This window comes from Pseudochaenichthys georgianus, unplaced genomic scaffold (assembly GCF_902827115.2).
Source record: "Pseudochaenichthys georgianus unplaced genomic scaffold, fPseGeo1.2 scaffold_522_arrow_ctg1, whole genome shotgun sequence".
NCBI classification, from domain to species: Eukaryota; Metazoa; Chordata; class Actinopteri; order Perciformes; family Channichthyidae; genus Pseudochaenichthys; species Pseudochaenichthys georgianus.
The window spans coordinates 81,284-153,372 of record NW_027263083.1 but is presented as its reverse complement, the minus strand read 5'-3'; the positions used below and the strand labels follow the sequence as shown (position 1 = coordinate 153,372).

Sequence of the window (72,089 nt, the reverse complement as noted above, 5' to 3'; positions counted from 1 at the left end):
AGTCTGTTCCATTTTTCTTCATTTTCCGAATCCGTGGCTTGGAAGTATACTTGCTTCGTTTCTGAAGGAAGTGACTTGGAAGTATGCGACTACCAAGCCAGCATCCTCACGATTGAGAAACGGCCAGGAAGTAAACATTATAGGGAACAGCAAAAGAAGACAGACAGGAAGTAAACACTGAAGGGGACAGAAGAAGAAGAAGAAGAAGAAGAAGAAGAAGAAGAAGAAGAAGAAGAAGAAGAAGAAGAAGAAGAAGAAGAAGAAGAAGAAGACAGACAGACGACAGACAGGAGGACATCAAGAAAAATGTGTTCCTGTTGCAACAGCTGTTGTTTTCGACCGGGTTAAAAACGTTGATCCAATCCAAACCAACTCCAGCTCCTGATCTGTATTTAGTGTTTACTGTATTTTGGGGGAAGCTACGAATAATCGAAGTGAACCAAACATCACAAAATCAATGCACGTACAACAAAAAGAGACAGACTGAGTTTCACTGCGAGGGCTCCGTACGTCTGAAGACATCTTTAATCCTGCAGGGACTAAAGTGAAATGTCATCTTCGGATAACAACACGCGCACGCACGCACGCACGCACGCACGCACGCACGCACGCACGCACGCACGCACGCACGCACGCACGCACGCACGCACGCACACACACACACACACACACACACACACACACACACACACACACACACACACACACAGGGCTGTACATATTAATGCATCTCTAGCAGCAGGGGATCGGTCCACAGATCCTTTGGCAGTGCTGAGGCAAAACATCAACACACTGTGAGCAGAATCCAGTGTGTTGATAATGTCAGTCTGAGGGAACAATCCCAACAAGTGGGTCAGGCGCTTTATACACAGTCTACGGTGCAATGCACCCAGGGAGGAAGCTGTGAGAGACTCTGAGATGATGTGCTGGGTAGAACGGGAGAAGTACTCAGATCTTGTACTTGAGTTAAAGTAGAAGTACTCAGGTCTTGTACTTGAGTTAAAGTAGAAGTACTCAGATCTTGTTCTTGAGTTAAAGTAGAAGTACTCAAATCTTGTTCTTGAGTTAAAGTAGAAGTACTCAGATCTTGTAGTTGAGTAAAAGAAGAAGTACTCAGATATTGTACTTGAGTAAAAGTAGAAGTACTCAGATCTTGTACTTGAGTAAAAGTAGAAGTACTCAGATCTTGTTCTTGAGTAAAAGTAGAAGTACTCAGATCTTGTACTTGAGTTAAAGTAGAAGTACTCAGATCTTGTACTTGAGTTAAAGTAGAAGTACTCAGATCTTGTTCTTGAGTTAAAGTAGAAGTACTCAAATCTTGTTCTTGAGTTAAAGTAGAAGTACTCAGATCTTGTAGTTGAGTAAAAGAAGAAGTACTCAGATATTGTACTTGAGTAAAAGTAGAAGTACTCAGATCTTGTACTTGAGTAAAAGTAGAAGTACTCAGGTCTTGTACTTGAGTTAAAGTAGAAGTACTCAGATCTTGTAGTTGAGTAAAAGAAGAAGTACTCAGATATTGTACTTGAGTTAAAGTAGAAGTACTCAGATCTTGTACTTGAGTAAAAGTAGAAGTACTCAGATCTTGTGCTTGAGTTAAAGTAGAAGTACTCAGATCTTGTGCTTGAGTTAAAGTAGAAGTACTCAGATCTTGTGCTTGAGTTAAAGTAGAAGTACTCAGATCTTGTACTTGAGTTAAAGTAGAAGTACTCAGATCTTGTACTTGAGTAAAAGTAGAAGTACTCAGATATTGTACTTGAGTAAAAGTAGATACTGTCCCTGTATGTGAGCTGGTTCAGCTGGTAAGGCTGCAACAAAGAGGAGGAGCTGCAGACAGGAAGGGGCTAAAGTCCAATTAAGAAGTCAGACTGCAAGATGCCAGTTTACAGCTGGACGGAGCCGGAGGAGAACAGGGTGAGTGCTAACACCAGGATCTGCTTCAAACTAGTGTTAATTTCGTCACCTATTTTTTAATTTAGTTTTAGTCTTAGTCCTGTGTGAAATGTTATTTTTAGTTTTAGTCATATTTCATCCTGTTTTTATTTAGTCAAGTTTTAGTCGACTAAAAGTCTGAGCATTTTAGTCTTATTTTAGTCAAAGAAAACTAATTATTTTAGTCTACTTTTTGTCAATGAAAACTGTTGAGTCTTTTTAGTCATCAGATTATATAGAACATTCCAGTCAAACTGGTCAAAACCAATAATTTGTCATTTTAGTCAAACGTATTTCACAATAAGTTTATATCTTGTCCTTATTTGATGAAAAACAGGTTGATTAGAAAGCAGCTTTGCAGAGAGTATCAGGTTTGTGGTGTTTTTACCTGTGTTATGGCCACATTGCTTCATCCATCCATCCATCTTCTCCCGCTTATCCGTGGTCGGGTCGCGGGGTAGCAGTTCCAGCAGAGAGCCCCAAACTTTCTTTCCCCTGGCCACATCAACCAGCTCTGATTGGGGGGTCCCAAGGCGCTCCCAGGCCAGCGAAGAGATATAGTCCCTCCACCTGGTCCTAGGTCTACCCCTTGGTCTCTTCCCAGCTGGACGTGCCTGGAACACCTCCCTAGGGAGGCGCCCAGGTGGCATCCTAACTAGGTGCCCGAACCACCTCAACTGGCTCCTTTCGACGCGAAGGAGGAGCGGCTCAACTCCGAGTCCCTCCCTGATGACCGAACTTCTCCCCTTATCCCTAAGGGAGACACCAGCCACCCGGCGGAGGAAACCCATCTCGGCCGCTTGTATCCGCGATCTCGTTCTTTCGGTCGTGACCCATCCTTCATGACCGTAGGTGAGGGTAGGAACGAAAATGGCCCGGTAGACAGAGAGCTTTGCCTTCTGGCTCAGCTCCCTTTTCGTCACAACGGTGCGGTAAAGCGACATTGCTTCCCTTCTGATAAAACAATGCATTCGCTTTTTTTCTCCGCCTCATTGTAGCGAAAAAGGGCCCAAATACCACGTCGTTTCTTTCTCCCAAGCAGTGGTGGCTTTAGACTTTTTCGTTGTCAGTCATTTTGACGGACAGGATCGTAACATTTCCGTCATAATCCATTATTATCCGTCGAGTGCACAATTTATCACTCACTCGCGCTGACGGGGGGTATTCGGTTAACGCGAGTGCGACCACTGCTCCCAAGCCCTGTTGTTGCCATTTTATTTTCTGTTGAATAAGGTGAGTTAGACCATGAGCTATGAACTGTCTTCCTGACAGTTCATATTTTGCCGCTGCCCGGTGTAATTCAAATCTACCGCCGCGCGCCCCGCAGACACACAGCTGCTGCCCTGCCGCAGCACCGGAAATGGAACTGCTGGGAGAAAAACTGACTATCAGAGATGTAACGTTATCTTTGATAATATTTCGTCTCCTCATTTTTCGTCAACGAAAGTAAAGAGAGATTTTGTCATAGTTTTTATTTAGTAAACTACATTTTCGTCTCGTCACTTTTCGTCAACGATATTGCATTATGATTTCGTTACAGTTATTGTTACTGCCGTCGGTGCCGTCTCGTCATCGTCTCGTTTTCGTCATGGAAAAAAAGGTCGTTGACGAACATATTTCGTCATAGTTTTAGTCAACGAAATTAACACTACTTTAAACACATTCATTATTTACTCTGTCAGACGGATAACATAACTTCTTTGTTAAAAACCAGCATCCAATGAGACTTCTGCAAACTCTGTTTACTTCCTGTTTGCTGATCCATCAGAGTTATAGAACGTGTGACTGTGTGTGTGTGTGTGTGTGTGTGTGTGTGTGTGTGTGTGTGTGTGTGTGTGTGTGTGTGTGTGTGTGTGTGTGTGTGTGTGTGTAGTGTTACTGGTGTATCTCTCAGACTGGAGAAGATGAGTGGTTTCAAAGATGAGGAAGAGGACAGATCTTCATTCTCCAGCTGGCTGTCTCTGATGAGTGACCGGTCTAAGGACTGGTTTGAGAAGTTCAGAAATGAACCCTCAGACACAAAGTAAGAGTTTCTGCTGTAACCTGACCTGATATATGAAGGATATATAATATGTATTATTAAGATGATTATTAATAATAGTGATAACCTGGTGAGCTGGTTGTGTTTAGCATTAGCAGATATAACAGCGTGTTGTGAGATCACATGTAGAGTCAATGCAGAGACCCAGATCTGTGCCTGGCTACACGGAGGAAGAGAAGATGTGAAGTTCATGTCAACTGCGTATTCGTGCAGCGTGACACATTTCATCTCGAGTGTAACGTGACGCTCTGCCCATTGGTGAGAATCAGCTCCACTAATGCAAAGTGCTATAAAGGATGTGTTCATCTCCACAGAGGGAAGAGGAGACGCGCTGCCAGTCAGACCAGAACTGCACGAGGTAAGAGGAACTCATGCATTACATTACATTTAGCTGACACTTTTAAAGCGACTTACAATAAGTGCGTTCGACCAGGAAGACACAACCTTGACGAAAACAGAATCATAAAGCACATCAGGTTTCATGCAGCGTTTTATTCCTCTTCCTGGTTCATTTGTTTTTGATTTGGTATACTGTTGCAGAGCGTAGACATTACAACAAGTAACCCAACTCATACGACCAAATAGGTCGTTTGTTCAACAGCTTATTACGACCTATAGTCACGTTTTAGAGTTTAGCACCTCTAGTGGTCGTGTAAGAAACAACAATTTGCGGCATATGGGCGGATGATTACAAACGCTCCAGAGGGTCGTTATTCACAAATAACCCTCTCTGGAAAATCCTAAACTGTAGAATAGTTTGGCCATTAAAATGCTTTTTGATGACATTTCTAGTGAGAAGTGTATATTGTACTTTTTTAATCGACGTCCAGTGGATGTGGAGGATCTATAGTTTGATAGATATTACGAAGATGATTTGAAGTCTCACCAGGAGAACGTGTGTATACTATGTCTTTCCCCTATTCATTTCAATTGATGGCAGCGTCCATGTAAAGTTGGCGTCAACCCTCACGGGGTGACAACAGTATTTCCGGTCTCAAAGTTTTCATAATACAACCGTATTCCCCTTACTGTCAAATTATTTTACGTTAGTATATGCAGTACTCATCCACTAAAACACATCAGTTTATCCTTAACATTAATTTGTTTAAATTGTGTACACTGCTTTTGTGTTTTTCCCATAGTTTGTTCCCTTTTCGTTTCTGAGAGACATATTTCTTTTTTCAGAAATCTTCATAAAACATCGAACTACCCATAATCCTCAGCTATCGTTGAAGCTCGGTGATTGGATATTTTAGCCGCAATGCACGTTGGGATATGGTGTTTATGAAATCCGAAAACATTATAAAAAAAGAAAATAATACTTTATTCCGAGTGTGCTTGCTTTTCTCTTTGAAAGTCATCACATAACGGCGTTGTAATACACGGTTCGGCTGCATTAAATATTACATATCTGCCGTAGTTCTCTATTTATAGAGCCCTGATGAGAAGACTTTCAGACAAACTGGAAGAACTGCCGCCGAAACTGAATATGTGACATATCAGCAATTTAACAACATCTTCAATTTCTCTTCACACAATACGTCTCCTTGCAGTATCAACACTAATTCGACTGACTTTTATATTTGATCCAATTGGTAGATAGGCTGTATTTACACCATAACGGTGCACAGCTGATAGAAAAGGAAAACATGAATAAAACTACACATCTTCAGATGTTATACATACATAAGTGTCCAACACTAATAATACAAAGTTATTATGGCATTGTATGCTGTGTGTTATTTGTATTATATTGTATTGTTTTAACACTGTAAACTTGCCTTGTGGTTAAAGCATGTTATTGAAATTTTTTGTAGAATATGTTATATTTGATGAGAAAATTCAAATATTAAGAGTAGCCTACATATAAAATAGGGGGAAAGTAGAACGTCAATGATATACATATAGAATAGAAAATATCAAGAAGATACTGTAGTGATCTCTACAATAAAACAGCTAGTGGAGGACGTCCAAAGATATTAACAGGAGGATGTGCAAAACAGACAAACTAATAAGGCTTTATTTAAATATTAAAGAATGCTTTAAGTTAAGATCTTCTTTTGAATAAGAAAAAAGCTTTGGGGGTATCTATCTACAGATAGATATTAAGCCTGACAAAATACTTAATTTCTAATATATTGCATAGTTTATTTTGGCCCTTGACAATCACCTTCCCTGAATTTGGCTCAGGTGTAACTACAGTCTGATTTAAGGGTTGTTTATATTTCACATCATTAATCAGAATCTGCAAAGTAACTCAAATAAATGCAGTGGAGTAAAAATACCAGGTTGACCTCTGAATTGTAGTGGAGTAGAACAAAGTAGTACATGCTGCTGTCACAAAAACATTTCCCAACTTGGGATCAATAAAGTATATCTTATCTTAAGATGATCGATGGCTACTGCCCTATTTGCAAAATGTGCCTCTGAACCTTGACAAGTGCTTGTTTCAGGCGTATCAATGAACAACAGGAGGGGTCACAGACCAACACACTCTCACTCCCTAAGCGTCCAGGAGCGACGCTTGGTCAGGGTCCCGAGGCGTGCAGTTGTGACGCTCCGAGGCTCCTTCAGCTTCATAAAGGGACGCAAATAGCTTTCAACTGATTGCAATGTATTCCCATCTGCGGCGGGATTTAACGCTCATGGAAGCACAGCATTCGTTTGTGTCGGCTGCCCTTAAAGGCAATGTGAGCGTCCATTCCCATTGGATAACGGAGAATTGTACACCCGGAAGTAAGTATTCGCCTTACTGTCGATTGATTTCACAGTGATATCTGCACTACTCATCGACTAAAAAACACCAGATTATGCTTGTTGATTACACAACATTGATTGGTTTAAATTGTGTGCAATGCTTTTGTATTTTTCCCCTTCGATTCGGAGAAACAAATATTTTTCCGGAGTAAAGGATGGCCGAACACACAACACTAACCAGAATCCCCAGCTATCGTTTAGGACTACACCATGTGCTCTGTTTGACAAACCCCGTGATTAGTTATCAAACTCTGTGATTGGTTGACCTCCAACTGCATTCCATATGAAAAAAAAACGTTTCGTAAAGATAAAATCATACTTTATTCAGCAGTGCTTGCTTTACACTTTGAAAGTCATCACATGAATGCATTGCAATAAATGGTTCGGCTGCATTAAATATTACACATCTGTCTAGTTCTTTATTTTTATTTATCTACAGAGATCGGGCATCAGATTAGACCGGAAACTATTCTTTTACCGTTCAGTTTGAATTTCACAATAAAGTTAGTAGTAATAGTAATTTGTTTGATATTATTGTTTTTTATTAACTACTCATGTTAAGACCATCTTTTCTGTGTTGCTGTGGGTTTTTTCCATCGCTTTTGTGTTACAAATATCAAAACAATAACTAAATATATCCGTCGTAAACTAAACCAGAAACAGCAGTATATTTTATTTTGTTAACACTGTAAACTTGACAGCTTTTTAACCCAAACCACCTACTGGCTAAAGCACGTTATTACACGTTTAGAGTAATGCAATGCAGGTAGATTGTGTTGCTTTTTAATGACTGTTTAAACTGCCTTTTCTTAATGTCTTTCATTTTTGTAAAGCCTTTTGAATGTGTTATATTTTATGAAAACATTTAAATATTAAGAGTATATACAAATAGGAGGAAAGTAGAAGGTCAATGATATAAATATAGAATAGAAAATATCAAGAAGATACTCAAATGGTATCTAGAATAATAATAATAATTAAAGCTGCAAGCAGCGTTGAGCGGGTCTTCGACGCTCCACAGGCTGTTGTCCGCACGTCGACGTGTGTGTCTCGAGGACTCGGCCGTTGGCAAACGTGGGAAGTTTCAGGCCGATCGGACAATGTCTTTGAGTTACAGCAGTAACACAAACATTGTGTTTGATGGCGGGTGATCTGTCGCCATGGCAACGGCATTTGATGACACCACATAATATGCTTAGATGTGTTGAGGGCTGCATCGTTATCAAACCTGTGAAGTTTTGTGCCGTTTGGAGCCTGTTAACTGGAGTTATGAGAACATCGTGTTTCACGGCGACCATTTTGTTTCCATAGAAACGACATTTGACGATATCTCAAAACGTACACATATATGTGTCGAGGGCTTGACGGTTAGCACATATGTGAAATTTGAACACTTTTTTTACCATTTACACAGGAGTTATGGCAACAGCTTTTGAGGAAAACTCACTATTGTCATATTGAAGTGTTGAGGGCCGGACCATTAACTGTCATCTGAAGTCTGGTGCAGTTTGGACCATTTTCCATGACTTAAGACAACATTGTGTTTTATGGCAAGGGACGTGTTGCCCTGGAAACGGCATATGATTACATCCCATAATTGGCGTAGAGCTGTTGAGGGCCGGACCATTAGCCATCATATGAAGTCTGGCGCCGTTTGGACGATTTTCCATTGAATTACAACAACACCATGTTTCATGGCGAGGGATCTGTCGCTATGGCAACGGCATATGATGACATCCCATAATTGACATAGTGCTGTTGAGGGCCGGCCCATTAATGAAAGTCTGAAGTCTGGTGCTGTTTGGACCAGTTTTCCATTGAATTACAACACATCGTATTTTTTGGCGAAGGATGCGTTTCCATGGAAACGGCATATGGTGAGATCTCAGATCTACATTTTTAAAATAATACTTTATTCCGAGTGTGCTTGCTTTTCTCTTTGAAAGTCATCACATAACGGCATTGTAATAACGGCATTAAATATTACATATCTGCCGTAGTTCTCTATTTATAGAGCCCTGCAGAGAAGACTTCTAGGCAAACATGAGAAACTGCCGCCAACACTGAAACATGACGTGGATCATAAATATATCAGCAATTAAACAACATCTTACATTTCTTTTCATACAATACGTCTCCTTGCAGTATCAACACTAATTCGTGCCGACTTTTATATTGATCCAATTGGCTGTATTTACACCATAACGGTGCACAGCTGATATAAAGGGACACCTAGTGGTTAAAGCATGTTATTGAATTTCATTATTTTTATTATTAGATATTAATAGGATCCCTATAAAGTATATTCATTACCCGTTATTCTCTACTAATAGTTAATTAAGACTGTATATAATGACTATTTTGCACATCCCTTTCAAGATTTCAAGAATTTCTAAGGTTTTTATTGTAATGCTGTCAAAATTATCGGCGTTAACGGCGGCAATTAATTTTTTGAATTAATTGTGTTAAAAATATTTAAGCGCATTTAAACGCATGTTGCAGAATGGCCCGCTCCATACATCCCACCAGTGGCAGCGCCAGGGTATGGCTGGGGGTAGGCTACACCCATACCAAGAAATGGCTTAGCCCCACATGAGAAATTATGTTAAAAGTAAGCAAAATAAGTCTGCCAACTCGCGCGGAGTAAATTGCACAGACAGCAGTTAGTAAGAAAAATACTAATTTTTTTTCAGTTAGCTGAGTTTCTCCCGTACATGGATATAAAACATTCATAGTTTATTGAATATTAAGATGCACTCAGACGCTGTTTCCTGCTGATGATGCGTTTTTTCCCCCGGTTATCGGGGGTGTTGGTGTAGAAGAGGTTTTAATACTGGCAACGTCTAATTATGGGAAATACGAAAACGTATTTTAAAACTACAATTCCCAGTAGAGACGTGCCATATAACTTGTTGTGAAACACAATTAGCCAGCATGTGTAGTTCTGGGGGGGTGGGGTGAGGGTGGACCCGTTCCAATTCCAGTTTTGGATAGTCTGGGTCATGTTAAGACCATCTTTTTCTGTGTTGCTGTGGGTTTTTTCCATCGCTTTGTGTTACAAATATCAAAACAATAACTAAATATATCCGTCGTAACTAAAACCCAGAAACAGCAGTATATTTTTATTTTGTTAACACTGTAAACTTGACAGCTTTTTAACCCAAACCACCTACTGGCTAAAGCACGTTATTACACATTTAGAGTAATGCAATGCAGGTAGATTGTGTTGCTTTTTAATGACTGTTTAAACTGCCTTTTTCTTAATGTCTTTCATTTTTGTAAAGCCTTTTGAATGTGTTATATTTTATGAAAACATTTAAATATTAAGAGTATATACAAAATAGGAGGAAAGTAGAAGGTCAATGATATAAATATAGAATTGAAAATATCAAGAAGATACTCAAATGGTATCTAGAATAATAATAATAATAATTAAAGCTGCAAGCAGCGTTGAGCGGGTCTTCGACGCTCCACAGGCTGTTGTCCGCACGTCGACGTGTGTGTCTAGGTGTCTCGAGGACTCGGCCGTTGGCAAACGTGGGAAGTTTCAGGCCGATCGGACAATGTCTTTGAGTTACAGCAGTAACACAAACATTGTGTTTGATGGGCGGGTGATCTGTCGCCATGGCAACGGCATTTGATGACACCCCATAATATGCTTAGATGTGTTGAGGGCTACATCGTTATCAAACCTGTGAAGTTTTGTTGCCGTTTGGAGCCTGTTAACTGGAGTTATGAGAAAATCGTGTTTCACGGCGACCATTTTGTTTCCATAGCAACGATATTTGACGAAATCTCAAAACTTACACATATATGTGTCGAGGGCTTGACGGTTAGCACATATGTGAAATTTTGAACACTTTTTTTACCATTTACACAGGAGTTATGGCAACAGCTTTTGAGGAAAACTCACTATTGTCATATTGAAGTGTTGAGGGCCGGACCATTAACTGTCATCTGAAGTCTGGTGCAGTTTGGACCATTTTCCATTGACTTAAGACAACATTGTGTTTTATGGCGAGGGACGTGTTTGCCCTGGAAACGGCATATGATGACATCCCATAATTGACGTAGAGCTGTTGAGGGCCGGACCATTAGCCATCATATGAGTCTGGCGCCGTTTGGACGATTTTCCATTGAATTACAACAACACCATGTTTCATGGCGAGGGATCTGTCGCCATGGCAACGGCATAATGATGACATCCCATAATTGACATAGAGCTGTTGAGGGCCGGCCCCATTAATGAAAGTCTGAAGTCTGGTGCTGTTTGGACCATTTTCCCATTGAATTACAACAACATCGTATTTTTTGGCGAAGGATGCGTTTCCATGGAAACGGCATATGGTGAGATCTCAGATCTACATTTTTAAAAATAATACTTTATTCCGAGTGTGCTTGCTTTTCTCTTTGAAAGTCATCACATAACGGCATTGTAATAACGGCATTAATATTACATATCTGCCGTAGTTCTCTATTTATAGAGCCCTGCAGAGAAGACTTCTAGGCAAACATGAGGAACTGCCGCCAACACTGAAAACGTGACGTGGATCATAAATATATCAGCAATTAAACAACATCTTACATTTCTTTTCATACAATACGTCTCCTTGCAGTATCAACACTAATTCGGCTGACTTTTATATTTGATCCAATTGGCTGTATTTACACCATAAAGGTGCACAGCTGATATAAAGGGACACCTAGTGGTTTAAAGCATGTTATTGCATTTTCATTATTTTTATTATTAGATATTAATAGGATCCCTATAAAGTATATTCATTACTCATTATTCTCTACTAATAGTTAATTAAAGACTGTATATAATGACTATTTTGCACATCCCTTTCAAGATTTCAAGAATTCTAGGTTTATTGTAATGCTTTCAAAATTATCGCGTTAACGGCGGCAATTAATTTTTTGAATTAATTGCGTTAAAATATTTAACGCATTTAACGCATGTGCAGAATGGCCCGCTCCATACATCCCACCAGTGGCAGCGCCAGGGTATGGCTGGGGTAGGCTACACCCATACCAAGAAATGGCTTAGCCCCACCATGAGAAATTATGTTAAAGTAAGCAAAATAAAGTCTGCCAACTCGCGGGAGTAAATTGCACAGACAGCAGTTAGTAAGAAAAATAATTATTTTTTTTCAGTTAGCTGAGTTTCTTCCCGTTACATGGATATAAAAGCATTCATAGTTTATTGAATATTAAGATGCACTCAGAACGCTGGTTTTCTGCTGATGATGCGTTTTTTTTCCCCGGTTATCGGGGGTGTGGTGTTAAGAGGTCTAATACTGGCAACGTCTAATTATGGGCAAATAACGAAAACGTATTTTAAAACTACAATTCCCAGTAGAGACGTGCCAATATAACTTGTTGTGAAACACAATTAGCCAGCATGTGTAGTTCTGGGCGGGTGGGGGTGGAAGGTGGACCCGTTCCAATTCCAGTTTTGGATAGTCTGGCCGTGGTTTCGTTCCATTTGAAAGAGCTGTTTGACGCTCAGCGTAAACCTTGGCGCACTGCCACTCCAACATACAATCACTGAGCTTGAGGACTAATCATGGGGTTTGTCAAGCAAAGCGGATGTTGTAGTCCCAAACGATAGCCGAGGATTATGGGTAGTGTAGTGTCTTTGGCCATCCTAAACTCAGAAAAAAATGTGTTTCTCCGAATCAAAGGTTAAAAACACAAAAGCATTTTACACAATTTAAACTAATCAATATTGTGTCAATTAACAAAGATAAACTGATGTTTTTAGTGGATGAGTAATGCAACTATCACTGTGTAATCATTTGACAGTGAGGGGAATACTTTCGGTTTTTATTATGAAAACTTCGATACCGGAAATACTGTTTTCCCCCTGTGAAGGTTGACGCCAACTTTACATGGATGCTGTGGGGAAATACGTAGTATATACACGTTCTCCTGGCGAGACCTCAAATCATCTTCGTAATATCTATCAAACTATAGATCTCACACATCCACTGAACGTGGATTCTAAAAGTACAATAACAAAAAAAGGTCACTATCGAATCTCAGGATGAGATGACAAAAATGAGAACAAAAGGAAATCGCTCACGTAGTGAGGAACAAAACTTTTCTAGAGCATAAAGAGAGTATAGACCTGACTATGGCAAGACAAACTGACACTGAACACTGGGAGACAGGGGAATTTAAACATACGACAACAAGACACAGGTGAAAACAATCAGGGGCGGGGCTGGTGATGATGAGTACAGCAGACACACAAGGGAAACAGGTGAACACAATCAAGACAATTAGACACACCAGGGAAACTAACGACGGGGAGGAACACACAGGGAGGAGGACCAGACAACACACAAGGAGGAAAACATGACAGGGAGAACAGAACAGCAAAACACCCATAACAAGACATACAAAACTAAAAACGTGACATAACATAAGAGTCGTGACAATTTTCCTTATTTGTTTCCTTCTCTTCCAGCAGAACGTGGTCTGCAGGAGGTTTTAGATGAACATCGGCTCAGTCTGAGGAGGAGATGTGAATGTGTGACTGAAGGAACTGATGAAGTGAAACCCTCCTCAACAGCATCTTCACTGAGCTCTACATCACACAGGCCAGAGTGAAGAGGTGAATACCCAACGAGGTGAGGCAGCTGGAGACGGCTTCCAAGAAGAAGACCCTCCATGACACTCCAATCAGTGCCAGGACATCTTTAAAGCCTCACCTGACCAGCAGACTCCCATCAGAGCGGTCCTGACCAACGGAGTCGCTGGAGTTGGAAAAACCTTCTCGTGCAGAAGTTCACTCTGGACTGGGCCGAGGGTTTGGGAAACCAAGATGTCAGTCTGGTGATCCCGCTCTCCTTCAGGGAGCTGAACCTGATCAAAGGAGAGCAGTACAGTCTTCTCAGGCTGCTCCATGTCTTCCATCCAACCTTACAGAAGGTCACAGCAGAGCAGCTGGCTGTCTGCAAAGTGCTGCTCATCTTTGACGGCCTGGATGAAAGCAGACTTTCTCTGGACTTCAGAAACAATGAGGTTGTGTCTGATGTCTCACAGCAGTCCTCAGTCAACGTGCTGCTGACAAACCTCATCAGGGGGAAGCTGCTTCCCTCGGCTCTCGTCTGGATAACTTCCAGACCTGCAGCGGCCAATCAGATCCCTCCTGAGTGTGTGGACAGGGTGACAGAAGTACGAGGCTTCACTGACGCCCAGAAGGAGGAGTACTTCAGGAGGAGATTAGTGATGAAGACCTGTCCAGCAGAATCATCTCTCACATCAAGAGCTCCAGGAGCCTCCACATCATGTGTGATCCCAGTCTTCTGCTGGATCACTGCTGCAGTTCTGGACCACATGTTGACTACAGACCAGAGAGGAGAGCTGCCCCAGACCCTCACTGACATGTACTCACACTTCCTGCTGGTCCAGACCAAGAGGAAGAAGCAGAAGTATGAAGAGGGACATGAGACGAGTCCACAGCAGCTGACGGAGGCTGACAGGGATTCTTCTGAAGCTGGGGAGGCTGGCGTTTGAACATCTGGAGAAAGGAGACATCATGTTCTACCAAGAAGACCTGCAGCGCTGTGGTCTTGATGCCACCGAGGCCTTGGTGCACTCAGGAGTTTGTACAGAGATCTTCAAAGAGAGAGTGTGATCTTCCAGAAAACAGTCTACTGCTTTGTTCACTGAGCGTTCAGGAGTTCTGGCTGCAGTCTACATGTTGCACTGTTACACAACAGAGACACAGCAGTACTGAAGGACTTCCTGCAGGATACTGGCCCTATGAGAACAGTAACAACAGAGATCAGGAGTACCCATCCCTGGATGTCTCCTGAAGGGAGCCATGGAGAAATCCCTCAGAAGTAAAATGGCCACCTGGACCTGTTTGTCCGCTTCCTCCACGGCCTCTCTCTGAGTCCAACCAGAGACTGTTAGGAGGCCTGCTGGGTCGCACAGACAACAGACCAGAAATCAACCAGAGACTGATGAGTCACAAAGACATCCAGAGAGCCATCAGCAACCTGAAGGAGATGAGAAGTTCTAAAATCTCTCCCGACAGGAGCATCAACATCTTCCACTGCCTGACAGGGATGAAGGACCACTCGGTACACCAGGAGATCACAGAGTTCCTGAAGTCAGAGAACCGATCTGAGGAGAATCTATCTGAGATCCACTGCTCTGCTCTGGCCTACATGCTGCAGATGTCAGAGGAGGTTACTTGAGTAAAGTAGAAGTACTCAGATCTTGTGCTTGAGTTAAAGTAGAAGTACTCAGATCTTGTGCTTGAGTTAAAGTAGAAGTACTCAGATCTTGTGCTTGAGTTAAAGTAGAAGTACTCAGATCTTGTACTTGAGTTAAAGTAGAAGTACTCAGATCTTGTACTTGAGTAAAAGTAGAAGTACTCAGATATTGTACTTGAGTAAAAGTAGATACTGTCCCTGTATGTGAGCTGGTTCAGCTGGTAAGGCTGCAACAAAGAGGAGGAGCTGCAGACAGGAAGGGGCTAAAGTCCAATTAAGAAGTCAGACTGCAAGATGCCAGTTTACAGCTGGACGGAGCCGGAGGAGAACAGGGTGAGTGCTAACACCAGGATCTGCTTCAAACTAGTGTTAATTTCGTCACCTATTTTTTAATTTAGTTTTAGTCTTAGTCCTGTGTGAAATGTTATTTTTAGTTTTAGTCATATTTCATCCTGTTTTTATTTAGTCAAGTTTTAGTCGACTAAAAGTCTGAGCATTTTAGTCTTATTTTAGTCAAAGAAAACTAATTATTTTAGTCTACTTTTTGTCAATGAAAACTGTTGAGTCTTTTTAGTCATCAGATTATATAGAACATTTCAGTCAAACTGGCCAAAACCAATAATTTGTCATTTTAGTCGTATTTCACAATAAGTTTATATCTTGTCCTTATTTGATGAAAAACAGGTTGATTAGAAAGCAGCTCTGCAGAGAGTATCAGGTTTGTGGTGTGTGTACCAGCTGTGTTTTGGCCACATTGCTTCATCCATCCATCCATCTTCTCCCGCTTATCCGTGGTCGGGTCGCGGGGTAGCAGTTCCAGCAGAGAGCCCCAAACTTTCTTTCCCCTGGCCACATCAACCAGCTCTGATTGGGGGGTCCCAAGGCGCTCCCAGGCCAGCGAAGAGATATAGTCCCTCCACCTGGTCCTAGGTCTACCCCTTGGTCTCTTCCCAGCTGGACGTGCCTGGAACACCTCCCTAGGGAGGCGCCCAGGTGGCATCCTAACTAGGTGCCCGAACCACCTCAACTGGCTCCTTTCGACGCGAAGGAGGAGCGGCTCAACTCCGAGTCCCTCCCTGATGACCGAACTTCTCCCCTTATCCCTAAGGGAGACACCAGCCACCCGGCGGAGGAAACCCATCTCGGCCGCTTGTATCCGCGATCTCGTTCTTTCGGTCGTGACCCATCCTTCATGACCGTAGGTGAGGGTAGGAACGAAAATGGCCCGGTAGACAGAGAGCTTTGCCTTCTGGCTCAGCTCCCTTTTCGTCACAACGGTGCGGTAAAGCGACATTGCTTCCCTTCTGATAAAACAATGCATTCGCTTTTTTTCTCCGCCTCATTGTAGCGAAAAAGGGCCCCCAAATACCACGTCGTTTCTTTCTCCCAAGCAGTGGTGGCTTTAGACTTTTTCGTTGTCAGTCATTTTGACGGACAGATCGTAACATTTCCGTCATAATCCATTATTATCCGTCGAGTGCACAATTTATCACTCACTCGCGCTGACGGGGGGTATTCGGTTAACGCGAGTGCGACCACTGCTCCCAAGCCTGTTGTTGCCATTTTATTTTCTGTTGAATAAGGTGAGTTAGACCATGAGCTATGAACTGTCTTCCTGACAGTTCATATTTTGCCGCTGCCCGGTGTAATTCAAATCTACCGCCGCGCGCCCCGCAGACACACAGGCTGCTGCCCTGCCGCAGCACCGGAAATGGAACTGCTGGGAGAAAAACTGACTATCAGAGATGTAACGTTATCTTTGATAATATTTCGTCTCCTCATTTTTCGTCAACGAAAGTAAAGAGAGATTTTGTCATAGTTTTATTAGTAAACACATTTTCGTCTCGTCACTTTTCGTCAACGGATATTGCATTATGATTTCGTACAGTTATGTTACTGCCGTCGGTGCCGTCTCGTCATCGTCTCGTTTTCGTCATGGAAAAAAAGGTCGTTGACGAACATATTTCGTCATAGTTTTAGTCACCGAAATTAACACTACTTTAAACACATTCATTATTTACTCTGTCAGACGGATAACTACTTCTTTGTTAAAAACCAGCATCAAATGGAGACTTCTGCAAACTCTGTTTACTTCCTGTTTGCTGATCCATCAGAGTTATAGAACGTGTTGACTGGTGTTGTGTGTGTGTGTGTGTGTGTGTGTGTGTGTGTGTGTGTGTGTGAGTGTGTGTGTGTGTGTGTGTGTGTGTGTGTGTGTGGTAGTGTTACTGGTGTATCTCTCAGACTGGAGAAGATGAGTGGTTTCAAAGATGAGGGAAGAGGACAGATCTTCATTCTCCAGCTGGCTGTCTCTGATGAGTGACCGGTCTAAGGACTGGTTTGAGAAGTTCAGAAATGAACCCTCAGACACAAAGTAAGAGTTTCTGCTGTAACCTGACCTGATATATGAAGGATATATAATATGTATTATTAAGATGATTATTAATAATAGTGATAACCTGGTGAGCTGGTTGTGTTTAGCATTAGCAGATATAACAGCGTGTTGTGAGATCACATGTAGAGTCAATGCAGAGACCCAGATCTGTGCCTGGCAACACGGAGGAAGAGAAGATGTGAAGTTCATGTCAACTGCGTATTCGTGCAGCGTGACACATTTCATCTCGAGTGTAACGTGACGCTCTGGCCCATTGGTGAGAATCAGCTCCACTAATGCAAAGTGCTATAAAGGATGTGTTCATCCTCCACAGAGGGAAGAGGAGACGCGCTGCCAGTCAGACCAGAACTGCACGAGGTAAGAGGAACTCATGCATTACATTACATTTAGCTGACACTTTTAAAGCGACTTACAATAAGTGCGTTCGACCAGGAAGACACAACCTTGACGAAAACAGAATCATAAAGCACATCAGGTTTCATGCAGCGTTTATTCCTCTTCCTGGTTCATTTGTTTTGATTTGTATACTGTTGCAGAGCGTAGACATTACAACAAGTAACCCAACTCATACGACCAAATAGGTCGTTGTTCAACAGCTTATTACGACCTATAGTCACGTTTAGAGTTTAGCACCTCTAGTGGTCGTGTAAGAAACAACAATTTGCGGCATATGGGCGGATGATTACAAACGCTCCAGGGGTCGTTATTCACAAATAACCCTCTCTGGAAAATCCTAAAACTGTAGAATAGTTTGGCCATTAAAATGCTTTTTGATGACATTTCTAGTGAGAAGTGTATATTGTACTTTTTAATCGACGTCCAGTGGATGTGGAGGATCTATAGTTTGATAGATATTACGAAGATGATTTGAAGTCTCACCAGGAGAACGTTGTGTATACTATGTCTTTCCCCTATTCATTTCAATTGATGGCAGCGTCCATGTAAAGTTGGCGTCAACCCTCACGGGGTGACAACAGTATTTCCGGTCTCAAAGTTTTCATAATACAACCGTATTCCCCTTACTGTCAAATTATTTTACGTTAGTATATGCAGTACTCATCCACTAAAACACATCAGTTTATCCTTAACATTAATTTGTTTAAATTGTGTACACTGCTTTTGTGTTTTTTCCCATAGTTTGTTCCCTTTTCGTTTCTGAGAGACATATTTCTTTTTTCAGAAATCTTCATAAAACATCGAACTACCCATAATCCTCAGCTATCGTTGAAGCTCGGTGATTGGATATTTTAGCCGCAATGCACGTTGGGATATGGTGTTTATGAAATCCGAAAACATTATAAAAAAAGAAAATAATACTTTATTCCGAGTGTGCTTGCTTTTCTCTTTGAAAGTCATCACATAACGGCGTTGTAATACACGGTCGGCTGCATTAAATATTACATATCTGCCGTAGTTCTCTATTTATAGAGCCCTGATGAGAAGACTTTCAGACAAACTGGAAGAACTGCCGCCGAAACTGAATATGTGACATATCAGCAATTTAACAACATCTTCAATTTCTCTTCACACAATACGTCTCCTTGCAGTATCAACACTAATTCGACTGACTTTTATATTTGATCCAATTGGTAGATAGGCTGTATTTACACCATAACGGTGCACAGCTGATAGAAAAGGAAAACATGAATAAAACTACACATCTTCAGATGTTATACATACATAAGTGTCCAACACTAATAATACAAAGTTATTATGGCATTGTATGCTGTGTGTTATTTGTATTATATTGTATTGTTTTAACACTGTAAACTTGCCTTGTGGTTAAAGCATGTTATTGAAATTTTTTGTAGAATATGTTATATTTGATGAGAAAATTCAAATATTAAGAGTAGCCTACATATAAAATAGGGGGAAAGTAGAACGTCAATGATATACATATAGAATAGAAAATATCAAGAAGATACTGTAGTGATCTCTACAATAAAACAGCTAGTGGAGGACGTCCAAAGATATTAACAGGAGGATGTGCAAAACAGACAAACTAATAAGGCTTTATTTAAATATTAAAGAATGCTTTAAGTTAAGATCTTCTTTTGAATAAGAAAAAAGCTTTGGGGGTATCTATCTACAGATAGATATTAAGCCTGACAAAATACTTAATTTCTAATATATTGCATAGTTTATTTTGGCCCTTGACAATCACCTTCCCTGAATTTGGCTCAGGTGTAACTACAGTCTGATTTAAGGGTTGTTTATATTTCACATCATTAATCAGAATCTGCAAAGTAACTCAAATAAATGCAGTGGAGTAAAAATACCAGGTTGACCTCTGAATTGTAGTGGAGTAGAACAAAGTAGTACATGCTGCTGTCACAAAAACATTTCCCAACTTGGGATCAATAAAGTATATCTTATCTTAAGATGATCGATGGCTACTGCCCTATTTGCAAAATGTGCCTCTGAACCTTGACAAGTGCTTGTTTCAGGCGTATCAATGAACAACAGGAGGGGTCACAGACCAACACACTCTCACTCCCTAAGCGTCCAGGAGCGACGCTTGGTCAGGGTCCCGAGGCGTGCAGTTGTGACGCTCCGAGGCTCCTTCAGCTTCATAAAGGGACGCAAATAGCTTTCAACTGATTGCAATGTATTCCCATCTGCGGCGGGATTTAACGCTCATGGAAGCACAGCATTCGTTTGTGTCGGCTGCCCTTAAAGGCAATGTGAGCGTCCATTCCCATTGGATAACGGAGAATTGTACACCCGGAAGTAAGTATTCGCCTTACTGTCGATTGATTTCACAGTGATATCTGCACTACTCATCGACTAAAAAACACCAGATTATGCTTGTTGATTACACAACATTGATTGGTTTAAATTGTGTGCAATGCTTTTGTATTTTTCCCCTTCGATTCGGAGAAACAAATATTTTTCCGGAGTAAAGGATGGCCGAACACACAACACTAACCAGAATCCCCAGCTATCGTTTAGGACTACACCATGTGCTCTGTTTGACAAACCCCGTGATTAGTTATCAAACTCTGTGATTGGTTGACCTCCAACTGCATTCCATATGAAAAAAAAACGTTTCGTAAAAGATAAAATCATACTTTATTCAGCAGTGCTTGCTTTACACTTTGAAAGTCATCACATGAATGCATTGCAATAAATGGTTCGGCTGCATTAAATATTACACATCTGTCTAGTTCTTTATTTTTATTTATCTACAGAGATCGGGCATCAGATTAGACCGGAAACTATTCTTTTACCGTTCAGTTTGAATTTCACAATAAAGTTAGTAGTAATAGTAATTTGTTTGATATTATTGTTTTTTATTAACTACTCATGTTAAGACCATCTTTTCTGTGTTGCTGTGGGTTTTTTCCATCGCTTTTGTGTTACAAATATCAAAACAATAACTAAATATATCCGTCGTAAACTAAACCAGAAACAGCAGTATATTTTATTTTGTTAACACTGTAAACTTGACAGCTTTTTAACCCAAACCACCTACTGGCTAAAGCACGTTATTACACGTTTAGAGTAATGCAATGCAGGTAGATTGTGTTGCTTTTTAATGACTGTTTAAACTGCCTTTTTCTTAATGTCTTTCATTTTTGTAAAGCCTTTTGAATGTGTTATATTTTATGAAAACATTTAAATATTAAGAGTATATACAAAATAGGAGGAAAGTAGAAGGTCAATGATATAAATATAGAATAGAAAATATCAAGAAGATACTCAAATGGTATCTAGAATAATAATAATAATTAAAGCTGCAAGCAGCGTTGAGCGGGTCTTCGACGCTCCACAGGCTGTTGTCCGCACGTCGACGTGTGTGTCTCGAGGACTCGGCCGTTGGCAAACGTGGGAAGTTTCAGGCCGATCGGACAATGTCTTTGAGTTACAGCAGTAACACAAACATTGTGTTTGATGGCGGGTGATCTGTCGCCATGGCAACGGCATTTGATGACACCACATAATATGCTTAGATGTGTTGAGGGCTGCATCGTTATCAAACCTGTGAAGTTTTGTGCCGTTTGGAGCCTGTTAACTGGAGTTATGAGAACATCGTGTTTCACGGCGACCATTTTGTTTCCATAGAAACGACATTTGACGATATCTCAAAACGTACACATATATGTGTCGAGGGCTTGACGGTTAGCACATATGTGAAATTTGAACACTTTTTTTACCATTTACACAGGAGTTATGGCAACAGCTTTTGAGGAAAACTCACTATTGTCATATTGAAGTGTTGAGGGCCGGACCATTAACTGTCATCTGAAGTCTGGTGCAGTTTGGACCATTTTCCATTGACTTAAGACAACATTGTGTTTTATGGCAAGGGACGTGTTGCCCTGGAAACGGCATATGATTACATCCCATAATTGGCGTAGAGCTGTTGAGGGCCGGACCATTAGCCATCATATGAAGTCTGGCGCCGTTTGGACGATTTTCCATTGAATTACAACAACACCATGTTTCATGGCGAGGGATCTGTCGCTATGGCAACGGCATATGATGACATCCCATAATTGACATAGTGCTGTTGAGGGCCGGCCCATTAATGAAAGTCTGAAGTCTGGTGCTGTTTGGACCATTTTCCATTGAATTACAACAACATCGTATTTTTTGGCGAAGGATGCGTTTCCATGGAAACGGCATATGGTGAGATCTCAGATCTACATTTTTAAAAATAATACTTTATTCCGAGTGTGCTTGCTTTTCTCTTTGAAAGTCATCACATAACGGCATTGTAATAACGGCATTAAATATTACATATCTGCCGTAGTTCTCTATTTATAGAGCCCTGCAGAGAAGACTTCTAGGCAAACATGAGAAACTGCCGCCAACACTGAAAACATGACGTGGATCATAAATATATCAGCAATTAAACAACATCTTACATTTCTTTTCATACAATACGTCTCCTTGCAGTATCAACACTAATTCGGCCGACTTTTATATTTGATCCAATTGGCTGTATTTACACCATAACGGTGCACAGCTGATATAAAGGGACACCTAGTGGTTAAAGCATGTTATTGAATTTCATTATTTTTATTATTAGATATTAATAGGATCCCTATAAAGTATATTCATTACCCGTTATTCTCTACTAATAGTTAATTAAAGACTGTATATAATGACTATTTTGCACATCCCTTTCAAGATTTCAAGAATTTCTAAGGTTTATTGTAATGCTGTCAAAATTATCGCGTTAACGGCGGCAATTAATTTTTTGAATTAATTGTGTTAAAATATTTAACGCATTTAACGCATGTGCAGAATGGCCCGCTCCATACATCCCACCAGTGGCAGCGCCAGGGTATGGCTGGGGTAGGCTACACCCATACCAAGAAATGGCTTAGCCCCACCATGAGAAATTATGTTAAAGTAAGCAAAATAAAGTCTGCCAACTCGCGCGGAGTAAATTGCACAGACAGCAGTTAGTAAGAAAAATAATAATTTTTTTTCAGTTAGCTGAGTTTCTTCCCGTTACATGGATATAAAACATTCATAGTTTATTGAATATTAAGATGCACTCAGACGCTGTTTCCTGCTGATGATGCGTTTTTTCCCCCGGTATCGGGGGTGTGGTGTAGAAGAGGTTAATACTGGCAACGTCTAATTATGGGAAATACGAAAACGTATTTTAAAACTACAATTCCCAGTAGAGACGTGCCATATAACTTGTTGTGAAACACAATTAGCCAGCATGTGTAGTTCTGGGGGGGTGGGGTGAGGTGGACCCGTTCCAATTCCAGTTTTGGATAGTTCTGGGTCATGTTAAGACCATCTTTTCTGTGTTGCTGTGGGTTTTTTCCATCGCTTTTGTGTTACAAATATCAAAACAATAACTAAATATATCCGTCGTAAACTAAACCAGAAACAGCAGTATATTTTATTTTGTTAACACTGTAAACTTGACAGCTTTTTAACCCAAACCACCTACTGGCTAAAGCACGTTATTACACATTTAGAGTAATGCAATGCAGGTAGATTGTGTTGCTTTTTAATGACTGTTTAAACTGCCTTTTTCTTAATGTCTTTCATTTTTGTAAAGCCTTTTGAATGTGTTATATTTTATGAAAACATTTAAATATTAAGAGTATATACAAAATAGGAGGAAAGTAGAAGGTCAATGATATAAATATAGAATTGAAAATATCAAGAAGATACTCAAATGGTATCTAGAATAATAATAATAATAATTAAAGCTGCAAGCAGCGTTGAGCGGGTCTTCGACGCTCCACAGGCTGTTGTCCGCACGTCGACGTGTGTGTCTAGGTGTCTCGAGGACTCGGCCGTTGGCAAACGTGGGAAGTTTCAGGCCGATCGGACAATGTCTTTGAGTTACAGCAGTAACACAAACATTGTGTTTGATGGCGGGTGATCTGTCGCCATGGCAACGGCATTTGATGACACCCCATAATATGCTTAGATGTGTTGAGGGCTACATCGTTATCAAACCTGTGAAGTTTTGTGCCGTTTGGAGCCTGTTAACTGGAGTTATGAGAAAATCGTGTTTCACGGCGACCATTTTGTTTCCATAGCAACGATATTTGACGAAATCTCAAAACTTACACATATATGTGTCGAGGGCTTGACGGTTAGCACATATGTGAAATTTGAACACTTTTTTTACCATTTACACAGGAGTTATGGCAACAGCTTTTGAGGAAAACTCACTATTGTCATATTGAAGTGTTGAGGGCCGGACCATTAACTGTCATCTGAAGTCTGGTGCAGTTTGGACCATTTTCCATTGACTTAAGACAACATTGTGTTTTATGGCGAGGGACGTGTTGCCCTGGAAACGGCATATGATGACATCCCATAATTGACGTAGAGCTGTTGAGGGCCGGACCATTAGCCATCATATGAAGTCTGGCGCCGTTTGGACGATTTTCCATTGAATTACAACAACACCATGTTTCATGGCGAGGGATCTGTCGCCATGGCAACGGCATATGATGACATCCCATAATTGACATAGAGCTGTTGAGGGCCGGCCCATTAATGAAAGTCTGAAGTCTGGTGCTGTTTGGACCATTTTCCATTGAATTACAACAACATCGTATTTTTTGGCGAAGGATGCGTTTCCATGGAAACGGCATATGGTGAGATCTCAGATCTACATTTTTAAAAATAATACTTTATTCCGAGTGTGCTTGCTTTTCTCTTTGAAAGTCATCACATAACGGCATTGTAATAACGGCATTAAATATTACATATCTGCCGTAGTTCTCTATTTATAGAGCCCTGCAGAGAAGACTTCTAGGCAAACATGAGGAACTGCCGCCAACACTGAAAACGTGACGTGGATCATAAATATATCAGCAATTAAACAACATCTTACATTTCTTTTCATACAATACGTCTCCTTGCAGTATCAACACTAATTCGGCTGACTTTTATATTTGATCCAATTGGCTGTATTTACACCATAAAGGTGCACAGCTGATATAAAGGGACACCTAGTGGTTAAAGCATGTTATTGCATTTCATTATTTTTATTATTAGATATTAATAGGATCCCTATAAAGTATATTCATTACTCATTATTCTCTACTAATAGTTAATTAAAGACTGTATATAATGACTATTTTGCACATCCCTTTCAAGATTTCAAGAATTTCTAAGGTTTATTGTAATGCTTTCAAAATTATCGCGTTAACGGCGGCAATTAATTTTTTGAATTAATTGCGTTAAAATATTTAACGCATTTAACGCATGTGCAGAATGGCCCGCTCCATACATCCCACCAGTGGCAGCGCCAGGGTATGGCTGGGGTAGGCTACACCCATACCAAGAAATGGCTTAGCCCCACCATGAGAAATTATGTTAAAGTAAGCAAAATAAAGTCTGCCAACTCGCGCGGAGTAAATTGCACAGACAGCAGTTAGTAAGAAAAATAATTATTTTTTTTCAGTTAGCTGAGTTTCTTCCCGTTACATGGATATAAAACATTCATAGTTTATTGAATATTAAGATGCACTCAGACGCTGTTTTCTGCTGATGATGCGTTTTTTCCCCCGGTATCGGGGGTGTGGTGTAGAAGAGGTTAATACTGGCAACGTCTAATTATGGGAAATACGAAAACGTATTTTAAAACTACAATTCCCAGTAGAGACGTGCCATATAACTTGTTGTGAAACACAATTAGCCAGCATGTGTAGTTCTGGGCGGGTGGGGTGAGGTGGACCCGTTCCAATTCCAGTTTTGGATAGTCTGCCGTGGTTTCGTTCCATTTGAAAGAGCTGTTTGACGCTCAGCGTAACCTTGGCGCACTGCCACTCCAACATACAATCACTGAGCTTGAGGACTAATCATGGGGTTTGTCAAGCAAAGCGGATGTTGTAGTCCCAAACGATAGCCGAGGATTATGGGTAGTGTAGTGTCTTTGGCCATCCTAAACTCAGAAAAAATGTGTTTCTCCGAATCAAAGGTTAAAAACACAAAAGCATTTTACACAATTTAAACTAATCAATATTGTGTAATTAACAAAGATAAACTGATGTTTTTAGTGGATGAGTAATGCAACTATCACTGTGTAATCATTTGACAGTGAGGGGAATACTTTCGGTTTTATTATGAAAACTTCGATACCGGAAATACTGTTTTCCCCCTGTGAAGGTTGACGCCAACTTTACATGGATGCTGTGGGGAAATACGTAGTATATACACGTTCTCCTGGCGAGACCTCAAATCATCTTCGTAATATCTATCAAACTATAGATCTCACACATCCACTGAACGTGGATTCTAAAAGTACAATAACAAAAAAAGGTCACTATCGAATCTCAGGATGAGATGACAAAAAATGAGAACAAAAGGAAATCGCTCACGTAGTGAGGAACAAAACTTTTCTAGAGCATAAAGAGAGTATAGACCTGACTATGGCAAGACAAACTGACACTGAACACTGGGAGACAGGGGAATTTAAACATACGACAACAAGACACAGGTGAAAACAATCAGGGGCGGGGCTGGTGATGATGAGTACAGCAGACACACAAGGGAAACAGGTGAACACAATCAAGACAATTAGACACACCAGGGAAACTAACGACGGGGAGGAACACACAGGGAGGAGGACCAGACAACACACAAGGAGGAAAACATGACAGGGAGAACAGAACAGCAAAACACCCATAACAAGACATACAAAACTAAAAACGTGACATAACATAAGAGTCGTGACAATTTTCCTTATTTGTTTCCTTCTCTTCCAGCAGAACGTGGTCTGCAGGAGGTTTTAGATGAACATCGGCTCAGTCTGAGGAGGAGATGTGAATGTGTGACTGAAGGAACTGATGGAAGTGAAACCCTCCTCAACAGCATCTTCACTGAGCTCTACATCACACAAGGCCAGAGTGAAGAGGTGAATACCCAACACGAGGTGAGGCAGCTGGAGACGGCTTCCAAGAAGAAGACCCTCCATGACACTCCAATCGAGTGCCAGGACATCTTTAAAGCCTCACCTGACCAGCAGACTCCCATCAGAGCGGTCCTGACCAACGGAGTCGCTGGAGTTGGAAAAACCTTCTCGGTGCAGAAGTTCACTCTGGACTGGGCCGAGGGTTTGGAGAACCAAGATGTCAGTCTGGTGATCCCGCTCTCCTTCAGGGAGCTGAACCTGATCAAAGGAGAGCAGTACAGTCTTCTCAGGCTGCTCCATGTCTTCCATCCAACCTTACAGAAGGTCACAGCAGAGCAGCTGGCTGGCTGCAAAGTGCTGCTCATCTTTGACGGCCTGGATGAAAGCAGACTTTCTCTGGACTTCAGAAACAGTGAGGTTGTGTCTGATGTCTCACAGCAGTCCTCAGTCAACGTGCTGCTGACAAACCTCATCAGGGGGAAGCTGCTTCCCTCGGCTCTCGTCTGGATAACTTCCAGACCTGCAGCGGCCAATCAGATCCCTCCTGAGTGTGTGGACAGGGTGACAGAAGTACGAGGCTTCACTGACGCCCAGAAGGAGGAGTACTTCAGGAGGAGATTTAGTGATGGAGACCTGTCCCGCAGAATCATCTCTCACATCAAGAGCTCCAGGAGCCTCCACATCATGTGTGTGATCCCAGTCTTCTGCTGGATCACTGCTGCAGTTCTGGACCACATGTTGACCACAGACCAGAGAGGAGAGCTGCCCCAGACCCGCACTGACATGTACTCACACTTCCTGCTGGTCCAGACCAAGAGGAAGAAGCAGAAGTATGAAGCGGGACATGAGACGAGTCCACAGCAGCTGACGGAGGCTGACAGGGAAGTTCTTCTGAAGCTGGGGAGGCTGGCCTTTGAACATCTGGAGAAAGGAGACATCATGTTCTACCAAGAAGACCTGCAGCGATGTGGTCTTGATGCCACCGAGGCCTTGGTGCACTCAGGAGTTTGTACAGAGATCTTCAGAAGAGAGAGTGTGATCTTCCAGAAAACAGTCTACTGCTTTGTTCACCTGAGCGTTCAGGAGTTCCTGGCTGCAGTCTACATGTTGCACTGTTACATCAACAGAGACACAGCAGTACTGAAGGACTTCCTGCAGGTATACTGGCCCTATGAGAACAGTAACAACAGAGATCAGGAGTACCCATCCCTGGATGTTCTCCTGAAGGGAGCCATGGAGAAATCCCTCAGAAGTAAAAATGGCCACCTGGACCTGTTTGTCCGCTTCCTCCACGGCCTCTCTCTGAAGTCCAACCAGAGACTGTTAGGAGGCCTGCTGGGTCGCACAGACAACAGACCAGAAATCAACCAGAGACTGATGAGTCACAAAGACATCCAGAGAGCCATCAGCAACCTGAAGGAGATGAGAAGTTCTAAAATCTCTCCCGACAGGAGCATCAACATCTTCCACTGCCTGACAGGGATGAAGGACCACTCGGTACACCAGGAGATCACAGAGTTCCTGAAGTCAGAGAACCGATCTGAGGAGAATCTATCTGAGATCCACTGCTCTGCTCTGGCCTACATGCTGCAGATGTCAGAGGAGGTTCTGGATGAGTTGGACCTGAGTCAGTACAACACATCAGAGGAGGGACAATGGAGACTGATTTCAGCTGTGAGGAACTGCAGGAAGGCCAAGTGAGTCCAGATTAGGGATGGGAACGATTAATCGAATATTCGAAATTATTCAGGTATTCGAATAATTATTCATGTATTCGAATATGAGTTATGAATAATTGTATTTAAAAAAAAAATTATTAATTTTTTTTTGAATAATTGAATGTATATATATACGACTGTGCCATAGCTAAATGTGTTAGGTGACGTCTAAAGGTGTGTTTTGCTCCGCTCACCGGCCCCTCACAGCGGGCAGAGCTGCAGGTGCTGATCCCTCTCTCTCTCGTGTCCGGTTATACTTCACTCGCGTTTATCTCCAAATCCATCAGATCTAGCTAGTTCTAGCCAATGATACGGCTGCTGCCCCTCCCTACACGCAGATCACGCAGACTCAAACCTCATCTTAGGCCCAAATGTGGCGCAAATGAGCTCCGCAGCCGTTGCGAGGTTCCGGCGCTAACAGTTCATGAACGTGCTCCCCCGCCCCGTCAACACTCGCGACACATGAGTGGCCAGCCTAAACAACAATAAGCGCTGCTTGGCAACCGTGTGTGGCGGCAAAGTACATAGACTTTTTGACTGGAGAGATTTAGTTTTGCCGGTATTCAACATATTTTACCAGTCATAGTCCGGTAATTATTTACACTCCAAGAAGAGTCCTACACAACAGACATGGTGTCAAAAAGGAGTAATGTGTGTAAATATTTCGACCAGGTTAGTGAGTGCGGTGTGGAGGTCAAACTATGCGAAATTAAACTTATATATATATATATATATATATTAGGGCTGTCAAACGATTACAATTTTTAATCAGATTAATCACAGCTTAAAAATTAATTAATCATGATTAATCACCATTCGAACTATGTCCAAAATATGCCATTTATTTATGTATATTGTTGGGAATGGAAAGATAAATGAAAGAAGGCGGATATATCCATTTAACATACAGTATCTATGTTTATTATAACATTTTTCTGCATGTCAAAATGAAAGACAACCCACACACCTATCAATCATCAAACCGTGGGGTCTTAATTCATTACGTGTTGATTTCAATCAACGGGGGAGGACTTCAGGAAAGTCGACAGAGGGGGGGGGGGGGGGGGCTAGTGGAGTACTTCGGGACCACAGAGTGTGAACGTTGTGATCAGCTGTTTTAGCGCAGTTCTCCAGTGAAGGGGGGGGTCTCCCTCCGCAGCCGGTTGGCGTAGTTTTGGCACAGTTCCGTTTCCGTTGTACAGACCGACGTTAACAGCAGCCTGTCTGTGCACACGGAGACCGACTCTGGAAAAGCTTCACAAGTACGTCGGTACGCAAATGCGCTTTGTGACACAAGTGACGGTACGCATTTCAGATTACGCACATAACCTGCGTACCAGTTATGTGCACCCCTGTACCAGAGCCATATTATTACTATGATATGGCTTTGCCCTGTACTACAGCAAAAGTATTCTCCGTCGGGACTTCCTGCAACAACACCACGCCGTTATCAAAGATGTTCTATTGAGAAGACGATCACTACATGACAAAAGTTTTCAAAACCGTGGCGACTGAAATCAGTCTTACTAACTGCTGTCTGTGCAATTTACTCCGCGAGTTGGCAGACTTTATTTTGCTTACTTTAACATCATGTGTCATGGTGGGGCTAAGCCATTTCTTGGTATGGGTGTAGCCTACCCCAGCCATACCCTGGCGCTGCCACTGGTGGCACGTATGGTGCGAGCCATTCTGCACATGCGTTAAATGCGTTAAATATTTTAACGCAATTAATTCAAAAAATTAATTACCGCCGTTAACGCGATAATTTTGACAGCACTAATATATATACATGCTATACCCGCATCCTCCGTTCCAGCTGAGGGTCTTCTCTACAGCTGGGCTGATTGTGAATCGCCTCCACACATGAAAGCTGTAGGCCTATAGCTGTCAAACTGTGATCACCAGTTCAATACATTTGACAAATTCGACTTGGTTTCTACACTTATTTGAACATGTATGTATTTATTTTCAAAAATTATTGAAAAAAAATTAGGCAAAACAAATAAATTGTTAATATATTTTTTTTTTTACCCTTTTTTTTTTTTATAGGATATGTACATTTCGGTTAACCGTTTTTTGGGGGGTCGAATATTCGAATATACATTTGCTTTCAAATTCCCATCCCTAGTCCAGATGTGGTTCACTTTATAAACTAATGTGGATCAGGAGTTTAATTATTCAAACAAACACGATAACATTTCTGCTGTTTAAATACTGAGAGCAAAATAAAGCCAACACTGTTCTTCTATTTATTTATAATAATAGTTAAACTGAAGCGTTCCTCTCTTCATATTGAGTGAAGGAGGCGACATGTCAAACACATGAAGGACTCGAGAGGTTTCTCAGCATGTGATCACACCGCACAGCAGGACTCACAGCTATCAGAGAAAGCACTTATTACTTTCTAGTCATTTCTTTATCATTAAACAGACACACGTTTTTTATCTCAATGTGTTAGAGTTTAAAATCATTTCCCACCAATAACAGAGTTATGTCTTAATGCTGATATACTGGGAACATCTGATGGTATTGAGTTGAACATATTGAAACTTTATTGGTTTGTTAATTGTGTGTGTGTGCGCAATACATGTTCAGATGCTCAGAGAAGCCAAAACATCCATCATTCACATCTAAATATTAATTAACATTTAAATATGTACATCTCTAATATTGTGATTTATTTAATTTCTATTTCTTTTGGTAACAGTCAGCCACAGCAGTGATCAGATCACCCTGACAACACATTACACTCTATTATCATTTATTAATATATATAATATAAAATGGACTAACAGCAAATGTCAATCAGAATATATGTGAAATATTTGTTCATAATGTTTCCTCTTTTTAACACATGTTGTAATGTATGTGTTATTGTAGACTTACTGGCTGTGGACTCTCAGAGACTCACTGTGAAGTCGTGGCCTCAGCTCTAAAGTCTGACCCCTCCCATCTGAGAGATCTGGACCTGAGTGAGAATGCTCTGGAGGACTCAGGAGTGGAGCTGCTGAGTTCTGGACCAAAGAGTCCAAACTGCAGACTGAAGTCTCTCAGGTCAGTTCACTCACTGCAGTTCATACAGATCTGTTTGTGTTTATGATGTTCTGAATTTCCCTGAGAACAAATACAATGTTATTATTATTTGTTCCCCTGTTGCTAATGACTGAATATTGATCAGAGTAACAAAGAGAAGGTGAATGTATGAGGGAGAGTGTTTGAGCTTCCATACATCATGTTTTCTTTATTCAGACTGAGGAGCTGCAGGTTGTCAGAGACCAGCTGTTCTGCTCTGGCCTCAGCTCTGAAGTCCAACATCCATCTGAGAGATCTGGACCTGAGTAACAACGATCTGCAGGATTCAGGAGTGGAGCTACTGAGAGATCTTCTGGAGAGTCCAGACTGCAGACTGGAGACCCTCAGGTCAGTGAGGGGCAGAGGAATGATGGATTTCTTTTAACAATGAGGGAAAAATCTGAAAGCCGTCGGTCATTTTGACGGATTAGAACAAACGCCAACGTTTCCCCACAGCAGGGCTCCGGCCGGTATTATGCCGTGTTATGCATGCCCGCCCAAAAGGAAATGATGTAGTTTCCAAAACCTAACTTTGCCGAACAGATCAACAAAAGTATTTGCTTTACGCTGTGCGCGCTCCCGCGAGGTGCTGTGGGCATGCATAACACGACGCTAACAGTTCACGAGCGACCGTCCACCCCCCGTTGTCAGCGTGCTCTCTCTGACCCCCCCCCCCCCCCCCCCCCCCCCCCGGGCAGAGTTGTTTACAGGCTGACGGTAATAATGGATTTTGACGGAAATGTTGCGATCCTGTCTGTCAAAAATAGGGTGAGGGGATGCTCCGGTTTTGGGACAAAATTAACATAGGATCACTCCGGTCATTGTACGTACTTCGTCTCACTGGAATATTAACGGTCAGATTGAATACAACATCGACCCAATTTCTCCGGTCAATGACGGGAGAGTTTTGAAAGTGACAAAACATTGTTCCACACATTTACAAACACTTAAACAATTAAACAATGTTTACCCAGGATTCAGGCACCTTCCCTGGCTTGTAAAATGCGGTGATGCGCCCTGGAGGTTTCTGACTATTTAAAGTGCCTGTGAGTCTGAGACCCGGCTAACAGCAGTGACTCTGCTGCCAGTATTATGAACAGATTGATCAGTTTCTAACAATACTGTAGCCCCCATCAGAGCCCTGTTCCCTGGGTAATAGAGGGGGGTGATGTGCCCTGGGTCTCTGGGTCTCTGTGGGTCTCATTCCCTGCTTTTCCGGGGTGCTGGAGAGTCATATTCAGGCTCTTCTCCACATCTGTCCCCCTAAAAATGATTTATAATCATTATCTTTGCATTTAAATGATTTATTTGATCATTAATATGGTTCCCTAACACAATGCCCATAGTCTGGAGCTCACTGGGGTCCTGCATATGCTTTAATCAGGCGTTTTAACACTTTTTTCCATGAAAATGATTTGTATTCACTATCATGGGGCTATATAAATCAAATTCCGGGTAATTCGGAGCACAATTGTACCTTTCACTATTTAAATGTATTTGTATTATATATGTTTGGGCTATAAAAGTGACATTTCTGGGAGACTTGGTCAGTTTATGGAGCTTAGCCCACAAATCCTGGAGGTTCCAGGCCGAATTTAGGAGCTCATAGGCGGCCTGCCATGCGCCCCCACCCGTGGAAAGAAGAAAAAAGTAAAGAAAACGGTCAATTATATCTTAAAATAATCAAAAATTAAGTTTTAAAAAATTCTCGAAAAAACGACTGAGCTCAACCTTTCGGCGCTTTGGGCCGAAGCCCCGGACACTTTTCCACTCCCCCGTTGCAACTTGCAACGGAGAGGGGAAACCAAGCTCCCCCTTCTCCGTCAAAAAAATGCATTCATCTTTTTCAGACTACTGTCTGTACGAAATCGGAAACCCGGTTTTTGAGAGGACTCAGAAAAAAAACGGCTGTCTGATGTCCTGGAGGAATTTATCCGCTACATGTGCACTCTGGCTCGGATACATGTGTTGCCTGGAGACCCCCCAGCATGGTTCTTACCAAACTTTAAGTTTTTGAACTGGTCTCTGGAGGAATGTAAGGGGAGTTTGAGGGGACTCTACTTGCATTATGAGGCACTATTGTCGGACATATTTTATCACTTTTAGCCCTTTTTTATGGTTCTCCAAAAAGTGAACTCAGACTTTTTCTGACTGTGGAGGAATGCAGGGGGAGTTTGAGGGGACTCTACCCGCATTATGAGACACTATTTTCGGATACATTTTCTCACTTTCACCCCTTTTCTATGGATCTCCAAGAAGTGAACTCAGACTTTTTCAGACTGTGGAGGAATGCAAGGGGAGTTGACAGGGGACTCTTGCGGGCTCATGATGCACTATTTTCGGATACTTTTTTTCATTTTCAGCCCTTTTCCGTGGATGAATTGAAACTTATTTTTTTTTAACATTTTGGTAAATTTGACCCAGTTCTGGTAACCGCATTGCCCGGAGGAAAGGACCGATAGATGACAGAATCTATGGCCGCCTCACAAGTCACTATTTTCGGACACTTTCTTTGCTTTACCCCGGTTCTTTCACTCTTTCTTCCTTTGACCATAAAACGTGTTTCCTGCTGGGGTACTGCCTGGTTCTGGGGCACCCCAAACCCTCTCATGGTCGGGGCACCATGAATTGATACATCGGACCCAATGGTACCATCACCAGCCCCGCGTTGGTGCGGAGGTGGGACCATTTAACCCGGTGGTAACCCAAGTCCTCCCATGGTCCGTGTACCATGCATTGAAGCATCGGACCCATTGTTGCAATCACCGGTTACGCTAACGCATACAAACGGAGAAACAGAAAATAATTTAAATACAATTCATTGTGTCGGTTTTAGTATGGATGTCGTCCGAATGCCCGGTGTGCAGACTCTTCTATCTGGCGTTGAACAAGCACCTTAAGCACAAACATGCAGTGCGGAACTTGGAGGGAAAAGGCATCATTCTTAAAATGGCCAGTGGCAGAATAAATGTAATTAATGTTATTTAAATAACTGTTTCGATGTGTTCCAGTCAGGCTTTCGTCCAAACCACAGCACTGAGACTGCTCTTGTAAAGGTCTTCAATGACATCCACTTAAACACAGACAATGGCAGAACTTCAGTGTTAGTATTATTAGATCTCAGTGCTGCGTTTGACACTGTTGACCACAGCATATTACTAGACCGACTGGAGAACTGGGTGGGACTTTCGGAAACAGTTCTAAATTGGTTTAAATCCTACTTAAAGGACAGAAACAACTTTGTTTCTATAGGTAAATACACATCTGAGTTGACAAATATGACATGTGGGGTTCCTCAAGGCTCCATCTTGGGGCCTCTTCTCTTTAACATCTACATGCTACCACTGGCTCAGATAATGAAGAACAACAAAATAAGTTACCATAGCTATGCGGATGGCACACAAATCTACGCAACAATTTCACCAGGAGACTATGCTCCAATTCAAACACTGAGTAAGTGCATTGAACAAATCAATGACTGGATGTGTCAGAACTTTCTCCAATTAAACAAAGATAAAACTGAGGTAATGGTTTTTGGAGCCAAGGCAGAACGTATAAAAGTTAGCGCTGAGCTTCAGTGTGCCATGTTCAAAACAACAGATAAAGCCAGACATCTAGGTGTAGTCATGGACTCTGACCTGAGCTTCAACAGTCACATTAAAACAGTTACTAAATCAGCCTACTATCACCTAAAGAATATATCTAGGATTAAAAGACTGATGTCACAGCAGGATTTGGAAAAACTTGTCCATGCTTTTATCTTCAGTAGACTGGACTACTGCAATGGTGTCTTCACAGGTCTCACTAAAACTAGGGCTGTCAAACGATTACAAATTTTAATCAGATTAATCACAGCTTAAAAATTAATTAATCATTAATCATTAATCATCATCATCAAACCGTGGGGTCTTAATTCATTACGTGTTGATTTCTATCAACGGGGGAGTACTTCAGGAAAGTCGACAGAGGGGGGGGGGGGGGGGGGGCTAGTGGAGTACTTCGTGACCACAGAGTGTGAACGTTGTGATCAGCTGTTTCAGCGCAGTTCTCCAGTGAAGGGGGGAGTCTCCCTCCGCAGCCGGTTGTAGTTTTGGCACAAGTCCGTTGTACAGACCGACGTTAACAGCAGCCCTGTCTGTGCACACGGAGACCGACTCTGTCGTCCGGTGATCTAACCGCCTTCTGGAAAAGCTTCACAAGTACGTCGGTACGCAAATGTGGTTTGTGACACAAGTGACGGTACGCATTTCAGATTAGGCACATAACCTGCGTACCAGTTATGTAACCCCTACAGCAAAAAAGTATTCTCCGTCGGGACTTCCTGCAACAACACCACGCCGTTATCAAAGATGTTCTATTGAGAAGACGATCACTACGTGACAACAGTTTTCAAAACCGTGGCGACTGAAATCAGTCTTACTAACTGCTGTCTGTGCAATTTACTCCGCGAGTTGGCAGACTTTATTTTGCTTACTTTAACATCATGTGTCATGGTGGGGCTAAGCCATTTCTTGGTATGGGTGTAGCCTACCCCAGCCATACCCTGGCGCTGGCACGTATGGGGCGGGCCATTCTGCACATGCGTTAAATGCGTTAAATATTTTAACGCAATTAATTCAAAAAATTAATTACCGCCGTTAACGCGATAATTTTGACAGCACTAACTAAAACATCTATTAGGAAGCTGCAGCTGATTCAGAACGCCGCTGCTCGAGTCCTGCCTGACACTAAGAAAGTGGATCACATCACTCCTGTTCTGAAGTCTTCACACTGGCTTCCTGTGTGTCAAAGAATATATTTCAAAATACTGCTGCTGGTTTATAAAGCACTTGAATGGTTTAGGCCCAACATACATTTCTGACCTCCTGCTAAATGATGAACCATCCAGATCTCTCAGGTCTTCAGGGACTGGTCAGCTTCCTGTCCCCAGAGTCAGATCTCTCAGGTCTTCAGGGACTGGTCAGCTTTCTGTCCCCAGAGTCAGAACTGAACATGGAGAAGCAGCATTCAGTTATTATGCTCCAAACATCTGGAACAAACTCCCAGAGACCTGCAGGTCCGCTGCAGCTCTGACTACTTTTAAATCCAGACTAAAGACTTTTCTTTTTGTCGCTGCTTTTAATTGAACTATTCACATCTTAAACTGCACAGTAACTTTTATCCATGTACTTTTTCTTTTAATGTTTATTTTATTATCTTTTCTTTTTAATGACTGATTTTAAATGCCATTTTCTTAATGTCTTTCGTTTTTTGTAAAGCACTTTGAATTGCCTTGTGTTGAAAGGTGCTATATAAATAAACTTGCCTTGCCTTCCCTGGCTTGTAAAATGCGGTGATGCACCTTGGAGGAATCAGACTATTTTAAACAACTTTTCCCCGCCTTTCAAACATTTATTCCTGGGTTTTAGCAATGCACAGAATATATGCATTTCCAGGAGAGGATCAATGTTAAATGATATTGTGCAAAATTACAGGATAAAACTCTCTTCAAGACGTTTAAAGACACTTTTCCCGACCATTTAAACACATTATTTATGGCTTGTAAAGTGCAGTGATGAGCCCTGGTAGTATCAGTCTATTTAAAGGGTTACCAGGAGCATGAGAATATCCTCCACAGAAGGGGTGGTGGTGCCGTGAATAAGGCCGAATATGGATGCCGATGGGCGGATGGTAAAGCACCGCAAAATCCACCCCCCATTTAGGTTTACCAGGGGCATGAGCTTCTGTAGGGTGTGATAATCTGGGTTTAGTCCGTGGGGGAGTGCTTAAGTCCGGGGGCCCGGGGACTCGCGGTGTGCAAGGTTATGGAAGTGCGCATGTGAGGGAGACATGCTGGAGGTCATTAGTCCGTCCTTTGGAGCTCTGTGAGGGGCCACAGAGAGGTGCAATTACTGGTCTCTCTCCTGGTGTGAAATAAGTAGTGCCCATGTGAGGGAGACATGCTGGAGGTCTGTAGTCCGTCCTTTGGTGGTCTGTGAGGGGCCACAGAGAGGTGGTTTTCGTGGCCTCTCTCCTGGAGCTGTGAAATAAGCAGTGTCCATGTTTTGGAGGCATGCTGGAGATCATTAGTCCGTCCTTTGATGCACTTTCCCCCGCATTTCAAACACTTATTCCTGAAAAAAGTGAAATGTTGTACTTTCACGTGTGTCTTTGAGTCACACACATGTGTCTTCGAGTCAACCTCAATAGGTTCTCTCTCCTGGACCATCTGTATGAGGCTCTTTTTTCGGATACTTTTTGTTCATTTCCCCCCCTTTTTCCTGGTTCTCACTGGTTTTCCAAAAAGTGAATTTGACTATTTTGACTCTGGACGAATGCAAGGGGGGTTGACAGGGGACTCTACCCGCCTTATGAAGCAACATTTTTGGATACTTTTTTACATTTTCTACACGGCCTGCTCTCTGGGTTCAGAGGTTCACTCTGCCTCTATTTACACCACTTTTCCCAACGTTTCAAACTCTTTTCCTGGGTAAAATTAGGTCTGTCACTTTGGGTAACCGCACCACTCTCGGACGTCTCCCGAGAGTGGACGTCCATTGCCTCTACCCAGCGAAAAAGTCTAGTGCAACCTCTATTAAGGGATCTCTGCTGGTTCAGCAGTATTGTATGAAACTCAGGGAGGTGTTTCTCTCACTGGGGAACAGATCAGTGATGTTACCCACTGACTGCAGGCTCTTCCATTCTTCCATAAACTATAGAAGGCCAGCTGGAAATGCAAAGCCACACTTTAGTAATCAACTCTCTAACAGACATATGGGGTTTTACAGAAGAGAAGAAAAGGTAGTCCGTTTTTTATTTTAATGTTTTATGTGATGTTTTTTAGTTTGTAGACTAATGACTGGTATATGATCACATCGGTAGGTCATTATGCTACCATAAGCAGCTGGTTAGCTTGACTTAGCAAACAGATGGGGGAAAACATTGGTTGGCTTGGTCTGTTTTTTGTCCTTTAATTTTCACACAATTGTTAATTTGAGCAAAGCAAACTTTTAAAAATATGAAAATTAGGATCACAAGAGAAACAGACAAGCTAACTCTCTTCCAAAATATGGCTTTCTATCCATTATGAATAATCACGCAAACATTACATCTAGTACAATTATGTTCTTCTCAAATTCATGGGTCTATCCCCCAGAGAAGGACTTCTAGCAGCTCTGCAGTCACAGTGCAGAATAAGGTGTTTTGCAAAAAAAAACACAAAGCTAGCGCTGAGCCTCTGAATTAGCCACGAGCGAAAAAACGGCGTTTGCACAGAAAACACGGTATAACACCCGTATTACTTATCATAACTGCACATCCAACATACCGATTAGCATCGTGAGAATACACAGAATCGATAGGTATCTATATCATCACTCTATGATAAGAACTTGTAGCGCTAGGTATCCAAAACGGGAATATGTCTTACCTTAGTCGTTGTCTGATAAAAAATTGTCTTCAATGGCATTCAAATGATAAAAACGCTGCTGAAGTTAATCCAATGTGTCTGTGTCCCTTTGAATGATTTCTGATAATCCATAAGCAATAAACCTACTTTTCTGTTTTCAGATTTCAGAGCGTGAGATTTCGCTCTGGGCAAAACTGCATGCGAATAGCCCCCACTTTGTTTAGGTAACGTTGGTGTGTATGTGGAAATTCCCCTTCGATTCTATTGGCTCTAACGGTTAAAAAGAGATGTCAATCATCAAAATCGACCAATGGGTTCCGGAGAAACGGCAAAAACGCCCATTTCCACCCAAATCACCTCAGAGGTGGAGTTCTTTTTGCTAAATCTCTCTAAAAAGGTCAAATGTCACTTGTTTTGCATAAATCTTGATACAGGGTACTTATTATATGTTGTACTTTGGATTCCTAAAGCTTTCAGTCTACTAACCCATCATCCAAGGGTAGTTTTCACTATAAGTAAACATCATTTGTGAACCCTAATGGATTAAAACCCTGTTTAACTCTGATCCGATTTTTAAACCTGGAGTTATTTCTAACAGGAACTTTGTTTTCTAAAGTTACATCATGTTTTCTTTATTCAGACTGAGGTGGTGCAGTTTGTCTTCGATCAGCTGTTCTGTTCTGGCCTCAGCTCTGAAGTCCAACATCCATCTGAGAGTTCTGGACCTGAGTTACAACGATCTGGAGGATTCAGGAGTGAAGCTGCTGAGAGATCTTCTGGAGAGTCCAGACTGCAGACTGGAGACTCTCAGGTCAGTGAGGGGCAGAGGTGTATTAAACACAGGGAGGTGTTTCTCTCACTGGGGAATCACAACAGATCAGTGATGTTACCCACTGTGTCAGGGCTGGGGGAAATAGGACCAAAATGCAGTGAAAGGACTAAAAGGTCAGGTAACACAAATTGAGCTTTATTTCCCAAAGCTGAATGACAAAAGAAAACAAGGAGCAACTTAACATACCAAAACCGGGGGAGTACGAGGAAGGATCAGGACATGGAGCGTGACAGGTAGCATGGACAAGAGCAAAGACACTAACAGGTATCATAGACGAGAAACGACGACGAACAGACATGGAGCACAGGACAAGACAAGACTAGTCCTCCAACTCATACGACCATATAGGCCGATTGTTCATGCCCTTATTACGACCCAGAGACACGTTGTAAAGTGGTGCACTAGAGGTGCTGTTGTTTCTTACACGACCACTAGAGGTGCTCTAGTGGTCGTGTAAGAAACAGCATGCTCCCGGCCTGTTCATTCACAAATAACCCTCTCTGTAAAATCCTAAATTGTAGGATAGTTCGGCATTAAAACGCTTTTTGATTAGATTTCTAGCGAGAAGTGTACATTGTACTTTTAGAATCCACGTCCAGTCGATATGTAGGATCTATAGTTTGATAGATATTACGAAGATCATTTGAGGTAAGCGGCAGACTCCATAAAGCTACGGGTTGAAAACAGTATTTCCGGTCTCGAGGTTTTCATAATAAAACCAATGATCAAATGATGTAACCGTGATATCTGCAGTACTCATCAACAAAAAAACATCAGTTTATCCTTGTTAATTATACGACATTTATTGGTTTAAATTGTGTACAATGCTTTTGTGTTTTTCCCATCGGTTTTTCTCTTTCGATTCTGAGAGACACATTTCTTTTTTCAGAGGTTTTGAAAACAGGTTTTGAAACATCGGTTGTTTTAGCCGCAATGCATGTTGGGCTATGGTGTTTATAAGATATGAAATCGGAAAAATATTTTTTTTAAATAAAATAGTAGTAACAATGATGTGGCATTCATCACATTAGTATGCATGACAAGTGACAGGTCACACCTCTCCTACTTATGCGAATGAGCTAAGTCCCGCCTCCCTTTGTTCGAGGTGGATGTCACACCGAGGTGTGATATCACACGTAGGTGTGAAATGCCCCCCCTGTGTAGCGCCTTTTGTTGTCTAATCCTTTGATGTGAGGGTTGAGGTGTTATAACAGGCAGGTATGTTATACGCCTCTGATGTTAATATAGGTCAGGGGTCAGCAACCTTTTTGATATGAAGTGTCATTTAAAATTGTTTTTGTTATCAGTGTGTCAACGATCAACGGGGGGGGGGGGGTTTGAGGAGCTTGACGCAACTATCAGCAGGAGGGCGGGGGAGCCTCACTGCGTGGAAGCAGTGTGTGGACCTGTCAGCGCAATTTAACAAACACATTTAAATAATTGGTTTGAACGGCATAATAATAAGGATGATCGTCCGTTCTGTGATTAGCGCGGGGGGAGACTTGGTTTTTCTCAGATCCATGGCTAGTTTTCAATGGTCGTCTTAGTGGGGTCCTTAGTTTTAGATGATTTGCTGAGTGGAGGGTGGGACTTATTGCGTTGAATCATCTGTAGAATTGAGAGTTTTAAAAAAAGTTCTTTAAGCTTTGTCGCTTTTTCATCTATCATTTCCAGCCAAGCAGCAAGAGGTCAACTTTTAGAATAAGTAATAGTTTGTCAAGATTTTACGGAATAAGTCAAAAATATAGTTTGTCAGAAAAAATAAATAAATATGGAAAAGTCATTGTGTACGTATGTTGAAAATCAAAAAAGAAACTCAATTCATTACAAATGAATGAATATTTTACCCAGTTCTAAAGTTTTGAACCCATTAAAGAAAACCCCATTCCTTACAAAGTACTTCATATTATACCCTTTGTTGAGTACATCAAAGTGTATCTAAAAGTATCTTAGTAACACGAGAAAAGAGAAAAAAGCCAAAATCTGCCTAGTGTCAGGAAATAAGTGTTAAAATCACAAACTTGCCTTTTAGAGTCAGTCTTTAAGAAAATAAAAGTGTTATACAGTGACTGACATTCTGTATGGGGGTTTCGCACCTGAGCAGGGGGGCGTTGACAAGGGGATGAGTATGTCTGGCTCTCGGAGGGATGGTGTGTGAAGAGTCACAGTCTTAAAGAAAATCTGTTCAGAAAAAGTACTTAACTTTCTACCAGTTGTAAAGTTGTCATACATAAAACTCTATCCAAAAAGTAAGAGAAAGACAACGAGATAAAAAAGCTAGTGTCAGTAAAAAAGTGTTAAATCACAAACTTGCCTTTTAGAGTCGCATTCTTAAATAACATCTATTTAACAAAGTATTTCATTTTTTTCTAGTTTTAACTTTTTGCATACATAAACGTGTATCTTACAGTTCCTTTGTGAGAGAATCTTCCTTATAGTTAATAACGTAATTAAACAATAAAAAAATACATGATCAAGGGGGCATTAAGATCTTTAAACTATTGTTACCCTCTTCAAAGAGACTTCCTTTTAGTTAATAAAATAATTAAAACATTAGTTCTTTTGAAAGGTGACTTGATGAGTGGAAATGACTGGCTTTTTATTCAGTCTGCACGGATTTCTTTTTTATTCACCTAACTCCACCCCCACTATCTTCTGGCCTTATAGCGTGTGACAGGAAGGGGTGGAGAAAGGGGGAGAGACCAACTAATAAGGCTTTATTCAAACATTAAAGATTACTTTAAGTTAAGTTCTTCTTTTGAATAAGAAAAAAATGTTGGGGTTATCCACAGATAAATATGAAGTCTGACAAAGTACTTAACGTCCAATATAGTGCATAGTTTATTTTGGCACTTGACAATCACCTTCCCTGAATTTGACTCAGCTGTAACTAAAGTCTGATTTAAGGGTTGTTTATATTTCACATCATTAATCAGAATCTGCAAAGTAACTCAAATAAATGCAGTGGAGTAAAAATACCAGGTTGACCTCTGAATTGTAGTGGAGTAGAACAAAGTAGTATGCTGCTGTAACAAACACATTTCCCAACTTGGGATCAAAAAGTATATCTTATCTTATCTTAAGATGATCGATGGCTACTGCCCTATTTGCAAAATGTGCATCTGAACCTTGACAAGTGCATGTTTCAGGCGTATCAATGAACAACAGGAGGGGTCACAGACATAAGAGCAGCTGTTAAATAAAGCTCTTCTGACCTTAGCTGTCATGTGGGTATATTAATTCACCATTTATTAATTATATGTTTTACATTTGATAACACCACTGTGTTTCGTATCCCCTAAACCTCCAGGGTGTACACAGTTTAATACTGGCAACTTCTAATTGTGGGAGGGGGGGGGCTGGAACCGGGGGCTGGACCCGGGGGCTGGACCCGGGGCTGGACCCGGGGCTGGACCCGGGGGCTGGACCCGGCGGCTGGACCCGGGGCTGGACCCGTCCAAGTCCAGTTTTGGAAAGTCTGCCGTGGTTCCATTCCATTTCATAGAGCTGTTTGACGCTCAGCGTAACCTTGTCACACTGCCACTCCAACATCCAATCACAGGGCTTGATGACTAATCACGGGGTTTGTAAAGCAAGGCGGATGTTGTAGTCCCAAACGACAGCTGGGGATTCTGGGTAGTGTAGTGCCTTCAGAAACTGTCGTGTCTAAAACTATTTGTTTCTCTGAATCGAAGGTTAAAAACACAAAAGAATTGTACACAATTTAAACCAATCAATATTGTGTAATCAACACGGATAAACTGATGTTGTTTAGTGGATGAGTAATGCAGATATCACTCTGTAATCATTTGACAGTGAGGGGAATATATCCGGTTTTATTATGAAAACTTCGAGACCGGAAAAACTGTTTTCACCCACGCTAACTTTCCATGGAAGCTGAATACACGTTATCCTGACGAGACCTCAAATCATCTTCTTAATATCTATCAAACTATAGATCCTACACATCCACGCGACGTGGATTCTAAAAGTACAATATACACTTCTCGCCAGAAATCGAATCAAAAAGCATTTTAATGGCCAAACTATTCCACAATTTAGGATTTTCCAGAGAGGGTTATTTGTGAATAAACGTCCCTCTGGAGCGTTTGCAATGAACGGGCCGGGAGCATGTTGTTTCTTACACGACCACTAGAGCACCTCTAGTGGTCGTGTAAGAAACAACATGCACTTTGGTAGTTTTTTGTAGGAGGACAGGCTGCTAAATACTAGGGCTGTGCATCTTCACTGGTCTCACGATTCGATTCGATTACGATTATCCTGTCAACGATTCGATTCGGTTCGATATCACGGTGCATCACGATTCATACCAATGCGTTGCATCCTCAATTTTCTATATTACTGCACATGGCTTATTCTTCATCAATGCATACATGCAGTAAATACATATGAACTCTCTTTTTATTATTTAGAAAGTGCTTCAGAAATCAATTACATAAATGTCTTGACATTAATTTATAAACCAAAATAAATGAATTGTATAGGTCTAGCCTCCGTGTGTGAAGTTGTTCCATTCTCAAAAACAAAAAGCTAATGCTTCTGCAGTCGAGCTGCAGCTTCTAGCCACGGCCTTCTGTTAAGAAAGGACACTGAATGTCCTGAATGTGGCATCACACACAGGACTCGAGTCTGAACACAGCAGACAACAGGAGTATTTACAACAGCATATACAAACAAAAATACTGCATGTGGGTGCACACTTACATTCTCTGTTTTACTGTTACATAAATCCCATGAATGCATGAGATTAAATTAGCTTCATTATATCTCAGTGATTAAGTGAATAACAACGTTTCTATCGGGTCACTATCAGCCTGTCACTCATTATTTTCAGGGAGGGGGCGGGGCTTGGAGGAACGGAGAGGAGACGGTGATCGCGGAAGCTTTTTTCCTCCTGCCTTCACAAACTTTACACACGTATTTATCGTCTGCAAATTGCTAGAGGACATTCATACTTTGCAATCCAAGACTTAATTAAATCCACCAAAAACCTGACATGATTGTAACGCGGTTATTTTTGAAAAACATAAATCCCTGTGTCTCTGAGCCGCAGCGACACGGAGTGATTCAGAGCGGGTCCTGCTGTTGTCGGTTCTGGACTGGTGTTCTTGTGTTGGTGGATAAAGCAGACTGCTCCGTGTTGCTATGCCGCTGTCACGTCTGTTCCCTGATCTCTGCGTCACCGACCGATTTGATATTAAAGTGACAGAAAAAACGTTATAGTAAAGCCGCGGCCGGAAAATCAGGAAGCAACGTTACTACTCTATAACCGATTATCTTCCGTCACTGCATCGAGACCGAATCGTCCACGTCCGTATCGCAATGCATTGTAGAAACGATTATTTTCAACACCCCTACTAAATACACAGAAGGGTAATCGACAAGACACAGCTGGGCAGGGGAGACAGAAACACAAGGGCAACAGGTGAACACAATCAGACACACCAGGGAAACTAACGACAGGAAGGCAAACACAGGAAGTAGGACCGGACAAGACACAAGGAGGAAAACATTTCAAAATAAAAAGGTGGAAAATGAAAACAACAATCCAAGACTATGACACACTGACAGCAGGCTCTTCCATTCTTCCACAAACTAGAGAAGGCCAGCTGGAAATGCAAAGCCACACTTTAGTAATCTACTCTCTGACAGACATGTGGGGGTTTACTGAAGAGAGGGAAAGGTAGTCTGTTTTTATGGGATGTTTTTAGTTTCTAATGACTGTTACTTCCTGTCAGCTGAGAGCGGAGGCAGGCAGTCGTAGCGTTTGCAGAGAAGATGTGATGGGATGTAAAGCATGAGATCAGGACTCTGAAGCCGACTCAAAGAACAAACACTTATTTTAACCTGATCTCAAACTGTTGGGTTGTGTTTATTTTAAACTGGATCTCAAACTGTTGGGTTGTGTTCATCCCTACAGGATCGGATATTATGACGAGCCGATCAGAGCGAAGATCTGGAAGACCTGTGAGTACTGAAACCGTGTCCTCATTCATCCAGATATGAACTCTTTCATGGAGCGTGAGCTCAGAGGAAAACAACTCTCTGGTTTCTCTCTCTTCATCATTCTGGCTGTTTCTCTCCATGTTTTATCATCATCATCATCATCATCATCATCATCATCATCATCATCATCATCATCATCATCATCATCATCATCATCATCATCATCATCATCATCTCTCTCTCTCTCTCTCTCTCTCCCTCTCCCTCTCCCTCTCCTCTCAGGTGACAGGAAGTGAAGACACACAGCAAGGCGAGAGGTCGCACCGTGTGAACGGTATGTATTGAGGTTTCACTACAGAATAAAATGTAGCTATTGCTCAGTGTTTTCTGGGATTCAAGAGAAATCTGCAGCTCAGCTTTGATTTGCTCACAGCTTATTTATCACGGGGCGAGTTTGAGACGTACAGAGGAGCGTGGAGGCATTTAGGAAACTATGAAAGAAGGCTGCAGCTGAGACTTCCTGCTGGCTCCTCCTCGATACGAAAGGAACAACAACAATCAATTGTACTTAAAGCTTTTCTTAAGAACAAAGATGTGTCACCATAGCTCTGCAAACGCTTCATCAGATTTAGGATCCAGTTTATTGCCAATTAGATTTCTCACCTTGAAGGAATTCTCTTTGGTGTGTTGTCACTAGGGTTGCAAAGGGGCGGAAAGTTTCCATGGGAAGTTAAGCTGGGAATTTTGGAAATATTCGATGCAAAATAAAACAATAAAACATGACATTTAAACAGATTTTTAAAAACAAGTTTTTTTTTAAGTGGAACAGAACAAGTTTTAATTATTTTATTGAACAATTATTTGTTTCATTGAAGAACGTAAACAGGAATGTTGAGTTAAAGGAGACCTATCATGCTATATTTGAAGAATATATTGTAGGGCCATACCTAGTATATTTAAGTCAAGTTTCCATCTTTGAAAATTCCCGGAATTTTGCAACCCTAGTTGTCACAAAGAGAAGAAACCTGAAAATACATGTTTTTAATGAAGAAATACATGTAATTATATATCAGTTCATCTGCTGTGATCAATGTCTCACGCTCGGCTGTGATTGGCTGGTACTGCAGTCACATGTTAACTCGTTAATAATCCTTTGGAAATGGACAGCGAACTCAGAGGTTCCCAGTAATCTGAATACTTAGCTTTGGTCTCTGGATGTTCTGTTATTGTAGTTTGTGTTCGTTGAGCTGGAGTTGAGCTTTACTAACTCTGTTTCATAACTCCAGGCTCCAGTGTTCTTCTCACCTGAACACACACCTGGATCTTCTTACAGCTGATCCTCTAACACGACCAAACACGACTTTAACAATATCTTTATATAACCATCCTTCTTTCATGTCATGCCATGTTTGCACACGTCTCACAGCCCTCCACTTTAAAGTACAACTCTCTGTAGTTTTACATATCTGCATATTCTCATTCTGCTAAGTGTTGTAGCTTTTAAGGTTCTTTGTGTATTCACATTTAAATTTGGTGTAAATACTTTTCTAATTATTTTTTTAATGGTAAATAGTTTCTTAAAAATACTCATTTTTATTATCTTTATATTTTTGACCTTCTATTGCAACTTATTTTCTTATGTTGTTCATGTTGGCACCACCAGACGCTGAATCTGCTTCCTGTGTGTGAACGCACCTGGAACTAAAGGTGGTTCTGTTGAGGGACTGCGTTCAGAAGAACCTCTGCCATACAGTAGCTAACCTAGGATGGGGTCAGCCTAACATAAACATGAATACGTTCAGATAACAGGTTCAACCAGCAGGGATTCTGAACCAGAGGCCTTTAAATACTCAGGTAGAGTACAGGTACATCAACATGGTACTTTAGTACATGAGTATATATACTTAGTTCCTTCACGCCACTGTCTGTATGTACAGTACAGAGAGGTGAGAGCAGACCAGAGAGTATGGATCCAGTCAGAACAAAGACTCTCCTCTATCAGTTGAAGAAGCCCGTCTACAATCTGCTGCTGGTTTTATAACCACAGCATTTCCCTGTCTCTCTTCCAGGTCCAGAGGGCTGCCCGCTGACCCGTGTCATCTCAAAACGGTCCCATAATCCTGCGTTTGGGGGGGAGACGTTCTCCCTGCAATCAGAGCACTGGTTGTCTTGGAGACGCTCTCAAAGTCTTTGAGGACAAAGTCACAACAAGCCAAGAAGAAGAAATGTGTTGAGCTCTTCTTCGTGTTCACCCCCCCGGGTTCATTGATGTCCAATCAAACGTTCCCGTTGATTTGTAACTCTTCTGAAGCAGCTCTGCCCGGTGTCGTTGAAACTGTGCCAGAGCTGTGTGTGCATGTAGTCTGTATGACATGTGGTCAGATGTTGTTGAAACCTTTAAGATGTGTTCTCGTCAGAACTGCTACAGGATGTGGATTTTGTAAACTGTGTAATCTTTTAAATGCGTTATCTTAATGTGTGTTTGTGTGCATGTGTTACGTGCCAGGCAGGCTGTACGTGTGTGGTTCCTTCCCTCCTGTGGTTCCCTCTGTCTTCTGCACAGCTAATCAGCAGCTGATCGGTATCTGCCTGTGCACCTGAGTCTGACGGCTGATTGGATCCTCTCACCCTCAGCTGGCCTATCAGCAGCCAGGGCCGACCATAAAGGAGGCACCCAGGAAGTCTTCTCTCTCGCTCTGGGCCTGTTGCTGAGGAAGGAACACGGCTGTGTTTAGCAACTCAAGCTCTTTGAATACTCTGACCTTTGTTAAAGTGTGTGTGTTGAGAGGTGGAGGAGTTAGGTAAGTCTGGGGTACCCTGTACATTTCTCACCACCGAGCTAACTATTGTTTAGACACACTAGGTACGCGGATTGTTGCCACCCCTGTATATTGATTTGTCAAATTCTTTGTAGTTAGTTAGTGAGGGTTTTTGTTTGAGTTTGGTTTCAGAGGATAGCTGTAGAGATAGGCCTCGTTTTGTTATGCTTGTTTCTTTTGTTTGGCACAATCCTCCTCCTCCTCCTCCTCCTCCTCCTCCTCCTCCTCCTCCTCCTCCTCCTCCTCCTCCTCCTCCTCACCGACAGTGTTTCTGTTTAAAAGTTATGTTACATAGGTTACAAGGAATAAACCTTTTATCAACCTTCACTCTGACTCTCTCATAATTATTGGGTGTACGTTATTGTCTCCAGGTCCCCTAGACCTTAGTGGGGACGTACCAGCATGCTTCTTAGTCACCATGAAGCTGTCTTTGGCTCTTTGCTGCTGGAACACATGTAAACGTCCCCTCTGGGTCGAATAAAGGGATTCTGATTCTGTGAAGTCTTTCAAATGAAATGCATGAGCAGCTGAGCAGAGAGTGGGTTCAGTTTAGTGACGGGTGTCCATGTATAGAAAAACCTAATTTTGAGTTATTTAGACACAATTAACACTTATAGTTTCATGTCTTGTTACATCTTCATATCATATGTGTTAAGTGTTATTATGGGAGTGTTACTTTTCTTATCAGGCCCGTATTGAGCAGCGCGTATTAAGACCAACACTCATGGCTTCCTTACTTGCAGTAAATAAGCACCAGGTGATGTTAGCTGTTAGCTTCATTAATTATCCAAGCAGAACCGTGCGATGCTAACAGCTAACGTGAACTAGCTCCCCTGAAAATGTAGCCTGGCTTGTTGATGTACAGTTCAGCGTTTACAGGGACTATGTGGGATCTGTTCACTGCATTAACGATCCCTTTTACTAGTGCTGCGTTTCTATCTCTGAAGAACCAGCACCTTGCAGTGGTCGAGAGGTTTGTGCCCAGATGAACCTGGGGGCTGTGCTGACTGGTAGGGTCCCCCATGGCAAATTGGTCTCAGGCAAGGGGACTAAGATTGGTTCAAAGACCTCATGAAAGACGACACAAGAAGTGAGGAGACCCGGCCCGGGGCCCGGAGAACCCTTCTGGAGCCAGGCCCAGAAGGAGGACTCGTCGGCGAGCGTGGAGACAGCGATGGGGTCGGGTGCGCTGCCAGAAGGGTGGCAGTGAAAGCGGAGGGTCTCGACGGACCAGACCCGGGCGGCAGAAGCTGGCTTTGGGGACGTGGACCGTCACCTCTCTGGGGGGGAAGGAGCCGGAGCTGCTCAAGGTGTGAGGCGCCGGGCGGGTGTGGGGATACTCACAAGTCCCCGGTTGGGTGCTTCGTTGTTGGAGTTTACCCCAGTGGACGAGAGGGTTATGGGGGGGAACTCTGACTGTTGTGTGTGCTTATGCACCCAACAGCAGTTCAGAGTATACGGCCTTCTTGGAGACCCTGGAAAGAGTCCTGTATGGGGCTCCTGAAGGGGACTCTTTAATCTTGCTGGGAGACTTCAACGCACATGTGGGCAATGATGGAGACACTTGGAGGGGCGTGATTGGGAGGAACGGCCCCCCTGATCTGAACCGGAGTGGTGGTTTGTTCCTGGACTTCTGTGCTAGTCATGGATTGGCCATAACAAACACCATGTTCGAACATAAGGATGCTCATAAGTGTACGTGGTACCAGAGCACCCTAGGCAGAGGGTCCATGATCGATTTTGTTATCGTATCATCGGACTTGAGGCCGTATGTTTTGGACACTCGGGTAAAGAGAGGGGCGGAGTTGTTAACTGATCACCATCGAGCGGTACTGCAGTCGGTTTACCGCACCGTCGTGACGAAAAGGGAGCTGAGCCAGAAGGCAAAGCTCTCTGTCTACCCGGCCGTTTTCGTTCCTACCCTCACCTATGGTCATGAAGGATGGGTCATGACCCAAAGAACGAGATCGCGGATACAAGCGGCCGAGATGGGTTTTCTCCGCAGGGTGGCTGGCGTCTCCCTTAGGGATAAGGGGAGAAGTTCGGTCATCAGGGAGGGACTCGGAGTTGAGCCGCTCCTCCTTCGCGTCGAAAGGAGCCAGTTGAGGTGGTTCGGGCACCTAGTTAGGATGCCACCTGGGCGCCTCCCTAGGGAGGTGTTCCAGGCACGTCCAGCTGGGAAGAGACCAAGGGGTAGACCTAGGACCAGGTGGAGGGATTATATCTCTTCGCTGGCCTGGGAGCGCCTTGGGACCCCCCAGTCAGAGCTGGTTGATGAGGGACAGGACCGTTTGGGGCTCTCTGCTGAGACCCGACCACGGATAAGCGGAGAAGATGGATGGATGGATGCGTTTCTATCATTTGAGGTAGGAGTAGCTGAAAATAATACAAGAAGCTTCTCATCAAATGAACAGCATTTATTAACAAGATGATACGATCATTTAGTTTGTTTATTTGGGATTGACAGCATGATTAAAGCAAGGCTCTGTTTACGATCACATTACGTCTTGTGAATGAAAGAAGTGAGAGGTCAATCAATCAGAGGTGGATTCATCGTTTCATATCTTCCTTTAAGATCCGATAAGCCTGTTTTGTGACCAGAAGGGGATTTTTGTGTCCCAGCATAACAGATAAATGTCAAATTGGCTTTCATAACATATTATATGGCCAGACAAATTTCCGGTATTTTGTTTGCCGGGCAGTAGGATACTTATTGTGGGGTGTAAATGGTATGAAATCAGCAGTGATGCATGGACTTTAAATGGGCAACATAAACAGAGAGATGGGAACGTGAGAGAAAGACAAACGCTGATCCAACTACTTGTCAAGATCTAGAAATTATTTTACATTAATTTCAACATCTGTGTCGTAATCCAGACTCACAGCTCACAAACTAAAGAGGGAACTATTGATGAAGAAGGTTCAATAATCCCCATTTCTTGTATATTTATAAAATGTATAAATACAAACTACATACAAGTTGCATTACAAAATTGCAGTAAATGTCTTCGCTGTCATTTTGCAAAGTAACCTTGTGGAAGTATTTTTGACACCTCTGGTCTAAAGTGACAAACATGCAGGCAGAGAGAGACGGGATGCAACGTGTCCGGAGTAAATAGAGAGAAAGACAAACGCTGAGGCTTTGTGGTGAGCGGGAACAAAACAGAGTGGGAGGGCGGAGGTTCATCTCAGCCCCTCAGGAAAAGACTTCTCTGTTTGGCTGACTGAGAGCCAGCGAGCCGGAGGGAATCATCCCGCTGCTCCTCTGGAGACACAACAGAGAGGGATTTACTCAGCAGCTGAAACACAAACACACTCTCAGGACTGTGGATTTCACAATTAAAAGATCTCTTATATCATATCTCGTAGAGAAAGACCCCTGATTGGTGGATTCTGGAGTCCTCCAGTGAGGTGAAAGCTGCCAAAGCTTAAACAACTCACACTGTGTGCCAGGCTGTGAAGGCATCCTCAACGAGGCGTTCAGGAACCTTAAACCGTGCCTGTTTTCAAGCTTCCATACTTACTTTAAAGCCATTTACATCCATGTGCTGCACGGTTTGTTCTGTTTACATATTCCTACATGCTTTACAGTGAAGGACAACCTTCGTCTATTTAGCTCAGTCTTCATCCAAATAGGAGTTAAGGACTGACAGACAAAGACAGTTTTAAGCATCAATTCTTCACTGACAGACTTTCTCTCTTTTCCCTTTCCTGGGTCCAGACCTTACCCCAAATTCATTTGGTCAGTATATTTAAACACATCATGAGTATAATTCACTGTCGCAAAACCCTTGTTTCTACTGACTACACTACGTTATAATGGAACTCAATGGAACCTCTGGTAACGTTAGCTGTTAGCTCAGTAAGTAGAACTGTTATGCTTATGGGTAACTTTTCATTTCATTTCATTTCAAACCTTTATTTATACAGATAAAATCCCATTGAGATCATTGATCTCTTTTTCAAGGGAGACCTGCTCAAGTAGTTCCACATGAAACATAAAAGCATAAATAGAACAACAAAAGGACATCATCCAGCATCGTTTACATAATTATCCACATGAACAGGTACCAATAGCTTCCGATTGAGTAGCATCTAACCGAGCTTTAAAAACATTTAGTGGCACCAGATTGTTCAGTTTCCATTTAATTTGCAGACTATTCCAAGACAGGAAAACTTTAACCTGCTATCCTGTGCATCCGTAATTATGACCCGCGTGCCGTATGTTTGACACCTCTGGTATAAAGGGAACAGGCAGAGAGAGATGGGATGCAACGTGTCCGGAGTAAATAGAGAGAAAGACAAACGCTGAGGCTTTGTGGTGAGCGGGAACAAAACAGAGAGGCAGGTCGGAGGTTCATCTCAGCCCCTCAGGAAAAGACTTCTCTGTTTGGCCGGAGGGAAATCATCCCGCTGGAGACACAGCGGCAACAGAGAGGGATTTACTCAGCAGCTGAAACACACAGCGACATTTAGGCCTGCTTCTCCTCGACCTCCGGGGCGTAAATGTGACAATTTGACAGTTAAAGACCCTCAAGTTTTCCCGCCACTGTGAACAATGAAAATATCCTGATTGGCCGAGAGGACTTTCAATGAGGTGAGAGCTGATGAAGCTTGAAGGGTTCACAACGACAACATCCATGGGAGCCTGCCTGCAGACCTCCACTCTCAGGACAGTTCCGGCGCAGACCTCCACTCTCAGGACAGTTCCGGTGCAGACTAGGGTCGGGTACCGAGAACCGGTTCCGGTTCGGAACCGGTTCCAACATTTCGATTCCAACGGCATCATTTACAAATGTGAATTTCGGTTCCGCTTTTCGATTCCTGAGGAAATGTTTCTCGCCGCTCTCCGTAGCCTACTGCATGACTGCAGCGGGGCGGGACATTTCCTACAGTGTAACCTGAGACCAGGGCCGGCCCGTCGCACTGGCGTTATAGATGTTCGCCTAGGGCGCCAGATCTGTGGAGGCGCTGCGCTGCCAGCTCTGGGAGAAAAAAAAAATGTTTTGACCGTTGGTGCTCATCCTAATTTTCGGCCTCGATGTAACAACATTCATAATTAAGTAAATGTAACACCCTTTTCATCCCGGCTACACGTTTCATTCGCCCTGTACGATGGGCGCTGCAAGTGATTAAAATGGGGGATGTTGGCTTATCTGGCAACCGCAGCTCACAGCCAGAGTGCGAGTGAGCTAGGGAGAAAGGGAGGGCGCTGTTGTTATTAGCATCTGGTGCTAGCTGCTCTGACGGATATAAGAAGAAGATGTTTCTACAATGATGTGGAGGAGAGTCCTCTCCAGTCAGACTGAGAGGCTGATAACTACAGATCAGTGAGGTAACGGACTCTGAGTGTTTAGATAGTTCGCTTTAGTCTAAGTTATCTCAGTGGGTCTCAAACGGTTTGATCACAATTTATGTAAACACATATTTCCAAGGCACTCTTTTATAATTATTGGGATAAAACAGGTTTGAAATCATTCCAATGTATACTATAGGACAGTAAACCAGACATATCGTTTAAACTGGAGAGATAAAAAATATGCATAAATAAAATAGTAAAATAAGATATGAATGAACAACAAAAATAAAATGCGTTACATGTAGGCTATTTGTTATTTAATTATTAAAATGTAAACCGATCTTTTTCATATGGGTGTTTAGAGTTGTACCCCCTAGATCTAGTCTCTAGTAATTCTGCGTGTGCACCAGATTGAAGCATTTTACTTCAAAATGTTCAAACCTTTCTTCCCGGTATGTCTGAGAGGCAGATATGCTTGTTTTTCTCAACAAGAACTGTTTTTAAAAGTTGGACTGTTGCACTGTTGTAGCTTCAGTGGTTCTCAGGTTACAGTTACATAGCAGTGAATATAAACAGACTGATTAATGTGAATATTACTTTAAACTAACCTGTGTAAAAGTTTCTCGAATAAATGTAATTTTTTTGGTGGAAGAAGCATGTATCATTTTTTTACCCTGCCCCTCAAAGAATCGGAATCGAGAACCGTTAAGAACCGGAATCGAAAAGTAGAATCGGAATCGGAATCGGAATCGTGGAAATTCAAACGATACCCAACCCTAGTGCAGACCTCCCCTCTCAGGACAGTTCCGGTGCAGACCTCCCCTCTCAGGACAGTTCCGGTGCAGACCTCCACTCTCAGGACAGTTCCGGTGCAGACCTCCACTCTCAGGACAGTTCCGGTGTAGACCTCCACTCTCAGGACAATTCCGGTGCAGACCTCCACTCTCAGGACAGTTCCGGTGCAGACCTCCCCTCTCAGGACAGTTCCGGTGCAGACCTCCACTCTCAGGACACCTCCACTCTCAGGACAGGAAGTGGCGATTCTGGCGTGTTTTTTCCCCGCCCACCGAAGGACTCGTTTGATGGAAGTTTTCAAATCACAATGGAGACTCATCACGGAGGTCATGAGTCCGACCACCGTGCACTTTGGGTCGGCCTTGGTCAAGCCCTTTTGACCCCCCAGCCTGGTTCTCGTAAAAGTTTTTCTCTCAAATTACACCATGGAGGAATGTAACGGGAGTTGACAGGGGATTCTGCCCGCCTCACGAGTGCCTATTTCCGGACACTTTTTTTCACTTTTCCCCAGTTTTATTATTTTTTTGGCTATTTCACCCGGTTTCTACCGGGGACATTGCCCGGTCTCGGGTGTCCCCCCACGGCCTGTGACCAGCCCCCCCCCCCACACTCATCCCTATATTAACGGATTTTGACCATTTTTGTTGCATTTTTCTCCTCTCCTCTCACTGATCGAATGGCAAACGCGACCCACTGTCGGAGGGCCTCCGCGCCGGCCGATATGAAGCACCGTCCAGGGGTCCCACGGGTCCCGCAGCGGGGTGGAGGTTCCCAGCTGGAACCTCCCCACCTCCGCCGCGGTGCACCCGGCAAACACGGTTGTTTCTCGAACCTTCCACTGTTGTCTAGCGGGTGTAACTAAAATACAAGATGTCGTATTTATATATATATACATAAATATATATATCTATATAGATAATAAGTGTCAGTACGATTTTATGTTGTATTAGCATGCATTTCCTGTTCGGAAAGTGGCGTTGCGGCTGTACTGATAGTAACTACAATACAAGGTGTCCGTTTATATCTATATATATATATATAGATATATACATATGTATATAATAATAAGTATTTCCTGTTTGCAAAGTGGCACTGACCCCTCTCACAACATCTGCTGCTGACAGTGAAGGCATCATGAGGTGTTCAGGGGCAGATATCTCCCTGAATATAATAATAAAGCTTTATTTATATAGCTCTTTTCATACAGCATGTGCAGCTCAAAGTGCTTTACAAAATGGCGACACATCATAAGTAAAAAATAAACAACAAGAATTTCCCCTCAGATCAGATGTTAAGAACTTTACAGATACATGCAGCAAAATGTAAAATAAAGTGAACATAAAGGTAAAGGTAGAACAGAAATATAAAGATAATGGTAATAAAAACGTCATAATTATAATAAAGGTTACAGGAAATGTTGCTCTTGAAACTGTTAAATGAATAATATAAGATAAAACTATGAATGTGTCATATACTCACGTAACGGGAAGAAACTCAGCTATCAGACTAAATCAACCATTTTTAGCAAAATGAAACGCAAGGGTAATACCAGCTTCTGAATTAGCCCTGAGCGAAAACATGCTAATGCACTTAGCACAGAACTCACAGTAGAAATATTTCATTACTTACCGGATCTGCACAAACATATCAGATTAAAGCTGAGACTCCACAGATTCCAGAGGTATAAGTATCATCACTGTGCGACTCAAAAAGTTGCGTTCAATGGCATTAAAACGATAAAAACGCTGCGGAAGGTAAATCCGATGTGTCTGTGTCGCTTTGAAATGACTGCTGATAATCCATCATTCCATTTCTGTCAAAACGCCTCAAAAACAGAGATTTGTTGTTTTCATATCGAGTGTGTGAGGAATACAACCCAGCTGCTGGCAGGCATTCACCAATGGGTAATGTTCAGATGGATTTGAGGAAACTTCCCCTCGATTATTTTGACTCTAACGGTTGAAACGAGATGTTGAAATCGACGATGGGTTCCAGAGATAGGGCAAATGCACCCAAATGACCCCAGAAGTGGTTTTTTGTGCTAAACCTCTCTAAAAAGGTCAAAGGTCGAATGTTTTGCATCAATCTTGATACAGGGTACTTCTTATATGTTGTACTTTGGATTCATAAATCTTTTAGTCTACCATCCCATCACTAAAGGTGGTTTTCACTATAAGTAATGGGTTATTTTTAGGGATGTCCCGATCACCTTTTTTTGCTCCCGATCCGATTCCGATCATTTGATTTTGACAATTTCCCGATCCGATCTTTATGCAATGCATTAAGAGAAAAAAAAGGTAACAGATAACGGCTGGTCATCCAACGTGATGAATTCAGCTATCTATGTTTTTGGCCTTTTCCCTGTTCTGGGGCAGTTTCTCTTTCCTTTTGAAAGTCTCTGAAAGTGTCGGTTGCTTCAGTGCTGTTCCCCGAGTGGCCGCTGTGTACTCGTCGTGTTGTTGTTGGTGTTTGTTTCTCAGGTGGCGTATCAGATTGGTCGTGTTGAACGTAGCTCTGTTCTTTCCACCACGCGGAACCTCCGCCTTGCAAACATTGCATCTGGCTGTTACACTGCCTTCGCTTTCAATTTCATAATACTTCCAAACTCCTGACATGTTCTCTGTCCCGACTCCCGAGTCACCAGCTGGACGTAGCCTCTTGTTAGCTTACTGCTACTATGAGACACTGCGCCCACTCTGTTGCTTTGAGAGGAATAAGCAACCAGGTCTGAAAACAAGCCCAAGCAACACATACATGATGTTGTGTAATTTTAAACCAAAACTAAGTCCTCAGGATGACTGAAGTTCGGTCATCAGGGAGGGACTCGGAGTTGAGCCGCTCCTCCTTCGCGTCGAAAGGAGCCAGTTGAGGTGGTTCGGGCACCTAGTTAGGATGCCACCTGGGCGCCTCCCTAGGGAGGTGTTCCAGGCACGTCCAGCTGGGAAGAGACCAAGGGGTAGACCTAGGACCAGGTGGAGGGATTATATCTCTTCGCTGGCCTGGGAGCGCCTTGGGACCCCCCAGTCAGAGCTGGTTGATGTCGCCAGGGAAAAGAAAGTTTGGGGCTCTCTGCTGGAACTGCTACCCCGCGACCCGACCACGGATAAGCGGGAGAAGATGGATGGATGGATGGACTATCTTCATTTACTTTGACATGGTTGCTAATAGATCCCCGTAAACTGCACACTGGCCCTTTAAGCCTCCATCTGAACTGGACCTCAACAGGAAGCAATCAATAGCACGGCCTCGAACATGTAGAAACCTTCTCAGTGCGACTCAGCATCTTCTTTCTTTGGCTCTTCTGTATTTATTCATGAACACGGTGCTCCAGTGTAACAGTGTGTGTCTCACGCTGTGTGTCGGTCAGCACTGAGCGGATCTGTCTGATGCAGCTCAGCGCTATGTGCAGCAGCTGCTCGGAAACCCACTGCGACACACTCCTGTTTCAGTGCATTACAGTCGGGCTGCGACCAGGAGATAAAGCATTGGAGACACGTTAAACCCAAAGTGTATTTCCGGGGCAAAACAAACCAATTATTGAGTAAAATGTGTTTAAATTAAAGGTGATTATGTAGATGTAATCTGTAAAGTTATTCTGCAGAACTTTTAGTGCTTTCTATGTTTTGACAGTGTTTTTTTTTAGGTTTTTTACAACAAAAAAACAATCCATAAAAACGACATTTAAATACCTTTCTTCATTCTTAGATTCATGAAATCAATGCTTTTTAAGGACGTTTTAAGATCCACAGAAATCCTGGGCAATTAATGTCACTAAAAAGCTGTTTGGAAATAAAATAATAATAATACAATTATTTGTACAGTCTGGGACCTGAAAACCTCTCTAAAAAGGTCAAATGGCACTTGTTTTGACTCAATCTGGACACAGGGTACTTATTAGATGTTATACTTTGGATTCCTAAAGCTTTTATCTACCTTCCCATCATCCAAGGGTGGTTTTCACTATATGTAATGTTTTTTTTTTATTTACCTTTTTTGACTATGTTCCATCTGGATTTACTCTGACACAGAAACATCTATATTGACTCTGACACTTCCACATCCAGCTCACAGATGTAACCTTGCTTTGATAAAAGAAAGTATTCATATAACCCTTTTAGAAGTTAAGTTATAGTCCTTTATGTTGGGCATAGAATTTTCGAGCCTGAAACCTGAAAAGCAGGCTCAGGGCTTAACAGGTTAATAACTACGACATTATTACATTCACATATAGTACCAGTACCGCAACTGTGAAGGATTGAATGGACGGCACTTTCAAGATGCACAAAACTGGACGATAAATGGATTGTATTATTCCGCATCTGATACAAACCTACCGATTCATCATCATTCAAAACAGTAAAGCGCGTCAACCATCTCCTCTCCGGGAGTTAAGCCACCTTGAAGCATTGGGCAAAAGCTCCTACAGTGCATCTGCCGCCACATGGTCCCTGTGCCACCACATGGTCCCTGTGCCACCACATGGTCCCTGTGCCAGCACATGGTCCCTGTGCCACCACATGGTCCCTGTGCCACCACAGGGTCCCTGTGCCAGCACATGGTCCCTGTGCCACCACATGGTCCCTGTGCCACCACAGGGTCCCTGTGCCAGCACATGGTCCCTGTGCCACCACATGGTCCCTGTGCCACCACATGGTCCCTGTGCCACCACATGGTCCCTGTGCCAGCACATGGTCCCTGTGCCAGCAGGACTCAACGCATCAACTGCTGGCTGTGGTTGAGCATCTGGGAAAGGGAGATAAGTGGCTGGTGGTCGGTGTAAACCTCGACCACCAGCAGCAGCAGCAGCAGCGTTGGACTGGAGCCAACATACAGCTCAATGTTTTGCAGGGATAGGAGTCAGGGTCTCCGTCTCCATGGTGCAGTGGTTCAGCTGTATCGACTGTGTCTTTGTTGCACATGTTCACACACACACACACACACACACACACACACACACACACACACACACACACACACACACACACACACACACACACACACACACACACACACACACACACACACACACACACACACACACACACACACACACACACACACACACACACACACACACACACACACACACACACACACACACACACACACACAAAGCCCAATTTCAAACATGTTACATTCAGTTGATGGGAGACCCCTCAGTTAATGGGAGACCCCTCAGTTAATGGGAGACCCCTCAGTTAATGGGAGACCCCTCACCTGTGAATAAAAAGCTCAACCCATCAGAGGTTCTGGGATGAAATGAAGAACTTTCTCCAAAGCATCAAACCAGAGTTATTGCTCGTCTGTAAAAACCTCTCTTATTGGATTATTATATTATTATTATTATTATTATAATCTCACAAACATATTTGATCAAAGGCGACGTCTTTTCTTCACGCGAGCAGCTTTGATATTTTGGAGCTCAGGAACATGAAATGCTGTCGATGTGGAACCTGCTGCGTAAATCTCCGGGTGCAAACCCCCCCCCCCTCATCCCGTGAGTGAAACACAGATATGAAAGATACACCTTTTGAAGTGTTCTTTAATGCGTAGAAATCTGCAAGGCTTACAAGCATCTGAGCGTAAACTGAACTCATTAGAGCGGTTCATCCGGTGAGAGGCCTCGGGTTTGGAGCGTTCGGAGGGTTTGGAGCGTTCGGAGCGTTCGGAGCGTTCGGAGCGTTCGGAGCGTTGGAGCGTTCGGAGCGTTCGGAGCGTTGGAGCGTTGGAGCGTTTGGAGCGTTCGGAGCGTTGGAGCGTTGGAGCGTTGGAGCGTTCGGAGCGTTGGAGCGTTTGGAGCGTTCGGAGCGTTGGAGCGTTTGGAGCGTTGGAGCGTTCAGAGCGTTCGGAGGGTTTGGAGCGTTTGGAGGGTTTGGAGCGTTTGGAGCGTTTGGAGCGTTCGGAGCCTTTGGAGCGTTTGGAGGGTTTGGAGCGTTTGGAGCGTTCGGAGCATTTGGAGCGTTTGGAGGGTTTGGAGCGTTTGGAGGGTTTGGAGGGTTTGGAGCGTTTGGAGGGTTTGGAGCGTTTCGAGCCTTTGGAGCGTTTGGAGCCTTTGGAGCGTTCGGAGGGTTTGGAGCGTTTGGAGCCTTTGGAGCGTTTGGAGCCTTTGGAGCGTTCGGAGGGTTTGGAGCGTTTGGAGCCTTTGGAGCGTTTGGAGCGTTTGGAGCCTTTGGAGCGTTTGGAGCCTTTGGAGCGTTCAGAGGGTTTGGAGCGTTTGGAGCCTTTGGAGCCTTTGGAGCGTTTGGAGCGTGCTCAAAAGAAGCGCATGGAGGTTCAGATGTGGATCGATGTCTTATTACAGCTCTTTCACAGCATCGGGTGGAGTTGGTCATATTTCCATATTGACCACGGGATCGACCGCAGAGTGCAGGTGAGTCGAAGAGGAACGTATCTGCTCGCTGCAGCAGTTAAAAAGCCTGCATCGATTCAGCGCCACCTGCAGAGCGTGCTCGGGAACAGAGAGCGACGTCAGGCCAGCAAGTATTCATCGCTTCTCCCCTCGAGATCAAAGACTCTTCCACTATCTCTGCTCTCAGTGTCGCTCAGTATCGACGTGTCTCTCCTTCCTCTCTGAGCCAGAGTCCCCTGGATGCTAAATGCCCACAGCATAAGGACTGAGTGCAGTCGATGATGAGGAGGGATCTATAGTGTCTTTGTTCCCCCGGGGGTCCGGTCTCCCTGGGGGGCCCAGCTCCCCCGGAGTCTACAGCCTGCCTGTGGAGCTTCATGGATCTTCTTTATTCTGAGGTTCAGAGATATCAATGCTTTCTCAAAGCGACCGTCCACAAACTCATTGTTCTTAAGACGGGCGGGTCACATAAGACTTTCTTCTCCCTGCTCCTTTCCACCATGCGCTAAGAACAAAACAACCAGTACAAGTGTACACGTTTTGTTTTAGAAGAACTGCCATATTATTTATTCTACATAAACTTTATAACTTGATATTTTTTGTATATTGAAATAATCTAAATCAGAGTTGAAAGAATACGTTTGTTCAGAAAAATGATTGGAGAGAAAGTACTCAGGTCTGGTACTTGAGTAAAAGTAGAAGTACTCAGATCTTGTACTTGAGTGAAAGTAGAAGTACTCAGATCTTGTACTTGAGTGAAAGTAGAAGTACTCAGATCTTGTACTTGAGTGAAAGTAGAAGTACTCAGATCTTGTTCTTGAGTAAAAGTAGAAGTACTCAGATCTTGTCCTTGAGTATCAGTAGAAGTATTCAGATCTGGTACTTGAGTAAAAGTAGAAGTACTCAGATCTTGTTTATGAGTAAAAGTAAAAGTACTCAGAGCTCGTACTTGAGTAAAAGTAGAAGTACTCAGATCTTGTACTTGAGTAAAAGTAGAAGTAGATCTTGTACTTGAGTAAAAGTAGAAGTACTCAGATCTGGTACTTGAGTAAAAGTAGAAGTACTCAGATCTGGTACTTGAGTCAAAGTAGAAGTACTCAGATATTGTACTTGAGTCAAAGTAGAAGTACTCAGATCTTGTACTTGAGTCAAAGTAGAAGTACTCAGATCTTGTACTTAATAATAATAATAATAATATATTTTATTTATAAGCGCACTTTTCATTTGCGTAAACAAAACTCAAAGTGCTACAAAATTAAAAATTAAAAAGGGTGAAACAAAACAACAATAAAAAAAACAATTAAAACAACATAATAAAAGCTGTGACATTCATGCCCGCATGGCATAATGTGGGGGATTTAAAAATCTAGTTAAAGGCTATTCTAAAAAGATGCGTTTTTAGGCCTTTTTTGAAAGCCTCCACAGTCTGTGGTGTCCTCAGCTGGCTTGGGAGGACACTCCACAGTCTGTGGTGTCCTCAGCTGGTTTGGGAGGGCATTCCACAATCTCGGAGCAGCGGAGCAGAAGGCTCGGTCTCCCATGGTCTTCAGTTTTGTCCTTGGTGGGATGAGGAGGTTTGCCTTTACTGAACGTAGGTTCCTCGTGGAGGTTTGTGGGGTGAGCAATTCCTTGATGTAGGAGGGAGCATTTCCATATATGCACTGATGAGTGAAGAGGGTGATTTTGTAGTCAATCCTGAGTGAGACCGGGAGCCAGTGCAGTGATTTGAGGATGGGTGTGATGTGATCGTACTTCCGCACTCTCATCAGGATCCTAGCAGCTGTGTTTTGGATGTATTGCAGCTTCTGGATGTTCTTGCTAGGAATCCCAATGAGAAGTGCGTTACAGTAGTCCAGCCTGGAGGAGACAAAGGCGTGGACAAGCTTTTCAGCATCTGGCAGACTGAGTGTGGGGCGGAGTTTCGCAATATTTCTCAGGTGGTAGAAAGAGGTCTTGCATATTTGCTTGATGTGGGCCTCAAAGGTCAGGTGAGGATCCATTTTAACTCCCAGATTGGTAACCGTTGTTGAGAGTGGAATGTTCTGACCGGAGAAGCTGATGCTGGTGATGGCAGATGAACAGACCTGATGTGGAGTGCCAATAAGAATGGCTTCAGTCTTGGAGCTGTTTAGCTGGAGGAAGTTGTGCTTCATCCACACCTTTATCTCCTCCAGGCATCTGGTTATTGTGGATGATGGCAGAGGTGCAGAGGGGGTTGGGTTTGCTCTGATGTAGAGTTGTGTGTCATCAGCATAGCAATGGAAAGATATTCCATGCTGGCTGATGACACGACCAAGGGGGGATATGTATATGGTGAAAAGGGTGGGGCCAAGGACTGATCCTTGGGGGACACCGCAAGTCACAGAGTGAGTTTTTGATTTAGCCGCTCCCAAGGTGACGTGCTCAGTCCTCCCGGTGAGATAGGAGGTGAACCAGTTTAAGGCAGAGTCAGAGAGTCCAATTGTAGTGTGAAGACGGTGGAGTAGGATGTCATGGTCGACGGTATCAAATGCTGCAGTTAGATCCAGGAGGATGAGGAGAGATGGAGATCCGGTGTCAGCTGTCATCAGCAGGTCATTGGTCACCCTGACTAAGGCAGTTTCTGTACTGTGGCCCTGGCGGAAACCAGACTGGAATTTTTCAAATAGTTTATTCAGTGTTAGATGTTCCTGGATCTGAATGGCAACTACTTTCTCCAGTACCTTGGATAGGAATGGCAGGTTGGAGATGGGTCTGTAATTGGCTAGGACTTCAGGGTCTAAAGTGGGTTTTTTGAGGAGTGGTTTGATGACAGCAGCTTTTAATGGTGGTGGAACATGACCAGACTGGATGGACTGGTTTATCACTGAAGTGATCAGCGGACTTATGGCATCAATGTTCGATTTAACCAAAGCTGTGGGAAAGGGGTCCAGGGCACAGGTGGAGGGTTTCATCTTTTTGATGATGGCCTCAACTTCATGCTGCGAGATGTTAGTGAAGCAGCAAAGAGGCTGGGTCGGTCCAGGCTGGGGGTTGACGGTCAGGACTAGCAGAGCAGCGGAGTTTGTGAGGAGAGAGCGGATGGTCTCTACCTTTTTCCTTTACTTGAGTAAAAGTAGAAGCACTCAGATCTTGTACTTGAGTAAAAGTAGAAGTAGATCTTGTACTTGAGTAAAAGTAGAAGTACTCAGATCTGGTACTTGAGTCAAAGTAGAAGTACTCAGATATTGTACTTGAGTCAAAGTAGAAGTACTCAGATCTTGTCCTTGAGTATCAGTAGAAGTATTCAGATCTGGTACTTGAGTAAAAGTAGAAGTACTCAGATCTTGTACTTGAGTAACAGTAGAAGATCTTGTACTTGAGTAAAAGTAGAAGTACTCAGATCTTGTCCTTGAGTATCAGTAGAAGTATTCAGATCTTGTTCTTGAGTAAAAGTAGAAGTACTCAGATCTTATAGTAAAAGTAGAAGTACTCAGATCTTGTTCTTGAGTTAATGTAGAAGTACTCAGATCTTGTACTTAGTAAAAGTAGAAGTACTCAGATCTTGTTCTTGAGTAAAAGTAGAAGTACTCAGATCTGGTACTTGAGTAAAAGTAGAAGTACTCAGATCTGGTACTTGAGTTAAAGTGGAAGTACTCAGATCTGGTACTTGAGTAAAAGTAGAAGTATTCAGATCTTGATCTTGAGTAAAAGTAGAAGTACTCAGATCTTATAGTAAAAGTAGAAGTACTCAGATCTTGTTCTTAGTAAAAGTAGAAGTACTCAGATCTGGTACTTGAGTTAAAGTGGAAGTACTCAGATCTGGTACTTGAGTAAAAGTAGAAGTGGGAGATCAGGGACAGGTGCAACACTTTTTGGGTTTTTCCCCAATAAGTAGAAAACCATTTACAAGAGGATAGCCATTTTGCTATATTATACATGATCAATATGTCAGCTACTGAAACAATGTATTTAAGATGTTTTATGAAATAAGTACAGGTTGGAAAATGTATGTAAATAAAAAACCTCAACTGTTACAACGGTCCTTGTGTTCAGGGACAGTTGTAGCACATGCCAGGCACGGTTGTAACATGTTAATAACGGTTACCTTTTTTCACACTGCATGACAACAAAGAGGGAAATCTGTCAAATTCTAAGGCAACAAGATTTGAATGGGGTTTCACACGTCCTCCTTCAAACAATGAGCAATGACCAGGATAACAGATAACCAGGGTGACATGGCATAGACCAGGGTGACATGGCATAGACCAGGGTGACATGGCATAGACCAGGGTGACGTGGCATAGACCAGGGTGACATGGCATAGACCAGGGTGACATGGCATAGTACAGGGTGACATGGCATAGACCAGGGTGACATGGCATAGTACAGGGTGACATGGCATAGTACAGGGTGACGTGGCATAGACCAGGGTGACATGGCATAGACCAGGGTGACATGGCATATATCCAGGGTGACATGGCATAGACCAGGGTGACATGGCATAGTACAGGGTGACATGGCATAGACCAGGGTGACGTGGCATAGACCAGGGTGACATGGCATAGTACAGGGTGACATGGCATATATCCAGGGTGACATGGCATAGACCAGGGTGACATGGCATAGTACAGGGTGACATGGCATATATCCAGGGTGACGTGGCATAGACCAGGGTGACATGGCATAGACCAGGGTGACATGGCATAGTACAGGGTGACGTGGCATAGACCAGGGTGACATGGCATAGACCAGGGTGACATGGCATATATCCAGGGTGACATGGCATAGACCAGGGTGACATGGCATAGTACAGGGTGACATGGCATATATCCAGGGTGACGTGGCATAGACCAGGGTGACATGGCATAGACCAGGGTGACATGGCATAGACCAGGGTGACATGGCATAGACCAGGGTGACATGGCATAGACCAGGGTGACATGGCATAGTACAGGGTGACATGGCATAGACCAGGGTGACATGGCATAGTACAGGGTGACGTGGCATAGACCAGGGTGGCATGGCATAGACCAGGGTGACATGGCATAGACCAGGGTGACGTGGCATAGACCAGGGTGACATGGCATAGTACAGGGTGACATGGCATAGACCAGGGTGGCATGGCATAGACCAGGGTGACGTGGCATAGACCAGGGTGACGTGGCATAGACCAGGGTGACATGGCATAGTACGTGTTCACGGGTAGGTTATCGGAAGAGCTTTCTTCCAGTGGCCGTTTCATGGCGTGTCCCGGACCGGCAAAAAGCGCGTTGCTCCACATATTTCTGTTGTCCAGAGATGGAGCCCAGTAGCTGCGAAGCGATGACTCGTTTGTATGCCCGCTAACGGACATGATGTCTCTGGCCTCCAACCCTGCCTCCGCCAGCCGCTGTCTGCAGGTGCTTCTGACGCAATGGTTTGTGTAACGCGTAGCAGTGCCAGCCTCTTCACTAATGCGGGTCATCATGGACCCCAGGGCTCCATGCTATACCACACCGCATCCCCAGGCTTCACCGACTTCCTTGGATGGTGGTAAAAGCCTTTGCTGATTCGGGCAGTGTTGAGAGGTAGGCCTCGAACGAAGCTACTGGGCAAAGGGCATTGCCCGGCTCCTCAAACATTGCCCCTCTCCTGCTCTGGCGCTCCCTGTCATTGTGGCATTTATGATTTTTAGTTTCCTCGTTTTCATTTTGTAGCTAACGATTTTCCAACGAGAGACAATGTAACAGTGTAACGGCTGTGTGTCGCTATGGAAACCACTACTTCTCCGCTGCTTTCTTGTTCCAGTTCGAAAAGGCCCAACGGTATACCGTTTTTCTCAGACGCGGAGGGATACTGACTTGTTGTGAAAAGGCACATTCTATTTGACCGTTGCTTGATCGTGGAATCAAACACGCCTATTGACCAATCAGAGAGCTTGCTCACACTTATGTGTTATAGAATGAACAATTGATAATTCAAGCAAATGAGCCATCATTGTAAATGTGCCATGTTACAACCGTCCCGTAACACCCGTCCCGTTACAGCCGTCCCGTTACAGCCGTCCCGTAACACCCGTCCCGTTACAGCCGTCCCGTTACAGCCGTCCCGTTACAGCCGTCCCGTTACAGCCGTCCCGTTACAGCCGTCCCGTTACAGCCGTCCCGTTACAGCCGTCCCGTTACAGCCGTCCCGTTACAGCCGTCCCGTTACAACCGTCCCGTAACACCCGTCCTGTTACAGCCGTCCCGTTACAGCCGTCCCGTTACAGCCGTCCCGTTACAGCCGTCCCGTTACAGCCGTCCCGTTACAGCCGCCCCGTTACAACCGTCCCGTAACACCCGTCCCGTTACAGCCGTCCCGTTACAGCCGTCCCGTTACAGCCGCCCCGTTACAGCCGTCCCGTAACACCCGTCCCGTAACACCCGTCCCGTTACAGCCGTCCCGTTACAGCCGTCCCGTTACAGCCGTCCCGTTACAGCCGTCCCGTTACAGCCGTCCCGTTACAGCCGTCCCAGGACCACCAGTCTTGCTTCCACCCCCTGTGAACCTGCCTGGTTGCTAGCTTGTGCTCGCTGGGGGAGAAGGACTCTAATATTGAAGTTTTAAAGGATAGGTGTAGTTTGTGTTTTTAAAGTGTGTAAAAGATGATGTTTTTAAATGGGTAAAACGCTTTCAAATGATATTTATTTGGTAGTCATGAAAATCTGTTTATTTATTTTATTGTGTAATGTATTAGTTTTGTTCCGACTCTTTTGCAGGGTGGGTGTATGTTTAAAACAAATGCAAATACAATTTGTTTTAAAAATCTTCTTCTTCTTCTTCTTCTTCTTCTTCTTCTTCTTCTTCTTCTTCTTCTTCTTCTTCTTCTTCTTCTTCTTCTTCTTCTTCTTCTTCTTCTTCTTCTTCTTGCCTCAAATCCTTCTCCTTTCAGAAATGAGCAGCATGGAGTAAACCAAGTAATCAAATAATCGTTCATTAATCAGAGCAATCAACGGCAGACTGATTAACTCTGACGTTCTCCACAGGGACTGCGCTATGATTTCTTGTTGCACTGCATTCTGGGTATTTAAGGGCCTTGTTTGTTAGTAGAAGTTTAATGTGGGGTTTATGCAGTGGTGCAATGAGTCCTACACTACGTGACTTGGATTTCCATCACTTCCTGTCCTCTGGTCTGGAGGTCAATGGTTTTCTGAACTTGTTTTTGGTTGCTTGCCTGAAATAAGATTCGGACGTGAAGTCATGTGACCATGCTGTCGTTCCTTCAGAGCCTGAAGTTAGCCGTGTGCTGTTTTTACACAGAGATTTCCTTCAGTCTGAAGTCTGACTATAATGTCGAGCTAGACGTATTTGTGCAGATAAGGACGAGGCTGTCTTAGTAGCATCGATAGCATTCGACCCAGCAGCTGCTGCCATCCAATCAACGACTCCAGAAACATCCAAAAGTCAATATTTATTGAAAACGAAGATATTAAAGGTCACGATGTTATCATTCATGTTTTATCTAACCACATGTTCTCCTTCAATCCATATGGAGGCTGTTGAGCCATAAAAACAGCCTTCACTGCAAGAAACGATGACTGACATGTATAGACATCACATGATGACTTGAGCCCAAAGCTTCGTTTCAGCTCTCAGAAGATGCTTTCAATGTTAAAGGTCCTGTCATACTGTTTCTCATCAGTATATCAGCTCTCAGGTACATCCAGAGCCTGCAGTATCATTGCAGTATTACCCATAATCCCCTCTGTTTTAGCCCTGTTTCCAAAGTGCTGATTCTCTGTCTGTTACTTTAGATGAAAACAAGGAGCCCCTCCCCACGCCCCTCTGAGAGACATCTGGTTACAAAGAACTCAATGGAGCTCTAGAGGAGATTCAGGTGATAAGGGGGGGGGGGGGTACCTGGTTGCTGATTGGATAATGGTTACACAAGACATCATAACGTGGCCAAAATCTGATCAGATCATTTTCAATCAGGTTTTTATAGAAATGGATCAAAAAGAGAGAAAATCTTTGTTCCTGAAACTTTCAGAGTCTCTTTCCACAGAGGGGACACATGTTGATGTAGAAGAGACATGGAGAAGAGGGGACACATGTTGATGTAGAAGAGACATGAAGAAGAGGGGACACATGTTGATGTAGAAGAGACATGAAGAAGAGGGGACACATGTTGATGTAGAAGAGACATGAAGAAGAGGGGACACATGTTGATGTAGAAGAGACATGAAGAAGAGGGGACACATGTTAATGTAGAAGAGACGTGAAGAAGAGGGGACACATGTTGATGAAGAAGAGACATGGAGAAGAGGGGACACATGTTGATGTAGAAGAGACATGAAGAAGAGGGGACACATGTTGATGTAGAAGAGACATGAAGAAGAGGGGACACATGTTGATGTAGAAGAGACATGAAGAAGAGGGGACACATGTTGATGTAGAAGAGACATGAAGAAGAGGGGACACATGTTGATGTAGAAGAGACATGAAGAAGAGGGGACACATGTTGATGTAGAAGAGACATGGAGAAGAGGGGACACATGTTGATGTAGAAGAGACATGGAGAAGAGGGGACACATGTTGATGTAGAAGAGACATGGAGAAGAGGGGACACATGTTGATGTAGAAGAGACATGGAGAAGAGGGGACACATGTTGATGTAGAAGAGACATGGAGAAGAGGGGACACATGTTGATGTAGAAGAGACATGGAGAAGAGGGGACACATGTTGATGTAGAGGAGACGTGAGGAAAGGGATTTTGGTCCAGCCGTAATACGTGTTTTGTATAAGAAACTGAAAAGTGTTAATCCATGGACGAACGACTCAGTGAAATTTAACCCATGGGATTTAAACCCAGAGTCCTGTCAGGCTGATAGACAGATCTCAAACATCGAGCATGAAGAAAGGCGGCGTCATGCAGCCGGAACATCCTCGCTCCGAGCTAAATGAATGAACACATGTCTGAGATACTGCAGATCGTATATTGGTAGAAGTAGAAATACCCCAGAAAAGATATTTAGGAAAACCCTTTAAAATGTATTTGTCTTCGTGGATTGAAGCTCTGATGTTGGTACCAATAAGAGGTTTGGGCGACACTGAGTGTGTGTGGTGTTCAGAGTGACTGTGTGAACAAGTATACTTATGGTTGTTCAAAGAGGCCTATGATGCAGGGATGACGTCTTTTTCTAGACGCACCCGGAAAATAACTGCACATGGGTTCCCACGACAAAAAAGCATCGGGATTTCTCCGTGATCTCGAAACGAGGTCTGTGGAAAACGAACCCGTTTGATTAATGCACGTTTTGTTCAGCCGGATAATCTCCACACGTCTACTTTCATAATGTTCTAATCTTAAATCTAACGGCCAGAAGCTAAATGCTAACGTGATGCTACAAAGGAGCGACAGGCGAGTCCAGCCGCACGACTTCAACGTCACGCCGACTTCTGATCCAGATTCAAACACACAGATTCTAGATGGAACGAGTTGAAGTGTCTGAACACTTTGCAGGAGGCAGGGACTGGCTTTCAAGCAGAACAGGAACTAACTCAGAGGAGTGTTCACGTGTTCGGCGTAATGACGTTCAACGCCCTCCACGACTTCTGTAGTCCTGTTCAGCCGCTTGGTAACAACCATCGTTTCTCAGACACGTCCACTCTTCAGGAATCACCAGTGGGGTCCCTGCTGATGATTTAATGAGTAGAACAAAACGTGATCCGTCTCTTCAACGCGTCTCAACCTCAGACCGTAGTTCAGATAGTCTCCTAAACCCTACGGAGAGATCCCATTGGCTCTGAGACCAGGGAACAGGAAGTGGAGTTATGCTGACTCACTTCCAGGTTTTAGGACTCGTTCCTGCACCGCTCTGTATGGTCTTAAATCCCTGTGTTCCCTCCAGAGGACGTTTCTCTCCCACACACTCCCTCCTGCCTGAAACGCCTCCATTTACTTCCTGAACATAGTGACATCACTATAGAACACTCCTGCGATCCTATTGGCTAGCGCTTCAACACAATGTACGCCTGAGGCTAAGGCGCGGGACATCTCTAAGCGATTGACCAATCACAACAGAGCCGGCCAGCTAACCAATCCGAGCAGCTCTGGTTTCAGACAGAGGGTGAGCAGAGGTGCTGCAGAGCGATGAAGAGCTTCTCACCCCCTGCTCCTCCACACGATGCTCTGACCTCAGCCCATGTGTTCACGCTTCAGTCCCTTCGGCACGCTCTCGTCATGTTTCTATTTGCGCCTGAGCATCGTTATCAGCGCTGCTAAGCTGTTTCCCCGAAGACGAGATACAGTCGGCACTCGACCAAAACGTCCCCGTGCTCCCAGCTGCAGGGCGACTGGCAGCTCTTAACTGTGTTCACGCCATGAGGGCTGCTGTATGCGCCAGTCACATCACACGGATCAAAGCGTGCACGTAGGGTGTAAAATACATAAACACACATCCTCCATGTTCAGATCAACAGATTCACTCATACATGCGTGTTCTGATCGAAGTGGAACATTCAATCATTGGATTTGAAATTGAAAAGCGTTTTTAATTCAAACTTGAGAATCACTTCATGATTAAAGGAAGTTGAGAATGTCATTTCACTTTGAGGCTCACTGTCAGGACTCTACGCTCTGATTTGTAATAACATCAAGTCTTTTTCAGAACAATGTTGATTAACATTCGTCTGAAATACTACAAGCTCACAGCAGCCCGTTTATGAGACGTAGAACTGCTCAGAGTTCACAATAAACATCATTACATGTGTAAATCTAATATCCCGTCTACGATAAAACAGAGGCCAAAGCGAGGTTAAATCCCATTCCTCCCAACGCTACCTTCAGGGTCGCACTACAGAAATACGACATCCCAGCGCTGTGTGTATTACATGATGCGCGGAGTGAAGCAGGGAGGACTCAAACTCAGATAACACTGATAATACCTTTATTTCAAGGGCTCTTATCTTAACATATAACTCGGACAAACAAAACACTCCACGGTGAACTCAGTCACCAACAAAAGACGAACCAACACTGAACACAGGAACAGACTAAATACAGGGAGGGGTAATCACGAGACGAGAAACAGCCGGGCAGGGGAGGAGAAACACAGGGGCCACAGGTGAACACAATCAGACAACTAGACACACTAGGGAAGCTAACGACAGGGGGGAGGACACAGAGAGAGGGACCAGACAACACAAGGGAGACAGGTGAAC

The 72,089-nt window shown here is 43.2% G+C and overlaps 1 protein-coding gene and 1 pseudogene across 1 annotated transcript; both read left to right on the top strand.

Annotated features, from left to right (window-relative positions):
- The first annotated feature begins 3,802 nt into the window (after positions 1–3,802).
- LOC139433500 (protein NLRC3-like) lies at positions 3,803–14,943 on the top strand (annotated as a pseudogene).
- A 2,306-nt stretch (positions 14,944–17,249) lies between these two features.
- Positions 17,250–48,709, top strand: LOC117443020 (protein NLRC3-like). The gene is made up of 9 exons (XM_034078971.2): positions 17,250–17,335; positions 17,670–17,713; positions 26,560–28,402; positions 31,304–31,477; positions 31,673–31,843; positions 39,523–39,693; positions 45,656–45,702; positions 45,964–46,015; positions 47,751–48,709. Exons 1-8 carry the CDS (start codon positions 17,277–17,279, stop codon positions 45,975–45,977), a joined length of 2,523 nt encoding a protein of 840 aa, XP_033934862.1. The 5' UTR covers positions 17,250–17,276; the 3' UTR covers positions 45,978–46,015; positions 47,751–48,709.
- The last annotated feature ends 23,380 nt before the right edge of the window (positions 48,710–72,089 follow it).

What these genes read in the sequence shown, in the direction of transcription:
- LOC117443020 (XM_034078971.2), top strand. Translation starts at nt 17,277, where the DNA reads ATGAGTGACCGGTCTAAGGACTGGTTTGAGAAGTTCAGAAATGAACCC. An exon ending in TCAGACCAGAACTGCACGAG is followed by an intron (nt 17,714 to 26,559) that starts GTAAGAGGAACT and finishes CTTCTCTTCCAG; the next exon opens with CAGAACGTGGTCTGCAGGAG. An exon ending in TGCAGACTGGAGACCCTCAG is followed by an intron (nt 31,844 to 39,522) that starts GTCAGTGAGGGG and finishes TTCTTTATTCAG; the next exon opens with ACTGAGGTGGTGCAGTTTGT.